The sequence below is a fragment of the Drosophila kikkawai genome, unplaced genomic scaffold (genome assembly GCF_030179895.1).
Source record: "Drosophila kikkawai strain 14028-0561.14 unplaced genomic scaffold, DkikHiC1v2 scaffold_124, whole genome shotgun sequence".
NCBI lineage: Eukaryota > Metazoa > Arthropoda > Insecta > Diptera > Drosophilidae > Drosophila > Drosophila kikkawai.
Genome location: NW_027222454.1, coordinates 19,302 through 91,390, shown reverse-complemented (window position 1 = coordinate 91,390; position 72,089 = coordinate 19,302). Strand labels below are relative to the sequence as shown.

The 72,089-nt window shown below is 31.4% G+C and overlaps 2 protein-coding genes and 2 long non-coding RNA genes across 4 annotated transcripts; 2 read left to right on the top strand and 2 right to left on the bottom strand.

Annotated features, from left to right (window-relative positions):
* Window positions 1-27,769: 27,769 nt before the first annotated feature.
* Window positions 27,770-33,950, bottom strand: LOC121503120 (uncharacterized). The gene is made up of 2 exons (XR_005991297.2): window positions 28,557-33,950; window positions 27,770-28,497 (listed from the first exon to the last, which is right to left on the bottom strand). It is a non-coding gene; the product is annotated as an uncharacterized lncRNA (long non-coding RNA).
* A 1,543-nt stretch (window positions 33,951-35,493) lies between these two features.
* LOC138929304 (uncharacterized) lies at window positions 35,494-36,689 on the bottom strand. Its single transcript, XR_011445712.1, has 2 exons — window positions 36,281-36,689; window positions 35,494-36,221 (listed from the first exon to the last, which is right to left on the bottom strand). It is a non-coding gene; the product is annotated as an uncharacterized lncRNA (long non-coding RNA).
* A 14,599-nt stretch (window positions 36,690-51,288) lies between these two features.
* Window positions 51,289-52,108, top strand: LOC138929302 (uncharacterized). The gene is made up of 2 exons (XM_070288752.1): window positions 51,289-51,948; window positions 52,043-52,108. The coding sequence occupies exons 1-2, from the start codon at window positions 51,289-51,291 to the stop codon at window positions 52,106-52,108; spliced, it is 726 nt and encodes a 241-aa protein (XP_070144853.1).
* Window positions 52,109-52,221: 113 nt separating this feature from the next.
* On the top strand, window positions 52,222-52,739 carry LOC121502026 (uncharacterized). The gene is made up of 2 exons (XM_041774643.2): window positions 52,222-52,587; window positions 52,643-52,739. The coding sequence occupies exons 1-2, from the start codon at window positions 52,246-52,248 to the stop codon at window positions 52,649-52,651; spliced, it is 351 nt and encodes a 116-aa protein (XP_041630577.2). The 5' UTR covers window positions 52,222-52,245; the 3' UTR covers window positions 52,652-52,739.
* The last annotated feature ends 19,350 nt before the right edge of the window (window positions 52,740-72,089 follow it).

Below are 72,089 nucleotides of genomic sequence, written 5' to 3'. Positions count from 1 at the left end.
AGCTGAGTTGTGAACTTTTTGTTTACAAAGTTACAATTGAGTATGCAAATGTATTAGCCATGTAAAAACTAATATAAGTACAAATTCTGCCGTGGATACATGCATTATAAGCTGAGCTGTGAATTTTTTGTCTACAAATTTACAATTGAGTATGCAAATGTATTAGCCGTGTAAAAACTAATATAAATACTAAATCTGAAGTGGATACAGGCATTATTAGCTGAGTTGTGAACTTTTTGTTTACAAATTTACAATTGAGTATGCAAATGTATTAGCCATGTAAAAACTAATATAAATACAAATTCTGAAGTGAATATATGCATTATTATCTGAGTTGTGAAGTTTTTGTTTACAAATTTCATTATTAGCTGAGATGTGAACTTTTTGTTTACAAATTTACAATTGAGTATGCAAATGTATAAGCCGTGTAAAAACTAATATAAGTACAAATTCTGCCGTGGATACATGCATTATAAGCTGAGCTGTGAATTTTTTGTCTACAAATTTACAATTGAGTATGCAAATGTATTAGCCGTGTAAAAACTAATATAAATACTAAATCTGAAGTGGATACAGGCATTATTAGCTGAGTTGTGAACTTTTTGTTTACAAATTTACAATTGAGTATGCAAATGTATTAGCCATGTAAAAACTAATATAATTACAAATTCTGAAGTGGATATATGCATTATTATCTGAGTTGTGAAGTTTTTGTTTACAAATTTCATTATTAGCTGAGATGTGAACTTTTTGTTTACAAATTTACAATTGAGTATGCAAATGTATTAGCCGTGTAAAAACTAATATAAGTACAAATTCTGAAGTTGATACATGAATTATTAGCTGAGTTGTGAACTTTTTGTTTACAAAGTTACAATTGAGTATGCAAATGTATTAGCCATGTAAAAACTAATATAAGTACAAATTCTGCCGTGGATACATGCATTATAAGCTGAGCTGTGAATTTTTTGTCTACAAATTTACAATTGAGTATGCAAATGTATTAGCCGTGTAAAAACTAATATAATTACAAATTCTGAAGTGGATATATGCATTATTATCTGAGTTGTGAAGTTTTTGTTTACAAATTTCATTATTAGCTGAGATGTGAACTTTTTGTTTACAAATTTACAATTGAGTATGCAAATGTATTAGCCATGTAAAAACTAATATAATTACAAATTCTGAAGTGGATATATGCATTATTATCTGAGTTGTGAAGTTTTTGTTTACAAATTTCATTATTAGCTGAGATGTGAACTTTTTGTTTACAAATTTACAATTGAGTATGCAAATGTATTAGCCGTGTAAAAACTAATATAAGTACAAATTCTGAAGTTGATACATGAATTATTAGCTGAGTTGTGAACTTTTTGTTTACAAAGTTACAATTGAGTATGCAAATGTATTAGCCATGTAAAAACTAATACAATTACAAATTCTGAAGTGGATATATGCACTATTATCTGAGTTGTGAACTTTTTGTTTACAATTTTAGAATTGAGCATGCAAATGTATTAGCCGTGTAAAAACTAATATAAATACAAATTCTGAAGTGGATACATGAATTATAAGCTGAGCTGTGAATTTTTTGTCTACAAATTTACAATAAAAACTAATATAAGTACAAATTCTGCCGTGGATACATGCATTATAAGCTGAGCTGTGAATTTTTTGTCTACAAATTTACAATTGAGTATGCAAATGTATTAGCCGTGTAAAAACTAATATAAATACTAAATCTGAAGTGGATACAGGCATTATTAGCTGAGATGTGAACTTTTTGTTTACAAATTTACAATTGAGTATGCAAATGTATTAGCCGTGTAAAAACTAATATAAGTACAAATTCTGCCGTGGATACATGCATTATAAGCTGAGCTGTGAATTTTTTGTCTACAAATTTACAATTGAGTATGCAAATGTATTAGCCATGTAAAAACTAATATAAATACAAATTCTGAAGTGGATATATGCATTATTATCTGAGTTGTGAAGTTTTTGTTTACAAATTTCATTATTAGCTGAGATGTGAACTTTTTGTTTACAAATTTACAATTGAGTATGCAAATGTATAAGCCGTGTAAAAACTAATATAAGTACAAATTCTGCCGTGGATGCATGCATTATAAGCTGAGCTGTGAATTTTTTGTCTACAAATTTACAATTGAGTATGCAAATGTATTAGCCGTGTAAAAACTAATATAAATACTAAATCTGAAGTGGATACAGGCATTATTAGCTGAGTTGTGAACTTTTTGTTTACAAATTTACAATTGAGTATGCAAATGTATTAGCCAAGTAAAAACTAATATAAGTACAAATTCTGCCGTGGATACATGCATTATAAGCTGAGCTGTGAATTTTTTGCCTACAAATTTACAATATAAATACTAAATCTGAAGTGGATACAGGCATTATTAGCTGAGTTGTGAACTTTTTGTTTACAAATTTACAATTGAGTATGCAAATGTATTAGCCATGTAAAAACTAATATAATTACAAATTCTGAAGTGGATATATGCATTATTATCTGAGTTGTGAAGTTTTTGTTTACAAATTTCATTATTAGCTGAGATGTGAACTTTTTGTTTACAAATTTACAATTGAGTATGCAAATGTATTAGCCGTGTAAAAACTAATATAAGTACAAATTCTGAAGTTGATACATGAATTATTAGCTGAGTTGTGAACTTTTTGTTTACAAAGTTACAATTGAGTATGCAAATGTATTAGCCATGTAAAAACTAATATAAGTACAAATTCTGCCGTGGATACATGCATTATAAGCTGAGCTGTGAATTTTTTGTCTACAAATTTACAATTGAGTATGCAAATGTATTAGCCGTGTAAAAACTAATATAAATACTAAATCTGAAGTGGATACAGGCATTATTAGCTGAGTTGTGAACTTTTTGTTTACAAATTTAGAATTGAGTATGCAAATGTATTAGCCATGTAAAAACTAATATAATTACAAATTCTGAAGTGGATATATGCATTATTATCTGAGTTGTGAAGTTTTTGTTTACAAATTTCATTATTAGCTGAGATGTGAACTTTTTGTTTACAAATTTACAATTGAGTATGCAAATGTATTAGCCGTGTAAAAACTAATATAAGTACAAATTCTGAAGTTGATACATGAATTATTAGCTGAGTTGTGAACTTTTTGTTTACAAAGTTACAATTGAGTATGCAAATGTATTAGCCATGTAAAAACTAATACAATTACAAATTCTGAAGTGGATATATGCACTATTATCTGAGTTGTGAACTTTTTGTTTACAATTTTAGAATTGAGCATGCAAATGTATTAGCCGTGTAAAAACTAATATAAATACAAATTCTGAAGTGGATACATGAATTATAAGCTGAGCTGTGAATTTTTTGTCTACAAATTTACAATAAAAACTAATATAAGTACAAATTCTGCCGTGGATACATGCATTATAAGCTGAGCTGTGAATTTTTTGTCTACAAATTTACAATTGAGTATGCAAATGTATTAGCCGTGTAAAAACTAATATAAATACTAAATCTGAAGTGGATACAGGCATTATTAGCTGAGTTGTGAACTTTTTGTTTACAAATTTACAATTGAGTATGGAAATGTATTAGCCATGTAAAAACTAATATAAATACAAATTCTGAAGTGGATATATGCATTATTATCTGAGTTGTGAAGTTTTTGTTTACAAATTTCATTATTAGCTGAGATGTGAACTTTTTGTTTACAAATTTACAATTGAGTATGCAAATGTATAAGCCGTGTAAAAACTAATATAAGTACAAATTCTGCCGTGGATGCATGCATTATAAGCTGAGCTGTGAATTTTTTGTCTACAAATTTACAATTGAGTATGCAAATGTATTAGCCGTGTAAAAACTAATATAAATACTAAATCTGAAGTGGATACAGGCATTATTAGCTGAGTTGTGAACTTTTTGTTTACAAATTTACAATTGAGTATGCAAATGTATTAGCCAAGTAAAAACTAATATAAGTACAAATTCTGCCGTGGATACATGCATTATAAGCTGAGCTGTGAATTTTTTGCCTACAAATTTACAATTGAGTATGCAAATGTATTAGCCGTGTAAAAACTAATATAAATACTAAATCTGAAGTGGATACAGGCATTATTAGCTGAGTTGTGAACTTTTTGTTTACAAATTTACAATTGAGTATGCAAATGTATTAGCCATGTAAAAACTAATATAATTACAAATTCTGAAGTGGATATATGCATTATTATCTGAGTTGTGAAGTTTTTGTTTACAAATTTCATTATTAGCTGAGATGTGAACTTTTTGTTTACAAATTTACAATTGAGTATGCAAATGTATTAGCCGTGTAAAAACTAATATAAGTACAAATTCTGAAGTTGATACATGAATTATTAGCTGAGTTGTGAACTTTTTGTTTACAAAGTTACAATTGAGTATGCAAATGTATTAGCCATGTAAAAACTAATATAAGTACAAATTCTGCCGTGGATACATGCATTATAAGCTGAGCTGTGAATTTTTTGTCTACAAATTTACAATTGAGTATGCAAATGTATTAGCCGTGTAAAAACTAATATAAATACTAAATCTGAAGTGGATACAAGCATTATTAGCTGAGTTGTGAACTTTTTGTTTACAAATTTACAATTGAGTATGCAAATGTATTAGCCATGTAAAAACTAATATAATTACAAATTCTGAAGTGGATATATGCATTATTATCTGAGTTGTGAAGTTTTTGTTTACAAATTTCATTATTAGCTGAGATGTGAACTTTTTGTTTACAAATTTACAATTGAGTAAGCAAATGTATTAGCCGTGTAAAAACTAATATAAGTACAAATTCTGAAGTTGATACATGAATTATTAGCTGAGTTGTGAACTTTTTGTTTACAAAGTTACAATTGAGTATGCAAATGTATTAGCCATGTAAAAACTAATACAATTACAAATTCTGAAGTGGATATATGCACTATTATCTGAGTTGTGAACTTTTTGTTTACAATTTTAGAATTGAGCATGCAAATGTATTAGCCGTGTAAAAACTAATATAAATACAAATTCTGAAGTGGATACATGAATTATAAGCTGAGCTGTGAATTTTTTGTCTACAAATTTACAATAAAAACTAATATAAGTACAAATTCTGCCTTGGATACATGCATTATAAGCTGAGCTGTGAATTTTTTGTCTACAAATTTACAATTGAGTATGCAAATGTATTAGCCGTGTAAAAACTAATATAAATACTAAATCTGAAGTGGATACAGGCATTATTAGCTGAGTTGTGAACTTTTTGTTTACAAATTTACAATTTAGTATGGAAATGTATTAGCCATGTAAAAACTAATATAAATACAAATTCTGAAGTGGATATATGCATTATTATCTGAGTTGTGAAGTTTTTGTTTACAAATTTCATTATTAGCTGAGATGTGAACTTTTTGTTTACAAATTTACAATTGAGTATGCAAATGTATAAGCCGTGTAAAAACTAATATAAGTACAAATTCTGCCGTGGATGCATGCATTATAAGCTGAGCTGTGAATTTTTTGTCTACAAATTTACAATTGAGTATGCAAATGTATTAGCCGTGTAAAAACTAATATAAATACTAAATCTGAAGTGGGTACAGGCATTATTAGCTGAGTTGTGAACTTTTTGTTTACAAATTTACAATTGAGTATGCAAATGTATTAGCCATGTAAAAACTAATATAATTACAAATTCTGAAGTGGATATATGCATTATTATCTGAGTTGTGAAGTTTTTGTTTACAAATTTCATTATTAGCTGAGATGTGAACTTTTTGTTTACAAATTTACAATTGAGTATGCAAATGTATTAGCCGTGTAAAAACTAATATAAGTACAAATTCTGAAGTTGATACATGAATTATTAGCTGAGTTGTGAACTTTTTGTTTACAAAGTTACAATTGAGTATGCAAATGTATTAGCCATGTAAAAACTAATATAAGTAGTATTCTGAAGTGGATATATGCATTATTATCTGAGTTGTGAAGTTTTTGTTTACAAATTTCATTATTAGCTGAGATGTGAACTTTTTGTTTACAAATTTACAATTGAGTATGCAAATGTATTAGCCGTGTAAAAACTAATATAAGTACAAATTCTGAAGTTGATACATGAATTATTAGCTGAGTTGTGAACTTTTTGTTTACAAAGTTACAATTGAGTATGCAAATGTATTAGCCATGTAAAAACTAATATAAGTACAAATTCTGCCGTGGATACATGCATTATAAGCTGAGCTGTGAATTTTTTGTCTACAAATTTACAATTGAGTATGCAAATGTATTAGCCGTGTTAAAACTAATATAAGTACAAATTCTGCCGTGGATACATGCATTATAAGCTGAGCTGTGAATTTTTTGTTTACAAATTTACAATTGAGTATGCAAATGTATTAGCCGTGTAAAAACTAATATAAGTACAAATTCTGAAGTTGATACATGAATTATTAGCTGAGTTGTGAACTTGTTGTTTACAAATTTACAATTGAGTATGCAAATGTATTAGCCGTGTAAAAACTAATATAAGTACAAATTCTGAAGTTGATACATGAATTATTAGCTGAGTTGTGAACTTTTTGTTTACAAAGTTACAATTGAGTATGCAAATGTATTAGCCATGTAAAAACTAATATAAGTACAAATTCTGCCGTGGATACATGCATTATAAGCTGAGCTGTGAATTTTTTGTCTACAAATTTACAATTGAGTATGCAAATGTATTAGCCGTGTTAAAACTAATATAAGTACAAATTCTGCCGTGGATACATGCATTATAAGCTGAGCTGTGAATTTTTTGTCTACAAATTTACAATTGAGTATGCAAATGTATAAGCCGTGTAAAAACTAATATAAGTACCAATTCTGCCGTGGATACATGCATTATAAGCTGAGCTGTGAATTTTTTGTCTACAAATTTACAATTGAGTATGCAAATGTATTAGCCGTGTAAAAACTAATATAAATACTAAATCTGAAGTGGATACAGGCATTATTAGCTGAGTTGTGAACTTTTTGTTTACAAATTTACAATTGAGTATGCAAATGTATTAGCCATGTAAAAACTAATATAATTACAAATTCTGAAGTGGATATATGCATTATTATCTGAGTTGTGAAGTTTTTGTTTACAAATTTCATTATTAGCTGAGATGTGAACTTTTTGTTTACAAATTTACAATTGAGTATGCAAATGTATTAGCCGTGTAAAAACTAATATAAGTACAAATTCTGAAGTTGATACATGAATTATTAGCTGAGTTGTGAACTTTTTGTTTACAAAGTTACAATTGAGTATGCAAATGTATTAGCCATGTAAAAACTAATACAATTACAAATTCTGAAGTGGATATATGCACTATTATCTGAGTTGTGAACTTTTTGTTTACAATTTTAGAATTGAGCATGCAAATGTATTAGCCGTGTAAAAACTAATATAAATACAAATTCTGAAGTGGATACATGAATTATAAGCTGAGCTGTGAATTTTTTGTCTACAAATTTACAATTGAGTATGCAAATGTATTAGCCGTGTAAAAACGAATATAAATACTAAATCTGAAGTGGATACAGGCATTATTAGCTGAGTTGTGAACTTTTTGTTTACAAATTTACAATTGAGTATGCAAATGTATTAGCCATGTAAAAACTAATATAAATACAAATTCTGAAGTGGATATATGCATTATTATCTGAGTTGTGAAGTTTTTGTTTACAAATTTCATTATTAGCTGAGATGTGAACTTTTTGTTTACAAATTTACAATTGAGTATGCAAATTTATAAGCCGTGTAAAAACTAATATAAGTACAAATTCTGCCGTGGATACATGCATTATAAGCTGAGCTGTGAATTTTTTGTCTACAAATTTACAATTGAGTATGCAAATGTATTAGCCGTGTAAAAACTAATATAAATACTAAATCTGAAGTGGATACAGGCATTATTAGCTGAGTTGTGAACTTTTTGTTTACAAATTTACAATTGAGTATGCAAATGTATTAGCCATGTAAAAACTAATATAATTACAAATTCTGAAGTGGATATATGCATTATTATCTGAGTTGTGAAGTTTTTGTTTACAAATTTCATTATTAGCTGAGATGTGAACTTTTTGTTTACAAATTTACAATTGAGTATGCAAATGTATTAGCCGTGTAAAAACTAATATAAGTACAAATTCTGAAGTTGTTACATGAATTATTAGCTGAGTTGTGAACTTTTTGTTTACAAAGTTACAATTGAGTATGCAAATGTATTAGCCATGTAAAAACTAATATAAGTACAAATTCTGCCGTGGATACATGCATTATAAGCTGAGCTGTGAATTTTTTGTCTACAAATTTACAATATAAATACTAAATCTGAAGTGGATACAGGCATTATTAGCTGAGTTGTGAACTTTTTGTTTACAAATTTACAATTGAGTATGCAAATGTATTAGCCATGTAAAAACTAATATAATTACAAATTCTGAAGTGGATATATGCATTATTATCTGAGTTGTGAAGTTTTTGTTTACAAATTTCATTATTAGCTGAGATGTGAACTTTTTGTTTACAAATTTACAATTGAGTATGCAAATGTATTAGCCGTGTAAAAACTAATATAAGTACAAATTCTGAAGTTGATACATGAATTATTAGCTGAGTTGTGAACTTTTTGTTTACAAAGTTACAATTGAGTATGCAAATGTATTAGCCATGTAAAAACTAATACAATTACAAATTCTGAAGTGGATATATGCACTATTATCTGAGTTGTGAACTTTTTGTTTACAATTTTAGAATTGAGCATGCAAATGTATTAGCCGTGTAAAAACTAATATAAATACAAATTCTGAAGTGGATACATGAATTATAAGCTGAGCTGTGAATTTTTTGTCTACAAATTTACAATAAAAACTAATATAAGTACAAATTCTGCCGTGGATACATGCATTATAAGCTGAGCTGTGAATTTTTTGTCTACAAATTTACAATTGAGTATGCAAATGTATTAGCCGTGTAAAACCTAATATAAATACTAAATCTGAAGTGGATACAGGCATTATTAGCTGAGTTGTGAACTTTTTGTTTACAAATTTACAATTGAGTATGGAAATGTATTAGCCATGTAAAAACTAATATAAATACAAATTCTGAAGTGGATATATGCATTATTATCTGAGTTGTGAAGTTTTTGTTTACAAATTTCATTATTAGCTGAGATGTGAACTTTTTGTTTACAAATTTACAATTGAGTATGCAAATGTATAAGGCGTGTGAAAACTAATATAAGTACAAATTCTGCCGTGGATACATGCATTATAAGCTGAGCTGTGAATTTTTTGTCTACAAATTTACAATTGAGTATGCAAATGTATTAGCCGTGTAAAAACTAATATAAATACTAAATCTGAAGTGGATACAGGCATTATTAGCTGAGTTGTGAACTTTTTGTTTACAAATTTACAATTGAGTATGGAAATGTATTAGCCATGTAAAAACTAATATAAATACAAATTCTGAAGTGGATATATGCATTATTATCTGAGTTGTGAAGTTTTTGTTTACAAATTTCATTATTAGCTGAGATGTGAACTTTTTGTTTACAAATTTACAATTGAGTATGCAAATGTATAAGGCGTGTAAAAACTAATATAAGTACAAATTCTGCCGTGGATACATGCATTATAAGCTGAGCTGTGAATTTTTTGTCTACAAATTTACAATTGAGTATGCAAATGTATTAGCCATGTAAAAACTAATATAAATACAAATTCTGAAGTGGATATATGCATTATTATCTGAGTTGTGAAGTTTTTGTTTACAAATTTCATTATTAGCTGAGATGTGAATTTTTTGTTTACAAATTTACAATTGAGTATGCAAATGTATAAGCCGTGTAAAAACTAATATAAGTACAAATTCTGCCGTGGATACAAGCATTATAAGCTGAGCTGTGAATTTTTTGTCTACAAATTTACAATTGAGTATGCAAATGTATTAGCCGTGTAAAAACTAATATAAATACTAAATCTGAAGTGGATACAGGCATTATTAGCTGAGTTGTGAACTTTTTGTTTACAAATTTACAATTGAGTATGCAAATGTATTAGCCATGTAAAAACTAATATAATTACAAATTCTGAAGTGGATATATGCATTATTATCTGAGTTGTGAAGTTTTTGTTTACAAATTTCATTATTAGCTGAGATGTGAACTTTTTGTTTACAAATTTACAATTGAGTATGCAAATGTATTAGCCGTGTAAAAACTAATATAAGTACAAATTCTGAAGTTGATACATGAATTATTAGCTGAGTTGTGAACTTTTTGTTTACAAAGTTACAATTGAGTATGCAAATGTATTAGCCATGTAAAAACTAATACAATTACAAATTCTGAAGTGGATATATGCACTATTATCTGAGCTGTGAACTTTTTGTTTACAATTTTAGAATTGAGCATGCAAATGTATTAGCCGTGTATAAACTAATATAAATACAAATTCTGAAGTGGATACATGAATTATAAGCTGAGCTGTGAATTTTTTGTCTACAAATTTACAATAAAAACTAATATAAGTACAAATTCTGCCGTGGATACATGCATTATAAGCTGAGCTGTGAATTTTTTGTCTACAAATTTACAATTGAGTATGCAAATGTATTAGCCGTGTAAAAACTAATATAAGTACAAATTCTGAAGTTGATACATGAATTATTAGCTGAGTTGTGAACTTTTTGTTTACAAATTTACAATTGAGTATGGAAATGTATTAGCCATGTAAAAACTAATATAAATACAAATTCTGAAGTGGATACATGAATTATAAGCTGAGCTGTGAATTTTTTTGTCTACAAATTTACAATTGAGTATGCAAATGTATTAGCCGTGTAAAAACTAATATAAATACTAAATCTGAAGTGGATACAGGCATTATTAGCTGAGTTGTGAACTTTTTGTTTACAAATTTACAATTGAGTATGCAAATGTATTAGCCATGTAAAAACTAATATAATTACAAATTCTGAAGTGGATATATGCATTATTATCTGAGTTGTGAAGTTTTTGTTTACAAATTTCATTATTAGCTGAGATGTGAACTTTTTGTTTCCAAATTTACAATTGAGTATTCAAATGTATAAGCCGTGTAAAAACTTATATAAGTACAAATTGTGCCGTGGATACATGAATTATAAGCTGAGCTGTGAATTTTTTTGTCTACAAATTTACAATTGAGTATGCAAATGTATTAGCCGTGTAAAAACTAATATAAATACTAAATCTGAAGTGGATACAGGCATTATTAGCTGAGTTGTGAACTTTTTGTTTACAAATTTACAATTGAGTATGCAAATGTATTAGCCATGTAAAAACTAATATAATTACAAATTCTGAAGTGGATATATGCATTATTATCTGAGTTGTGAAGTTTTTGTTTACAAATTTCATTATTAGCTGAGATGTGAACTTTTTGTTTACAAATTTACAATTGAGTATGCAAATGTATTAGCCGTGTAAAAACTAATATAAGTACAAATTCTGAAGTTGATACATGAATTATTAGCTGAGTTGTGAACTTTTTGTTTACAAAGTTACAATTGAGTATGCAAATGTATTAGCCATGTAAAAACTAATACAATTACAAATTCTGAAGTGGATATATGCACTATTATCTGAGCTGTGAACTTTTTGTTTACAATTTTAGAATTGAGCATGCAAATGTATTAGCCGTGTATAAACTAATATAAATACAAATTCTGAAGTGGATACATGAATTATAAGCTGAGCTGTGAATTTTTTGTCTACAAATTTACAATAAAAACTAATATAAGTACAAATTCTGCCGTGGATACATGCATTATAAGCTGAGCTGTGAATTTTTTGTCTACAAATTTACAATTGAGTATGCAAATGTATTAGCCGTGTAAAAACTAATATAAGTACAAATTCTGAAGTTGATACATGAATTATTAGCTGAGTTGTGAACTTTTTGTTTACAAATTTACAATTGAGTATGGAAATGTATTAGCCATGTAAAAACTAATATAAATACAAATTCTGAAGTGGATACATGAATTATAAGCTGAGCTGTGAATTTTTTTGTCTACAAATTTACAATTGAGTATGCAAATGTATTAGCCGTGTAAAAACTAATATAAATACTAAATCTGAAGTGGATACAGGCATTATTAGCTGAGTTGTGAACTTTTTGTTTACAAATTTACAATTGAGTATGCAAATGTATTAGCCATGTAAAAACTAATATAATTACAAATTCTGAAGTGGATATATGCATTATTATCTGAGTTGTGAAGTTTTTGTTTACAAATTTCATTATTAGCTGAGATGTGAACTTTTTGTTTCCAAATTTACAATTGAGTATGCAAATGTATAAGCCGTGTAAAAACTTATATAAGTACAAATTGTGCCGTGGATACATGCATTATAAGCTGAGCTGTGAATTTTTTGTCTACAAATTTACAATTGAGTATGCAAATGTATTAGCCGTGTAAAAACTAATATAAATACTAAATCTGAAGTGGATACAGGCATTATTAGCTGAGTTGTGAACTTTTTGTTTACAAATTTACAATTGAGTATGCAAATGTATTAGCCATGTAAAAACTAATATAATTACAAATTCTGAAGTGGATATATGCATTATTATCTGAGTTGTGAAGTTTTTGTTTACAAATTTCATTATTAGCTGAGATGTGAACTTTTTGTTTACAAATTTACAATTGAGTATGCAAATGTATTAGCCGTGTAAAAACTAATATAAGTACAAATTCTGAAGTTGATACATGAATTATTAGCTGAGTTGTGAACTTTTTGTTTACAAAGTTACAATTGAGTATGCAAATGTATTAGCCATGTAAAAACTAATACAATTACAAATTCTGAAGTGGATATATGCACTATTATCTGAGTTGTGAACTTTTTGTTTACAATTTTAGAATTGAGCATGCAAATGTATTAGCCGTGTAAAAACTAATATAAATACAAATTCTGAAGTGGATACATGAATTATAAGCTGAGCTGTGAATTTTTTGTCTACAAATTTACAATTGAGTATGCAAATGTATTAGCCGTGTAAAAACTAATATAAATACTAAATCTGAAGTGGATACAGGCATTATTAGCTGAGTTGTGAACTTTTTGTTTACAAATTTACAATTGAGTATGCAAATGTATTAGCCATGTAAAAACTAATATAAATACAAATTCTGAAGTGGATATATGCATTATTATCTGAGTTGTGAAGTTTTTGTTTACAAATTTCATTATTAGCTGAGATGTGAACTTTTTGTTTACAAATTTACAATTGAGTATGCAAATTTATAAGCCGTGTAAAAACTAATATAAGTACAAATTCTGCCGTGGATACATGCATTATAAGCTGAGCTGTGAATTTTTTGTCTACAAATTTACAATTGAGTATGCAAATGTATTAGCCGTGTAAAAACTAATATAAATACTAAATCTGAAGTGGATACAGGCATTATTAGCTGAGTTGTGAACTTTTTGTTTACAAATTTACAATTGAGTATGCAAATGTATTAGCCATGTAAAAACTAATATAAATACAAATTCTGAAGTGGATATATGCATTATTATCTGAGTTGTGAAGTTTTTGTTTACAAATTTCATTATTAGCTGAGATGTGAACTTTTTGTTTACAAATTTACAATTGAGTATGCAAATGTATAAGCCGTGTAAAAACTAATATAAGTACAAATTCTGCCGTGGATACATGCATTATAAGCTGAGCTGTGAATTTTTTGTCTACAAATTTACAATTGAGTATGCAAATGTATTAGCCGTGTAAAAACTAATATAAATACTAAATCTGAAGTGGATACAGGCATTATTAGCTGAGTTGTGAACTTTTTGTTTACAAATTTACAATTGAGTATGCAAATGTATTAGCCATGTAAAAACTAATATAATTACAAATTCTGAAGTGGATATATGCATTATTATCTGAGTTGTGAAGTTTTTGTTTACAAATTTCATTATTAGCTGAGATGTGAACTTTTTGTTTACAAATTTACAATTGAGTATGCAAATGTATTAGCCGTGTAAAAACTAATATAAGTACAAATTCTGAAGTTGTTACATGAATTATTAGCTGAGTTGTGAACTTTTTGTTTACAAAGTTACAATTGAGTATGCAAATGTATTAGCCATGTAAAAACTAATATAAGTACAAATTCTGCCGTGGATACATGCATTATAAGCTGAGCTGTGAATTTTTTGTCTACAAATTTACAATATAAATACTAAATCTGAAGTGGATACAGGCATTATTAGCTGAGTTGTGAACTTTTTGTTTACAAATTTACAATTGAGTATGCAAATGTATTAGCCATGTAAAAACTAATATAATTACAAATTCTGAAGTGGATATATGCATTATTATCTGAGTTGTGAAGTTTTTGTTTACAAATTTCATTATTAGCTGAGATGTGAACTTTTTGTTTACAAATTTACAATTGAGTATGCAAATGTATTAGCCGTGTAAAAACTAATATAAGTACAAATTCTGAAGTTGATACATGAATTATTAGCTGAGTTGTGAACTTTTTGTTTACAAAGTTACAATTGAGTATGCAAATGTATTAGCCATGTAAAAACTAATACAATTACAAATTCTGAAGTGGATATATGCACTATTATCTGAGTTGTGAACTTTTTGTTTACAATTTTAGAATTGAGCATGCAAATGTATTAGCCGTGTAAAAACTAATATAAATACAAATTCTGAAGTGGATACATGAATTATAAGCTGAGCTGTGAATTTTTTGTCTACAAATTTACAATAAAAACTAATATAAGTACAAATTCTGCCGTGGATACATGCATTATAAGCTGAGCTGTGAATTTTTTGTCTACAAATTTACAATTGAGTATGCAAATGTATTAGCCGTGTAAAAACTAATATAAATACTAAATCTGAAGTGGATACAGGCATTATTAGCTGAGTTGTGAACTTTTTGTTTACAAATTTACAATTGAGTATGCAAATGTATTAGCCATGTAAAAACTAATATAAATACAAATTCTGAAGTGGATATATGCATTATTATCTGAGTTGTGAAGTTTTTGTTTACAAATTTAATTATTATCTGAGATGTGAACTTTTTGTTTACAAATTTACAATTGAGTATGCAAATGTATAAGCCGTGTAAAAACTAATATAAGTACAAATTCTGCCGTGGATACATGCATTATAAGCTGAGCTGTGAATTTTTTGTCTACAAATTTACAATTGAGTATGCAAATGTATTAGCCGTGTAAAAACTAATATAAATACTAAATCTGAAGTGGATACAGGCATTATTAGCTGAGTTGTGAACTTTTTGTTTACAAATTTACAATTGAGTATGGAAATGTATTAGCCATGTAAAAACTAATATAAATACAAATTCTGAAGTGGATATATGCATTATTATCTGAGTTGTGAAGTTTTTGTTTACAAATTTCATTATTAGCTGAGATGTGAACTTTTTGTTTACAAATTTACAATTGAGTATGCAAATGTATAAGGCGTGTAAAAACTAATATAAGTACAAATTCTGCCGTGGATACATGCATTATAAGCTGAGCTGTGAATTTTTTGTCTACAAATTTACAATTGAGTATGCAAATGTATTAGCCATGTTAAAACTAATATAAATACAAATTCTGAAGTGGATATATGCATTATTATCTGAGTTGTGAAGTTTTTGTTTACAAATTTCATTATTAGCTGAGATGTGAACTTTTTGTTTACAAATTTACAATTGAGTATGCAAATGTATAAGCCGTGTAAAAACTAATATAAGTACAAATTCTGCCGTGGATACATGCATTATAAGCTGAGCTGTGAATTTTTTGTCTACAAATTTACAATTGAGTATGCAAATGTATTAGCCGTGTAAAAACTAATATAAATACTAAATCTGAAGTGGATACAGGCATTATTAGCTGAGTTGTGAACTTTTTGTTTACAAATTTACAATTGAGTATGCAAATGTATTAGCCATGTAAAAACTAATATAATTACAAATTCTGAAGTGGATATATGCATTATTATCTGAGTTGTGAAGTTTTTGTTTACAAATTTCATTATTAGCTGAGATGTGAACTTTTTGTTTACAAATTTACAATTGAGTATGCAAATGTATTAGCCGTGTAAAAACTAATATAAGTACAAATTCTGAAGTTGATACATGAATTATTAGCTGAGTTGTGAACTTTTTGTTTACAAAGTTACAATTGAGTATGCAAATGTATTAGCCATGTAAAAACTAATACAATTACAAATTCTGAAGTGGATATATGCACTATTATCTGAGTTGTGAACTTTTTGTTTACAATTTTAGAATTGAGCATGCAAATGTATTAGCCGTGTAAAAACTAATATAAATACAAATTCTGAAGTGGATACATGAATTATAAGCTGAGCTGTGAATTTTTTGTCTACAAATTTACAATAAAAACTAATATAAGTACAAATTCTGCCGTGGATACATGCATTATAAGCTGAGCTGTGAATTTTTTGTCTACAAATTTACAATTGAGTATGCAAATGTATTAGCCGTGTAAAAACTAATATAAATACTAAATCTGAAGTGGATACAGGCATTATTAGCTGAGTTGTGAACTTTTTGTTTACAAATTTACAATTGAGTATGCAAATGTATTAGCCATGTAAAAACTAATATAAATACAAATTCTGAAGTGGATATATGCATTATTATCTGAGTTGTGAAGTTTTTGTTTACAAATTTCATTATTAGCTGAGATGTGAACTTTTTGTTTACAAATTTACAATTGAGTATGCAAATGTATAAGCCGTGTAAAAACTAATATAAGTACAAATTCTGCCGTGGATACATGCATTATAAGCTGAGCTGTGAATTTTTTGTCTACAAATTTACAATTGAGTATGCAAATGTATTAGCCGTGTAAAAACTAATATAAATACTAAATCTGAAGTGGATACAGGCATTATTAGCTGAGTTGTGAACTTTTTGTTTACAAATTTACAATTGAGTATGCAAATGTATTAGCCATGTAAAAACTAATATAATTACAAATTCTGAAGTGGATATATGCATTATTATCTGAGTTGTGAAGTTTTTGTTTACAAATTTCATTATTAGCTGAGATGTGAACTTTTTGTTTACAAATTTACAATTGAGTATGCAAATGTATTAGCCGTGTAAAAACTAATATAAGTACAAATTCTGAAGTTGTTACATGAATTATTAGCTGAGTTGTGAACTTTTTGTTTACAAAGTTACAATTGAGTATGCAAATGTATTAGCCATGTAAAAACTAATATAAGTACAAATTCTGCCGTGGATACATGCATTATAAGCTGAGCTGTGAATTTTTTGTCTACAAATTTACAATATAAATACTAAATCTGAAGTGGATACAGGCATTATTAGCTGAGTTGTGAACTTTTTGTTTACAAATTTACAATTGAGTATGCAAATGTATTAGCCATGTAAAAACTAATATAATTACAAATTCTGAAGTGGATATATGCATTATTATCTGAGTTGTGAAGTTTTTGTTTACAAATTTCATTATTAGCTGAGATGTGAACTTTTTGTTTACAAATTTACAATTGAGTATGCAAATGTATTAGCCGTGTAAAAACTAATATAAGTACAAATTCTGAAGTTGATACATGAATTATTAGCTGAGTTGTGAACTTTTTGTTTACAAAGTTACAATTGAGTATGCAAATGTATTAGCCATGTAAAAACTAATACAATTACAAATTCTGAAGTGGATATATGCACTATTATCTGAGTTGTGAACTTTTTGTTTACAATTTTAGAATTGAGCATGCAAATGTATTAGCCGTGTAAAAACTAATATAAATACAAATTCTGAAGTGGATACATGAATTATAAGCTGAGCTGTGAATTTTTTGTCTACAAATTTACAATAAAAACTAATATAAGTACAAATTCTGCCGTGGATACATGCATTATAAGCTGAGCTGTGAATTTTTTGTCTACAAATTTACAATTGAGTATGCAAATGTATTAGCCGTGTAAAAACTAATATAAATACTAAATCTGAAGTGGATACAGGCATTATTAGCTGAGTTGTGAACTTTTTGTTTACAAATTTACAATTGAGTATGCAAATGTATTAGCCATGTAAAAACTAATATAAATACAAATTCTGAAGTGGATATATGCATTATTATCTGAGTTGTGAAGTTTTTGTTTACAAATTTAATTATTATCTGAGATGTGAACTTTTTGTTTACAAATTTACAATTGAGTATGCAAATGTATAAGCCGTGTAAAAACTAATATAAGTACAAATTCTGCCGTGGATACATGCATTATAAGCTGAGCTGTGAATTTTTTGTCTACAAATTTACAATTGAGTATGCAAATGTATTAGCCGTGTAAAAACTAATATAAATACTAAATCTGAAGTGGATACAGGCATTATTAGCTGAGTTGTGAACTTTTTGTTTACAAATTTACAATTGAGTATGGAAATGTATTAGCCATGTAAAAACTAATATAAATACAAATTCTGAAGTGGATATATGCATTATTATCTGAGTTGTGAAGTTTTTGTTTACAAATTTCATTATTAGCTGAGATGTGAACTTTTTGTTTACAAATTTACAATTGAGTATGCAAATGTATAAGGCGTGTAAAAACTAATATAAGTACAAATTCTGCCGTGGATACATGCATTATAAGCTGAGCTGTGAATTTTTTGTCTACAAATTTACAATTGAGTATGCAAATGTATTAGCCATGTTAAAACTAATATAAATACAAATTCTGAAGTGGATACAGGCATTATTAGCTGAGTTGTGAACTTTTTGTTTACAAATTTACAATTGAGTATGCAAATGTATTAGCCATGTAAAAACTAATATAATTACAAATTCTGAAGTGGATATATGCATTATTATCTGAGTTGTGAAGTTTTTGTTTACAAATTTCATTATTAGCTGAGATGTGAACTTTTTGTTTACAAATTTACAATTGAGTATGCAAATGTATAAGCCGTGTAAAAACTAATATAAGTACAAATTCTGCCGTGGATACATGCATTATAAGCTGAGCTGTGAATTTTTTGTCTACAAATTTACAATTGAGTATGCAAATGTATTAGCCGTGTAAAAACTAATATAAATACTAAATCTGAAGTGGATACAGGCATTATTAGCTGAGTTGTGAACTTTTTGTTTACAAATTTACAATTGAGTATGCAAATGTATTAGCCATGTAAAAACTAATATAATTACAAATTCTGAAGTGGATATATGCATTATTATCTGAGTTGTGAAGTTTTTGTTTACAAATTTCATTATTAGCTGAGATGTGAACTTTTTGTTTACAAATTTACAATTGAGTATGCAAATGTATTAGCCGTGTAAAAACTAATATAAGTACAAATTCTGAAGTTGATACATGAATTATTAGCTGAGTTGTGAACTTTTTGTTTACAAAGTTACAATTGAGTATGCAAATGTATTAGCCATGTAAAAACTAATACAATTACAAATTCTGAAGTGGATATATGCACTATTATCTGAGCTGTGAACTTTTTGTTTACAATTTTAGAATTGAGCATGCAAATGTATTAGCCGTGTATAAACTAATATAAATACAAATTCTGAAGTGGATACATGAATTATAAGCTGAGCTGTGAATTTTTTGTCTACAAATTTACAATAAAAACTAATATAAGTACAAATTCTGCCGTGGATACATGCATTATAAGCTGAGCTGTGAATTTTTTGTCTACAAATTTACAATTGAGTATGCAAATGTATTAGCCGTGTAAAAACTAATATAAGTACAAATTCTGAAGTTGATACATGAATTATTAGCTGAGTTGTGAACTTTTTGTTTACAAATTTACAATTGAGTATGGAAATGTATTAGCCATGTAAAAACTAATATAAATACAAATTCTGAAGTGGATACATGAATTATAAGCTGAGCTGTGAATTTTTTTGTCTACAAATTTACAATTGAGTATGCAAATGTATTAGCCGTGTAAAAACTAATATAAATACTAAATCTGAAGTGGATACAGGCATTATTAGCTGAGTTGTGAACTTTTTGTTTACAAATTTACAATTGAGTATGCAAATGTATTAGCCATGTAAAAACTAATATAATTACAAATTCTGAAGTGGATATATGCATTATTATCTGAGTTGTGAAGTTTTTGTTTACAAATTTCATTATTAGCTGAGATGTGAACTTTTTGTTTCCAAATTTACAATTGAGTATGCAAATGTATAAGCCGTGTAAAAACTTATATAAGTACAAATTGTGCCGTGGATACATGCATTATAAGCTGAGCTGTGAATTTTTTGTCTACAAATTTACAATTGAGTATGCAAATGTATTAGCCGTGTTAAAACTAATATAAATACTAAATCTGAAGTGGATACAGGCATTATTAGCTGAGTTGTGAACTTTTTGTTTACAAATTTACAATTGAGTATGCAAATGTATTAGCCATGTAAAAACTAATATAATTACAAATTCTGAAGTGGATATATGCATTATTATCTGAGTTGTGAAGTTTTTGTTTACAAATTTCATTATTAGCTGAGATGTGAACTTTTTGTTTACAAATTTACAATTGAGTATGCAAATGTATTAGCCGTGTAAAAACTAATATAAGTACAAATTCTGAAGTTGATACATGAATTATTAGCTGAGTTGTGAACTTTTTGTTTACAAAGTTACAATTGAGTATGCAAATGTATTAGCCATGTAAAAACTAATACAATTACAAATTCTGAAGTGGATATATGCACTATTATCTGAGTTGTGAACTTTTTGTTTACAATTTTAGAATTGAGCATGCAAATGTATTAGCCGTGTAAAAACTAATATAAATACAAATTCTGAAGTGGATACATGAATTATAAGCTGAGCTGTGAATTTTTTGTCTACAAATTTACAATTGAGTATGCAAATGTATTAGCCGTGTAAAAACTAATATAAATACTAAATCTGAAGTGGATACAGGCATTATTAGCTGAGTTGTGAACTTTTTGTTTACAAATTTACAATTGAGTATGCAAATGTATTAGCCATGTAAAAACTAATATAAATACAAATTCTGAAGTGGATATATGCATTATTATCTGAGTTGTGAAGTTTTTGTTTACAAATTTCATTATTAGCTGAGATGTGAACTTTTTGTTTACAAATTTACAATTGAGTATGCAAATTTATAAGCCGTGTAAAAACTAATATAAGTACAAATTCTGCCGTGGATACATGCATTATAAGCTGAGCTGTGAATTTTTTGTCTACAAATTTACAATTGAGTATGCAAATGTATTAGCCGTGTAAAAACTAATATAAATACTAAATCTGAAGTGGATACAGGCATTATTAGCTGAGTTGTGAACTTTTTGTTTACAAATTTACAATTGAGTATGCAAATGTATTAGCCATGTAAAAACTAATATAAATACAAATTCTGAAGTGGATATATGCATTATTATCTGAGTTGTGAAGTTCTTGTTTACAAATTTCATTATTAGCTGAGATGTGAACTTTTTGTTTACAAATTTACAATTGAGTATGCAAATGTATAAGCCGTGTAAAAACTAATATAAGTACAAATTCTGCCGTGGATACATGCATTATAAGCTGAGCTGTGAATTTTTTGTCTACAAATTTACAATTGAGTATGCAAATGTATTAGCCGTGTAAAAACTAATATAAATACTAAATCTGAAGTGGATACAGGCATTATTAGCTGAGTTGTGAACTTTTTGTTTACAAATTTACAATTGAGTATGCAAATGTATTAGCCATGTAAAAACTAATATAATTACAAATTCTGAAGTGGATATATGCATTATTATCTGAGTTGTGAAGTTTTTGTTTACAAATTTCATTATTAGCTGAGATGTGAACTTTTTGTTTACAAATTTACAATTGAGTATGCAAATGTATTAGCCGTGTAAAAACTAATATAAGTACAAATTCTGAAGTTGTTACATGAATTATTAGCTGAGTTGTGAACTTTTTGTTTACAAAGTTACAATTGAGTATGCAAATGTATTAGCCATGTAAAAACTAATATAAGTACAAATTCTGCCGTGGATACATGCATTATAAGCTGAGCTGTGAATTTTTTGTCTACAAATTTACAATATAAATACTAAATCTGAAGTGGATACAGGCATTATTAGCTGAGTTGTGAACTTTTTGTTTACAAATTTACAATTGAGTATGCAAATGTATTAGCCATGTAAAAACTAATATAATTACAAATTCTGAAGTGGATATATGCATTATTATCTGAGTTGTGAAGTTTTTGTTTACAAATTTCATTATTAGCTGAGATGTGAACTTTTTGTTTACAAATTTACAATTGAGTATGGAAATGTATTAGCCGTGTAAAAACTAATATAAGTACAAATTCTGAAGTTGATACATGAATTATTAGCTGAGTTGTGAACTTTTTGTTTACAAAGTTACAATTGAGTATGCAAATGTATTAGCCATGTAAAAACTAATACAATTACAAATTCTGAAGTGGATATATGCACTATTATCTGAGTTGTGAACTTTTTGTTTACAATTTTAGAATTGAGCATGCAAATGTATTAGCCGTGTAAAAACTAATATAAATACAAATTCTGAAGTGGATACATGAATTATAAGCTGAGCTGTGAATTTTTTGTCTACAAATTTACAATAAAAACTAATATAAGTACAAATTCTGCCGTGGATACATGCATTATAAGCTGAGCTGTGAATTTTTTGTCTACAAATTTACAATTGAGTATGCAAATGTATTAGCCGTGTAAAAACTAATATAAATACTAAATCTGAAGTGGATACAGGCATTATTAGCTGAGTTGTGAACTTTTTGTTTACAAATTTACAATTGAGTATGCAAATGTATTAGCCATGTAAAAACTAATATAAATACAAATTCTGAAGTGGATATATGCATTATTATCTGAGTTGTGAAGTTTTTGTTTACAAATTTCATTATTAGCTGAGATGTGAACTTTTTGTTTACAAATTTACAATTGAGTATGCAAATGTATAAGCCGTGTAAAAACTAATATAAGTACAAATTCTGCCGTGGATACATGCATTATAAGCTGAGCTGTGAATTTTTTGTCTACAAATTTACAATTGAGTATGCAAATGTATTAGCCGTGTAAAAACTAATATAAATACTAAATCTGAAGTGGATACAGGCATTATTAGCTGAGTTGTGAACTTTTTGTTTACAAATTTACAATTGAGTATGGAAATGTATTAGCCATGTAAAAACTAATATAAATACAAATTCTGAAGTGGATATATGCATTATTATCTGAGTTGTGAAGTTTTTGTTTACAAATTTCATTATTAGCTGAGATGTGAACTTTTTGTTTACAAATTTACAATTGAGTATGCAAATGTATAAGGCGTGTAAAAACTAATATAAGTACAAATTCTGCCGTGGATACATGCATTATAAGCTGAGCTGTGAATTTTTTGTCTACAAATTTACAATTGAGTATGCAAATGTATTAGCCATGTTAAAACTAATATAAATACAAATTCTGAAGTGGATATATGCATTATTATCTGAGTTGTGAAGTTTTTGTTTACAAATTTCATTATTAGCTGAGATGTGAACTTTTTGTTTACAAATTTACAATTGAGTATGCAAATGTATAAGCCGTGTAAAAACTAATATAAGTACAAATTCTGCCGTGGATACATGCATTATAAGCTGAGCTGTGAATTTTTTGTCTACAAATTTACAATTGAGTATGCAAATGTATTAGCCGTGTAAAAACTAATATAAATACTAAATCTGAAGTGGATACAGGCATTATTAGCTGAGTTGTGAACTTTTTGTTTACAAATTTACAATTGAGTATGCAAATGTATTAGCCATGTAAAAACTAATATAATTACAAATTCTGAAGTGGATATATGCATTATTATCTGAGTTGTGAAGTTTTTGTTTACAAATTTCATTATTAGCTGAGATGTGAACTTTTTGTTTACAAATTTACAATTGAGTATGCAAATGTATTAGCCGTGTAAAAACTAATATAAGTACAAATTCTGAAGTTGATACATGAATTATTAGCTGAGTTGTGAACTTTTTGTTTACAAAGTTACAATTGAGTATGCAAATGTATTAGCCATGTAAAAACTAATACAATTACAAATTCTGAAGTGGATATATGCACTATTATCTGAGCTGTGAACTTTTTGTTTACAATTTTAGAATTGAGCATGCAAATGTATTAGCCGTGTATAAACTAATATAAATACAAATTCTGAAGTGGATACATGAATTATAAGCTGAGCTGTGAATTTTTTGTCTACAAATTTACAATAAAAACTAATATTAGTACAAATTCTGCCGTGGATACATGCATTATAAGCTGAGTTGTGAATTTTTTGTCTACAAATTTACAATTGAGTATGCAAATGTATTAGCCGTGTAAAAACTAATATAAGTACAAATTCTGAAGTTGATACATGAATTATTAGCTGAGTTGTGAACTTTTTGTTTACAAATTTACAATTGAGTATGGAAATGTATTAGCCATGTAAAAACTAATATAAATACAAATTCTGAAGTGGATACATGAATTATAAGCTGAGCTGTGAATTTTTTTGTCTACAAATTTACAATTGAGTATGCAAATGTATTAGCCGTGTAAAAACTAATATAAATACTAAATCTGAAGTGGATACAGGCATTATTAGCTGAGTTGTGAACTTTTTGTTTACAAATTTACAATTGAGTATGCAAATGTATTAGCCATGTAAAAACTAATATAATTACAAATTCTGAAGTGGATATATGCATTATTATCTGAGTTGTGAAGTTTTTGTTTACAAATTTCATTATTAGCTGAGATGTGAACTTTTTGTTTCCAAATTTACAATTGAGCATGCAAATGTATAAGCCGTGTAAAAACTTATATAAGTACAAATTGTGCCGTGGATACAGGCATTATTAGCTGAGTTATGAATTTTTTGTCTACAAATTTACAATTGAGTATGCAAATGTATTAGCCGTGTAAAAACTAATATAAATACAAATTCTGAAGTGGATACATGAATTAATAGCTGAGTTGTGAACTTTTTGTTTACAAATTTACAATTGAGTATGCAAATGTATTAGCCGTGTTAAAACTAATATAAGTACAAATTCTGCCGTGGATACATACATTATAAGCTGAGCTGTGAATTTTTTGTCTACAAATATACAATTGAGTATGCAAATGTATTAGCCGTGTAAAAACTAATATATATACAAATTCTGAAGTGGATACATGAATTAATAGCTGAGTTGTGAACTTTTTGTTTACAAATTTACAATTGAGTATGCAAATGTATTAGCCGTGTTAAAACTAATATAAGTACAAATTCTGCGTTGGATACATACATTATAAGCTGAGCTGTGAATTTTTTGTCTACAAATATACAATTGAGTATGCAAATGTATTAGCCGTGTAAAAACTAATATAAGTACAAATTCTGAAGTTGATACATGAATTATTAGCTGAGTTGTGAACTTTTTGTTTACAAATTTACAATTGAGTATGCAAATGTATTAGCCATGTAAAAACTAATATAATTACAAATTCTGAAGTGGATATATGCATTATTATCTGAGTTGTGAAGTTTTTGTTTACAAATTTCATTATTAGCTGAGATGTGAACTTTTTGTTTACAAATTTACAATTGAGTATGCAAATGTATAAGCCGTGTAAAAACTTATATAAGTACAAATTGTGCCGTGGATACAGGCATTATTAGCTGAGTTATGAATTTTTTGTCTACAAATTTACAATTGAGTATGCAAATGTATTAGCCGTGTAAAAACTAATATAAATACAAATTCTGAAGTGGATACATGAATTAATAGCTGAGTTGTGAACTTTTTGTTTACAAATTTACAATTGAGTATGCAAATGTATTAGCCGTGTAAAAACTAATCTAAATACAAATTCTGAAGTGGATACATGAATTATAAGCTGAGCTGTGAATTTTTTGTCTACAAATTTACAATTGAGTATGCAAATGTATTAGCCGTGTAAAAACTAATATAAATACTAAATCTGAAGTGGATACAGGCATTATTAGCTGAGTTGTGAACTTTTTGTCTACAGATTTACAATTGAGTATGCAAATGTATTAGCCATGTAAAAACTAATATAAATACAAATTCTGAAGTGGATATATGCATTATTATCTGAGTTGTGAAGTTTTTGTTTACAAATTTCATTATTAGCTGAGATGTGAACTTTTTGTTTACAAATTTACAATTGAGTATGCAAATGTATAAGCCATGTAAAAACTAATATAAGTACAAATTCTGAAGTGGATACATGAATTATAAGCTGAGCTGTGAATTTTTTGTCTACAAATTTACAATAAAAACTAATATAAGTACAAATTCTGCCGTGGATACATGCATTATAAGCTGAGCTGTGAATTTTTTGTCTACAAATTTACAATTGAGTATGCAAATGTATTAGCCGCGTAAAAACTAATATAAATACTAAATCTGAAGTGGATACAGGCATTATTAGCTGAGTTGTGAACTTTTTGTTTACAAATTTACAATTGAGTATGCAAATGTATTAGCCATGTAAAAACTAATATAAATACAAATTCTGAAGTGGATATATGCATTATTATCTGAGTTGTGAAGTTTTTGTTTACAAATTTCATTATTAGCTGAGATGTGAACTTTTTGTTTACAAATTTACAATTGAGTATGCAAATGTATAAGCCGTGTAAAAACTAATATAAGTACAAATTCTGCCGTGGATACATGCATTATAAGCTGAGCTGTGAATTTTTTGTCTACAAATTTACAATTGAGTATTGTAGTAGCCAAGAGGCAGGTGCTCACTAGATACTGTGGGTTTTCTAGTGTACAATCGGATCGGTATTTGTGCACTTCTTGCTATGCTCGGTTCAAAGCTCGTCGGATATGGCGTGGGCCTTCCTCACCGATTATAAGTCACACCCTTTCACTACTGTAATAAAAGTTTAAGTGCACATTCTGTAAAATAAATGATTGGTCAACGGTTGAATTAATCGGACGTACGGACGGACCCTAAAGAGTAGGTATAAGAGAGGAACACTCGCGTTGTGGGTGGCTGAGGTGTCATCCGCCCCCACGTCTTTACCCTCCCTGCCGTGGTAAACTCTGATAAATTAAGTGTTACCCCTTAACTAAGTTCATCTTTTCGATCTTAGCTCATTCTAAAGTAATTCGACATCCACTTGCTGTATTAACATAGACCAAAGATATACGTTTTTACTCCATTATTATTTCGTTAAACTTCAGGATAATTCATAATTCTGTCCTTATAATTATTAATCATTTTCTTAATTTATCTAATCCCTAGATATTTATCTCTACGTTAATTGAAATTTATGTAAACAAACGCGTAATTATGCGGCCCGCTTAGGATCCCGTTTAAATTATACATACGATCGATATATATATATATACAGAATAAATCAAATGTGCGGCCTTTGTGCCGATTTACTTTCGATATGCTGACTTACGCTCAGATCCTCCGCTGCTGGTTCGTTGGGCCCATCGAAGTTGCAGGTGCTGATGGCTGTTAGTTGGAAAGTTCAGAAACGATATTTAAATGGGACGCTCGCGTTCGCATTCACATATTACGCTAAACGGCAGAAAAGCAACAACAATATCAGTTACTTTCTATCTAACGTTACGCATTACTCTAAATTTAATCGATCAAAAAACTTTTTTACATCCTTCGGGTTTCTGGGATCATCCAGCGGGAGCGCGCTGCTCACCGCGACGCGCCTCCAACTTCTTCGACAGGTCACATGCCTTCCGCTCAAGCGAGCTCTCTATCCGGCTGCGCCTGCTCCTGCCTAGTCTCCGCTCAGCTGCCTTAGCTGCACCTCCACTGTTCCTACTGGCTTATGCTCGAAAAGGTAATGCTTAGCCGCTGTCCATACAGCCGAATCGCCTTAGTTGGGGCTGCACGAGGCCGGTTACATTACTCCGAGAACTCAGACACAGGCCGCCTCTGGTCTGACTCTTGGAGATTTCTCGCTCCCGGTTTAGTGCGGTCGCACTCGGATCGCTATAGCTCCTTGGCAGCCGACGTGGCAAAGCAGAGGTTCCCAAAAAGTAGGGTTACGCGCACGTGCTGCGTTGGCCGCACGTCGACGTCTCTGCCGCCGTAGGGCCTCCGAAAAGTTAGGTTATGGCCGCTCGGTCGCACAGCGTTGGGCTGCACGTCGACGTCGCTGCCGCCGTAGGGCTTCCAAAGAGTAGGGTTATGGCCGCTCGGTTGCACCGCGCCGCCTTGTTCGCTGATCGCCAACTTTTGCCGCGTGTGGCTGCCACGCCGGCGATACGCCACGCTTAGCGAAGGACGTAAGAGCCGTCGCCTAGCGCCAAACTAGCCCTGCACAACAAAAGGGTTAACTACACTATAAACTCTGCCGTTCCGTAGTTAATATTTACCCGTTCTCACTCGTGCACAACACTTATTAAGTTTTGTCACTGGTCTCTTGCTGGCACTTTACTATTAATTCGATTGAAACTGTATAATCCACGTGCCGGAATTATTATAGTAAAAATGATCTACGATGCGTGTGCTTTGCTCTGGTTTTCAATTTCAAGTGAGCGAGCGTCACAAAATTTCTCTACACGCAGCGTGCCTTGCATAGCAAACGAGCCAAAAGCTACGGGACTTTTCCCAAATCCTCTCTCGCGCTCTCGATGCTCGCGAGCGAAGGACTGGAGGAAGGAAAAATAAGCAAAAAATCGTACGATTTCGCTAGCGCTGCGAATGCAGGTAGAAGAAAAACGGCATGTTCTGGAAGGCGCTACCCTACACTCTAGTCGCGGCATATGCGTTTCGATGGGTCGGTTCTATCATTTAAACTTACGATTACACTTATTTATATTTTCCTATTTGTTTTCTCTGCCCTTACCCTCTGACCCCTACACCACAGTTAACTCATCGAGAGTCCTACTCGAAGAGGTTTTAACTGAAAAAGGTCAGACAAGAATCGTTCTAGCTCTTTATGTCTTTCAGGTGATACACCCCTAAGGATTTCCCGACATCGTTTTCTAATTCATAGTAAATATGGCTAAGCCTCTTAGTAACTGTCGCTTTCATAAAGACTGGAGCCAGCTTACTGTTGAATTGTTTAGCCGCATTGCTTTGCGCAAAACTACGGGCATACACAGTGTCACCGACTTTAAAACATGCTGAACGCGAGCGCAAATTATAAACTCTTGCATTGTTTTCATGCGTTTCCTTAATTTTCTTCTGTGCTTGACTACGTGCTAGCTGCATGACATCAGGCGTTTTCAACAAGGTATCATCCTGTAACGACCTAATGTTTCTTAGTAATTCATAGTCCTTTCCGTTCATGATCATATTTTGACCAAAACACAAATAATAAGGTGAAAATCCAGTGCTACGATGATTGTTCGCTCTTAAAGATGCGCTAATTTCGTCTATATTCCAATCCCAATCGGTATGATCAGTCCCGATATAAGCTCTTATGGCTGCCAGTACGGATCTATTTACTCGCTCGCTCGCGTTGGCTTGAGGAGAGTAAATGGCTGTACACACATGTGCTACGCCGAATCGCGTTAGGAAAGCCTTAAAATATCCAGATTTAAACTGTGATCCGTTGTCCGTTAGTATGGATTCCGGAACTCCGAATGTACAGAAGACGTATTTTACCAAAAAGTCGCAAATTCTATCAGAAGTAAACTTTCGTAATGGGTGCAAGAAGTGAAACTTCGTGAAGTGATCGACGATAATAAGCAGACCTATGTTACCGCTCTTGGATCGCGGATATGGTCCTAAGAGGTCCATATAAAGTTTCTGAAACGGTCTTTGGGAAGTTGTTGGATTCCCCATTGGTGGTCTTAATATTTGATTAGGACTTTTGGTCGACTTGCAAACGCAACAGTTAGCTACGTAATCACGGATTTGGGTCACCATCCCAGGCCAAAATAAATAACGCTTCAATTTCTCAATCATTTTGGACATGCCTACATGAGCTGAATCTGGGGCATCGTGTGCTCGGTACAAGATTGCGTTTCGTAAGGCTGTCGGGACCCAGAGCTTCCAAGCATCCGCTGCTTGTAGTGCATCTCCCTTTGCAATCTCTGTTCGTTTGTATACAAATTTACCCGATATTTTCAGATCAGGCAATCTTGCTTGATTTGTTTGGATTTGGTCGATCAGGCTTAGGTATTCCTCCGAATCGAATTCGCTAGATGACAAATCAATGATTGGGCCTGCGTCTGTAACTTCCTCTAGGTTAGATTCTTCACGACGCGACAACGCATCCGCAACTACGTTCTGCGAGCCGCTTCTGTGCTTTATACTGAATGAGAAACCCTGCAGCTGGATTGACCATCTAGCCAATCGTCCTGACAGGTCTTTCTGCTTCATCAGCCACTGTAAGGACGCGTGATCTGTCACTACACAAAATTCCTGTCCCTCTACATAAGCACGAAACTTTTTAATCCCTCTAATCACTGCTAAGCACTCTAGTTCGGTCACAGAATAGTTTCGCTGTGCTTTCGTCAGCTTCTCTGACATGTACGCTATTGGTAACTCAACGCCGTCTTCATTTTCTTGGGCTAATACGCATCCAAGTCCATACAGACTAGCATCGCAAAGCAATATGAACTTATTATGAAAATCTGGGGTTCGTAACACAGGTGAGGAGGTTAGTTTCGACTTCACTAATTTAAATGCCTCTTCAGCTTCCGGATCCCAGCTAAACTTACGGTTCTTCTTAAGCAATTCTGTGAGTGGTAAGGTGATCGTAGCATAATTGTCTACGAATCGCCTATACCAGCCTGCTAGTCCTAGGAACCTGCGAAGTTGTTTGACTGTCGTCGGGATCGGAAATGTGTCGATTGCACTAACCTTGCCTGGATCGACTTTGATCTGTCCATACCCTATGATAAAGCCTAAGTATTTAATCTCGGTCATACAAAATTTCGACTTCGCTATGTTAACAGTTAAATTAGCTTGCCTCAACTTCATCACGATTTCTTCTAGCAACACCATGTGTGACTCGAAATCTTCCGACAGAATTAATAAATCGTCTAATGCCGAACGGCATTACTTTGTACTGATACAAAGGCCTGTTGGGGATCGTGAACGCTGTACACTGCCTGGACTTCTCCTCGAGTGGAATCTGCCAGAATGCGTGTTTCATATCGAGACCCGTTATGTAACGCGCTGGTGGCAATCTGCTAAGGATTCCGTCTACATGAGGGAGTGGATAGTCGTCTTTTATGGTTAGCTTGTTCACCTCCCTGGAGTCCAAACATAACCGAACTTTTTCTCCTCTCTTCACCAGCACGCAGTTACTGCTCCACGGGCTTCGAGATTCTTCGATCACGCCTAACGCTAACATATTCTCTACTTCGGCAAACATAAGTTTCTCCTTAGCTGGTGAGATGGGCCAATGCCTCTGTTTTAACGGCTTCGCTTGACCAACGTCTATGGAATGTTCAATTAGTTGAGTTCGACCTAATCCTTCTGACTCGTAAGAGGGAAGCTTAGAGATTACAGTCTCTAGCCTCTTCTGTTGCTCGATCGAAAGAACATGTGTTTTCGGGCTATCGTCCGGATCTTCGTCTCGCCCTACGTCAAGTTCAGCTACACTTCCGGTCTCTTCCATTATTTTGGACAATAGACCGAAGTCTCGCCAGAAATCAACTCCCAGATATATACCTTGCTCCAGCCCTGGAATCACAAAAAATTCGACTGGATGTGTACGATTTCGATAATTGATGTCTGCCACGAGTCTGCCTACGACTGGGCACTCGGAGTTATTCGCGGTTTTAATGCGACCTGAACATTTTCGTAAATTTGGGTTCTGAGCTAAGTCTCTGGCAGCGTTGCCTCCGATACAGCTTATCGTTGCTCCTGAATCGAGTAACGCCACATAGCGCTTACCCATTAAATCGATTTCCGTGTATAAACGGTTATCGGAATTCATAAAAACTGCTGCTATCAACTTTTTCCGGTTCTTTCGAACCTTGTTCCAAAATGATCGCGCTCTTAGTGTTGAACGTCCGGGTTTGTGAGTGTCAATACTGCTGCAAACGTCTGCGAATATTCTTCGTCTGGCTTCAGCGTACTGTGCTTCACGTATATGATACGGTTGGTTAACTTTTGCTGTGTTTGGGTGTACTTCTTGCAGATTTAAAACTTCACACGGTTCTGTCTGCGTACCACTACTGGATTTTAATGTTTCGGATGCGACGCGTGGATTTTGGCCGACGCATCCCTTTGTCGGTTTTCCGATGGTCTACAGTGCTGACAGTTCGGCTTAAAAGTGTTTTTGGCTCCGCATCCATAACAGAAGATGCTGCGAACTTCGAGACACTCGTCGAACCTATGGCCTATCTTATCGCAGTTCCAACATCTTATCTGATTAGTCTGTAGGGCTGACACATCTTCTAGACCTACATCCTCAGATTCCTGTTCTAGTTGAGCAATATAAGGTCGTGTTCCAACTTGGTTCTACCCTTGTTGCGGTCTATTCTGCTTACAAAACTGTTCGTGTGTTCGTATCTCTTCCCTTAAGGTGACTAAGGAATTTATGCGCAAATGCATCAACTCGTACCTCAGCGATGGCTTCGCATGTCGAATCAGCAGTTCAACTAACGACTGCTCTGAAAGTCGAGTACTCAAGCGCGAAACCAACTTTTCTATTTGGAATTGGTACTCTTCGGATGGTTCCCTGTCTGCTTGACGCCTACTATTGATAGATTCCCATATGTCCATGTCTGTATCCACATCTCGAAATTTCTGTCTAAATTCCCTGCAAAACTCTGCCCATGTAAAATTCGTACATGCTTGGTGGAATTTCCAATACCACTCATTCGCTTTGCCGGTAAAGAACAGATGTAGGTGATCACAAAGAAGCTGATGATCTCCGTTCAAGTTTTGTTGGGCTAGTGCTTGTACTCTGTACAGAAAATCCTCTGTCTGCAAGCCATCTTTGGCTCCATCAAATTTGATGTGCCAACTCTGGATAATACTGGGCACCTTCTCCGGCTGCACCGAAGTGTGCGACCTCTCAGAGTTTCTACTAGATTGTCGATTCCCTAATCTCTCGTTCTGCTCCCTGTTCGGTAAGTTCAATCCTGACCCTGGCTGAGTTTGACCTACTGCGAAAGCTTGTCCCTGTGTTACATTGTTCATGCTTCTCCTACTCGGGGATTGGGCATTCTGTTCGAGCTGCAAATTCGATATCTGTGATTGTATGAAAAGAGTCAAATCCTGCATAAGCTTCTGTTGCTGAGACTGCATTGCTGCTTGAACTACTCTACCTATTTCTTCGACACTCTCTGCTCTAGATGAATCGAGAATTGATGGTGTATTAGCGCTTCTATCGCGCTGCTGCGCCACGTTACTACGTTGCTGAGACCTAGTAACCATACCTCTGCGTTGCCCCAAACTTCGACCTCTTCTTGGTTCATTCCTGTTACGGCCTCGGTTTGTGATAAGACTGCTGCTGCCTTCGCCAGCGTCATATTCATCGGGTGCTCTTCCTGACTCGGATCTTTGTTCTGCATCTGCCAATTCGGCTAACAAGTTATTGTTCGATACTGACAACTGCTGCACCGTGCATGGTTGATTGCAAGTCGGACACGAGTTCGTTACTGACAAGTGATCTCTAATACATTGATGATGAAATCGATGATTACAAGGAGAAGCTGCTGTCAGATCGTTCACGCTTAAAGGTCGTGTGCATAGAATGCAAACGCTTTCGTCATTATTAGAAGAGGCTGCTAAATTCTCTAAGCTATGATGAATAGGCATTTTCTTCTTCTGTATCTGTTATTGGTTGCTTAATATTTTCAAATTATGGTCTTTGTTTTTCCAGCTAGTTTCTGTCGAATACCTTCTTGCTGAGCGTTCTCTCCTAACCAACTCTATACTAATATTGTCTATATTGTTGCGGCTTTGTAGGTTTGTATTCGCTGTATTGGTCATCCATCGAAGTTCCTCCGACCACTTGATATTCCTAAATACGCGTACAGTACCTTTTGCCAGTAGTCTAAACTGTCGCCTTTGGATAGTATTCTGCGCTCGGTTAGCACTGGTCGATAGTACCACGAAGTTTTGATAACATATCGCTATTCCAAGCTACTAATTCCGAATTCGCTTCCCTCTACCTATTGAACGGGAGTTTGATCCACCTAACTAATTTCAGGCTCGAGTTTTTGCGCCTGTGAGTGGGTTCGTTGCGGTCGCCTTGATCCGTAAGATCTCGAATCGAAGACGCAATTCCGGCTAAGAAGTTCTCAACTCGCAACTAGCAGATCTCTAGTATGAAATAGTAACAATTTCTGCTGATTAAATTAATTACAAAAAAATTCTTTTGGATGGATAGTCGAGCATTTTCATGGGCTAAAACCACTCGAGGGTCCTGCACCTAAAACAATAGGTATTTGCGGCTCCTGCGAGTTGCACTATAGCTTGATATTCTTCTTCCTCTTATTTCTCAAATGCAGATAACGGTCTTTGGCCCCACGTTGGGCGCCATTTTATTTATGTAGTAGCCAAGAGGCAGGTGCTCACTAGATACTGTGGGTTTTCTAGTGTACAATCGGATCGGTATTTGTGCACTTCTTGCTATGCTCGGTTCAAAGCTCGTCGGATATGGCGTGGGCCTTCCTCACCGATTATAAGTCACACCCTTTCACTACTGTAATAAAAGTTTAGGTGCACATTCTGTAAACTAAATGATTGGTCAACGGTTGAATTAATCGGACGTACGGACGGACCCTGAAGAGTAGGTATAAGAGAGGAACACTCGCGTTGTGGGTGGCTGAGGTGTCATCCGCCCCCACGTCTTTACCCTCCCTGCCGTGGTAAACTCTGATAAATTAAGTGTTACCCCTTAACTAAGTTCATCTTTTCGATCTTAGCTCATTCTAAAGTAATTCGACATCCACTTGCTGTATTAACATAGACCAAAGATATACGTTTTTACTCCATTATTATTTCGTTAAACTTCAGGATAATTCATAATTCTGTCTCTTATAATTATTAATCATTTTCTTAATTTATCTAATCCCTAGATATTTATCTCTACGTTAATTGAAATTTATGTAAACAAACGCGTAATTATGCGGCCCGCTTAGGATCCCGTTTAAATTATACATACGATCGATATGTATATATATACAGAATAAATCAAATGTGCGGCCTTTGTGCCGATTTACTTTCGATATGCTGACTTACGCTCAGATCCTCCGCTGCTGGTTCGTTGGGCCCATCGAAGTTGCAGGTGCTGATGGCTGTTAGTTGGAAAGTTCAGAAACGATATTTAAATGGGACGCTCGCGTTCGCATTCACATATTACGCTAAACGGCAGAAAAGCAACAACAATATCAGTTACTTTCTATCTAACGTTACGCATTACTCTAAATTTAATCGATCAAAAAACTTCTTTACATCCTTCGGGTTACTGGGATCATCCAGCGGGAGTGCGCTGCTCACCGCGACGCGCCTCCAACTTCTTCGACAGGTCACATGCCTGCCGCTCAAGCGAGCTCTCTATCCGGCTGCGCCTGCTCCTGCCTAGTCTCCGCTCAGCTGCCTTAGCTGCACCTCCACTGTTCCTACTGGCTTATGCTCGAAAAGGTAATGCTTAGCCGCTGTCCATACAGCCGAATCGCCTTAGTTGGGGCTGCACGAGGCCGGTTACATTACTCCGAGAACTCAGACACAGGCCGCCTCTGGTCTGACTCTTGGAGATTTCTCGCTCCCGGTTTAGTGCGGTCGCACTCGGATCGCTATAGCTCCTTGGCAGCCGACGTGGCAAAGCAGAGGTTCCCAAAAAGTAGGGTTACGCGCACGTGCTGCGTTGGCCGCACGTCGACGTCTCTGCCGCCGTAGGGCCTCCGAAAAGTTAGGTTATGGCCGCTCGGTCGCACAGCGTTGGGCTGCACGTCGACGTCGCTGCCGCCGTAGGGCTTCCAAAGAGTAGGGTTATGGCCGCTCGGTTGCACCGCGCCGCCTTGTTCGCTGATCGCCAACTTTTGCCGATCACGCCGATCACGCCGGCGATACGCCACGCTTAGCGAAGGACGTAAGAGCCGTCGCCTAGCGCCAAACTAGCCCTGCACAACAAAAGGGTTAACTACACTATAAACTCTGCCGTTCAGTAGTTAATATTTACCCGTTCTCACTCGTGCACAACACTTATTAAGTTTTGTCACTGGTCTCTTGCTGGCACTTTACTATTAATTCGATTGAAACTATATAATCCACGTGCCGGAATTATTATAGTAAAAATGATCTACGATGCGTGTGCTTTGCTCTGGTTTTCAATTTCAAGTGAGCGAGCGTCACAAAATTTCTCTACACGCAGCGTGCCTTGCATAGCAAACGAGCCAAAAGCTACGGGACTTTTCCCAAATCCTCTCTCGCGCTCTCGATGCTCGCGAGCGAAGGACTGGAGGAAGGAAAAATAAGCAAAAAATCGTACGATTTCGCTGGCGCTGCGAATGCAGGTAGAAGAAAAACGGCATGTTCTGGAAGGCGCTACCCTACACTCTAGTCGCGGCATATGCGTTTCGATGGGTCGGTTCTATCATTTAAACTTACGATTACACTTATTTATATTTTCCTATTTGTTTTCTCTGCCCTTACCCTCTGACCCCTACAGTATGCAAATGTATTAGCCGTGTAAAAACTAATATAAATACTAAATCTGAAGTGGATACAGGCATTATTAGCTGAGTTGTGAATTTTTTGTCTACAAATTTACAATTGAGTATGCAAATGTATTAGCCGTGTAAAAACTAATATAAGTACAAATTCTGAAGTGGATTCAGGCATTATAAGCTGATTTGTGAACTTTTTGTTTTTAAATTTACAATTGAGTATGCAAATGTATTAGCCGTGTAAAAACTAATATAAACACAAATTCTGAAGTGGATACATGCATTATTAGCTGAGCTGTGAACTTTTTGTCTACAAATTTACAATTGAGTATGCAAATGTATTAGCCGTGTAAAAACTAATATAAACACAAATTCTGAAGTGGATATATGCACTATTATCTGAGTTGTGAACTTTTTGTTTACAATTTTAGAATTGAGCATGCAAATGTATTAGCCGTGTAAAAACTAATATAAATACAAATTCTGAAGTGGATACATGAATTATTAGCTGAGTTGTGAACTTTTTGTTTACAAATTTACAATTGAGTATGCAAATGTATTAGCCGTGTTAAAACTAATATAAGTACAAATTCTGCCGTGGATACATGCATTATTAGCTGAGCTGTGAATTTTTTGTCTACAAATTTACAATTGAGTATGCAAATGTATTAGCCGTGTAAAAACTAATATAAGTACAAATTCTGAAGTTGATACATGAATTATTAGCTGAGTTGTGAACTTTTTGTTTACAAATTTACAATTGAGTATGCAAATGTATTAGCCATGTAAAAACTAATATAATTACAAATTCTGAAGTGGATATATGCACTATTATCTGAGTTGTGAACTTTTTGTTTACAATTTTAGAATTGAGCATGCAAATGTATTAGCCGTGTAAAAACTAATATAAATACAAATTCTGAAGTGGATACATGAATTATAAGCTGAGCTGTGAATTTTTTGTCTACAAATTTACAATTGAGTATGCAAATGTATTAGCCGTGTAAAAACTAATATAAATACTAAATCTGAAGTGGATACAGGCATTATTAGCTGAGTTGTGAACTTTTTGTCTACAGATTTACAATTGAGTATGCAAATGTATTAGCCATGTAAAAACTAATATAAATACAAATTCTGAAGTGGATATATGCATTATTATCTGAGTTGTGAAGTTTTTGTTTACAAATTTCATTATTAGCTGAGATGTGAACTTTTTGTTTACAAATTTACAATTGAGTATGCAAATGTAAAAGCCGTGTAAAAACTAATATAAGTACAAATTCTGCCGTGGATACATGCATTATAAGCTGAGCTGTGCATTTTTTGTCTACAAATTTACAATTGAGTATGCAAATGCATTAGCCGTGTAAAAACTAATATAAATACTAAATCTGAAGTGGATACAGGCATTATTAGCTGAGTTGTGAACTTTTTGTTTACAAATTTACAATTGAGTATGCAAATGTATTAGCCATGTAAAAACTAATATAAATACAAATTCTGAAGTGGATATATGCATTATTATCTGAGTTGTGAAGTTTTTTTTTACAAATTTCATTATTAGCTGAGATGAGAACTTTTTGTTTACAAATTTACAATTGAGTATGCAAATGTATAAGCCATGTAAAAACTAATATAAGTACAAATTCTGCCGTGGATACATGCATTATAAGCTGAGCTGTGAATTTTTTGTCTACAAATTTACAATTGAGTATGCAAATGTATTAGCCGTGTAAAAACTAATATAAATACTAAATCTGAAGTGGATACAGGCATTATTAGCTGAGTTGTGCATTTTTTGTCTACAAATTTACAATTGAGTATGCAAATGTATTAGCCGTGTAAAAACTAATATAAGTACAAATTCTGAAGTGGATTCAGGCATTATAAGCTGATTTGTGAACTTTTTGTTTTTAAATTTATAATTGAGTATGCAAATGTATTAGCCGTGTTAAAACTAATATAAACACAAATTCTGAAGTGGATACATGCATTATTAGCTGAGCTGTGAACTTTTTGTCTACAAATTTACAATTGAGTATGCAAATGTATTAGCCGTGTAAAAACTAATATAAATACAAATTCTGAAGTTGATACATGAATTATTAGCCGAGTTGTGAACTTTTTGTTTACAAATTTACAATTGAGTATGCAAATGTATTAGCCATGTAAAAACTAATATAAATACAAATTCTGAAGTGGATATATGCACTATTATCTGAGTTGTCAACTTTTTGTTTACAATTTTAGAATTGAGCATGCAAATGTATTAGCCGTGTAAAAACTAATATAAATACAAATTCTGCCGTGGATACATGCATTATAAGCTGAGCTGTGAATTTTTTGTCTACAAATTTACAATTGAGTATGCAAATGTATTAGCCGTGTAAAAACTAATATAAATACTAAATCTGAAGTGGATACAGGCATTATTAGCTGAGTTGTGAATTTTTTGTCTACAAATTTACAATTGAGTATGCAAATGTATTAGCCGTGTAAAAACTAATATAAGTACAAATTCTGAAGTGGATTCAGGCATTATAAGCTGATTTGTGAACTTTTTGTTTTTAAATTTACAATTGAGTATGCAAATGTATTAGCCGTGTAAAAACTAATATAAGTACAAATTCTGAAGTTGATACATGAATTATTAGCTGAGTTGTGAACTTTTTGTTTACAAATTTACAATTGAGTATGCAAATGTATTAGCCATGTAAAAACTAATATAAATACAAATTCTGAAGTGGATACAGGCATTATTAGCTGAGCTGTGAACTTTTTGTTTACAAATTTACAATTGAGTATGCAAATGTATTAGCCTTGTAAAAACTAATATAAATACAAATTCTGAAGTGGATACAGGCATTATTAGCTGAGCTGTGAACTTTTTGTTTACAAATTTACAATTGAGTATGCAAATGTATTAGCCGTGTAAAAACTAATATAAATACAAATTCTGAAGTGGATACATGAATTATTAGCTGAGTTGTGAACTTTTTGTTTACAAATTTACAATTGAGTATGCAAATGTATTAGCCGTGTTAAAACTAATATAAGTACAAATTCTGCCGTGGATACATGCATTATAAGCTGAGCTGTGAATTTTTTGTCTACAAATTTACAATTGAGTATGCAAATGTATTAGCCGTGTAAAAACTAATATAAGTACAAATTCTGAAGTTGATACATGAATTATTAGCTGAGTTGTGAACTTTTTGTTTACAAATTTACAATTGAGTATGCAAATGTATTAGCCATGTAAAAACTAATATAATTACAAATTCTGAAGTGGATATATGCACTATTATCTGAGTTGTGAACTTTTTGTTTACAATTTTAGAATTGAGCATGCAAATGTATTAGCCGTGTAAAAACTAATATAAATACAAATTCTGAAGTGGATACATGAATTATAAGCTGAGCTGTGAATTTTTTGTCTACAAATTTACAATTGAGTATGCAAATGTATTAGCCGTGTAAAAACTAATATAAGTACAAATTCTGCCGTGGATACATGCATTATAAGCTGAGCTGTGAATTTTTTGTCTACAAATTTACAATTGAGTATGCAAATGTATTAGCCGTGTAAAAACTAATATAAATACTAAATCTGAAGTGGATACAGGCATTATTAGCTGAGTTGTGCATTTTTTGTCTACAAATTTACAATTGAGTATGCAAATGTATTAGCCGTGTAAAAACTAATATAAGTACAAATTCTGAAGTGGATTCAGGCATTATAAGCTGATTTGTGAACTTTTTGTTTTTAAATTTACAATTGAGTATGCAAATGTATTAGCCGTGTTAAAACTAATATAATTACAAATTCTGAAGTGGATATATGCACTATTATCTGAGTTGTGAACTTTTTTTTTACAATTTTACAATTGAGCATGCAAATGTATTAGCCGTGTAAAAACTAATATAAATACAAATTCTGAAGTTGATATATGAATTATTAGCTGAGTTGTGAACTTTTTGTTTACAAATTTACAATTGAGTATGACAAAGTATTAGTCATGTAAAAACTAATATAATTACAAATTCTGAAGTGGATATATGCACTATTATCTGAGTTGTCAACTTTTTGTTTACAATTTTAGAATTGAGCATGCAAATGTATTAGCCGTGTAAAAACTAATATAAATACAAATTCTGAAGTGGATACATGAATTATTAGCTGAGTTGTGAACTTTTTGTTTACAAATTTACAATTGAGTATGCAAATGTATTAGCCATGTAAAAACTAATATAATTACAAATTCTGAAGTGGATATATGCATTATTAGCTGAGATGTGAACTTTTTGTTTACAAATTTACAATTGAGTATGCAAATGTATTAGCCGTGTTAAAACTAATATAAGTACAGATTCAGACGTGGATACATGCATTATTAGCTGAGTTGTGAACTTTTTGTCTACAAATTTACAATTGAGCATGCAAATGTATTAGCCGTGTAAAAACTAATATAAATACAAATTCTGAAGTGGATACATGCATTATTAGCTGAGTTGTGAACTTTTTGTTTACAAATTTACAATTGAGTATGCAAATGTATTAGCCTTGTAAAAACTAATATAAATACAAAATACAGGCATTATTAGCTGCGCTGTGAATTTTTTGTTTACAAATTTACAATTGAGTATGCAAATTTATTAGCCATGTAAAAACTAATATAATTACAAATTCTGAAGTGGATATATGCACTATTATCTGAGTTGTGAACTTTTTTTTTACAATTTTACAATTGAGCATGCAAATGTATTAGCCGTGTAAAAACTAATATAAATACAAATTCTGAAGTGGATACATGAATTATTAGCTGAGTTGTGAACTTTTTGTTAACAAATTTACAATTGAGTATGCAAATGTATTAGCCATGTAAAAACTAATATAATTACAAATTCTGAAGTGGATATATGCACCATTATCTGAGTTATGAACTTTTTGTTTACAATTTTACAATTGAGCATGCAAATGTATTAGCCGTGTAAAAACTAATATAAATACAAATTTTGAAGTGAATGCATTATTATTTGAGTTGTGACCTTTTTGTTTACAAATTTACAATTGAGTATGCAAATGAATTAGCCCTGTAAAAACTAATATAAGTACAAATTCTGCCGTGGATACATGCATTATTACCTGAGTTGTGAACTTTTTGTTTACAAATTTCATTATTAGCTGAGATGTGAACTTTTTGTTTACAAATTTACAATTGAGTATGCAAATGTATTAGCCATGTAAAAACTAATATAAATACAAATTCTGAAGTGGATACAGGCATTAATAGCTGAGTTGTGAACTTTTTGTTTACAAATTTACAATTGAGTATGCAAATGTATTAGCCTTGTAAAAACTAATATAAATACAAATTCTGCCGTGGATACATGCATTATTAGCGGAGTTGTGAACTTTTTGTTTACAAATTCACAATTGAGTATGCAAATGTATTAGCCGTGTAAAAACTATACACATTCTTAAGTGGATACATGCATTATTAGCTGAGTTGTGAACTTTTTGTTTACAAATTTACAATTGAGTATACAAATGTATTAGCCGTGTAAAAACGAATATTAATACAAATTCTGAAGTGGATACAGGCATTATTAGCTGAGTTGTGAACTTTTTGTTTACAAATTTACAATTGAGTATGCAAATGTATTAGCCTTGTAAAAACTAATATAAGTACAAATTCTGCCGTGGATACATGCATTATTACCTGAGTTGTGAACTTTTTGTTTACAAATTTCATTATTAGCTGAGATGTGAACTTTTTGTTTACAAATTTACAATTGAGTATGCAAATGTAGTAGCCGTAAAAAACTATTATAAATACAAATTCTGAAGTGGATACAGACATTATTAGCTGAGCTGTGAACTTTTTGTTTTCAAATTTACAATTGAGTATGCAAATGTATTAGCCGTGTAAAAACTATTATAAATACAAATTCTGAAGTGGATATATGCATTATTATCTGAGTTGTGAACTTTTTGTTTACCAATTTACAATTGAGTATGCAAATGAATAAGCCTTCTAAAAACTAATATAAGTACAAATTCTGCCGTGGATACCTGCATTATTAGCGGAGTTGTGAACTTTTTGTTTACAAATTTACAATTGAGTATGCATATGTATTAGCCATGTAAAAACTAATATAAATACAAATTCTGAAGTGAATACAGGCATTATTAGCTGAGTTGTGAACTTTTTGTTTACAAATTTACAATTGAGTATGCAAATGTATTAGCCTTGTAAAAACTAATATAAATACAAATTCTGAAGTGGATACATGAATTATTAGCTGAGTTGTGAACTTTTTGTTTACAAATTTATACCTAAGTATGCAAATGTATTAACCTTGTAAAAACTAATATAAATACAAATTCTGAAGTGGATACATGCATTATTAGCTGAGTTGTGAACTTTTTGTTTACAATTTTACAATTGAGTATGCAAATGTATTAGCCATGTAAAAACTAATATAATTACAAATTCTGAAGTGGATATATGCACTATTATCTGAGTTGTGAACTTTTTGTTTACAAATTTACAATTGAGTATGCAAATGTATTAACCTTGTAAAAATTAATATAAATACAAATTCTAAAGTGGATACATGCATTATTAGCTGAGTTGTGAACTTTTTGTTTACAAATTTACAATTGAGTATGCAAATGTATTAGCCTTGTAAAAACTAATATAAATACAAATTCTGAAGTGAATACAGGCATTATTAGCTGAGTTGTGAACTTTTTGTTTACAAATTTACAATTGAGTATGCAAATGTATTAGCCTTGTAAAAACTAATATAAATACAAATTCTGAAGTGGATACATGAATTATTAGCTGAGTTGTGAACTTTTTGTTTACAAATTTATACCTAAGTATGCAAATGTATTAACCTTGTAAAAACTAATATAAATACAAATTCTGAAGTGGATACATGCATTATTAGCTGAGTTGTGAACTTTTTGTTTACAATTTTACAATTGAGTATGCAAATGTATTAGCCATGTAAAAACTTATATAATTACAAATTCTGAAGTGGATATATGCACTATTATCTGAGTTGTGAACTTTTTGTTTACAAATTTACAATTGAGTATGCAAATGTATTAACCTTGTAAAAATTAATATAAATACAAATTCTGAAGTGGATTCAGGCATTATTAGCTGAGTTGTGAACTTTTTGTTTACAAATTCACAATTGAGTATGCAAATGTATTAGCCTTGTAAAAACTAATATAATTACAAATTCTGAAGTGGATTCAGGCATTATTAGCTGAGTTGTGAACTTTTTGTTTACAAATTCACAATTGAGTATGCAAATGTATTAGCCGTGTAAAAACTATACACATTCTTAAGTGGATACATGCATTATTAGCTGAGTTGTGAACTTTTTGTTTACAAATTTACAATTGAGTATACAAATGTATTAGCCGTGTAAAAACGAATATTAATACAAATTCTGAAGTGGATACAGGCATTATTAGCTGAGTTGTGAACTTTTTGTTTACAAATTTACAATTGAGTATGCAAATGTATTAGCCTTGTAAAAACTAATATAAGTACAAATTCTGCCGTGGATACATGCATTATTACCTGAGTTGTGAACTTTTTGTTTACAAATTTCATTATTAGCTGAGATGTGAACTTTTTGTTTACAAATTTACAATTGAGTATGCAAATGTATTAGCCGTAAAAAAACTATTATAAATACAAATTCTGAAGTGGATACAGACATTATTAGCTGAGCTGTGAACTTTTTGTTTTCAAATTTACAATTGAGTATGCAAATGTATTAGCCGTGTAAAAACTATTATAAATACAAATTCTGAAGTGGATATATGCATTATTATCTGAGTTGTGAACTTTTTGTTTACAAATTTACAATTGAGTATGCAAATGAATAAGCCTTCTAAAAACTAATATAAGTACAAATTCTGCCGTGGATACATGCATTATTAGCGGAGTTGTGAACTTTTTGTTTACAAATTTACAATTGAGTATGCAAATGTATTAGCCGTGTAAAAACGAATATAAATACAAATTCTGCCGTGGATACAGGGATTATTAGCGGAGTTGTGAACTTTTTGTTTACAAATTTACAATTGAGTATGAAAATGTATTAACCATGTAAAAACTAATATAAATACAAATTCTGAAGTGAATACAGGCATTATTAGCTGAGTTGTGAACTTTTTGTTTACAAATTTACAATTGAGTATGCAAATGTATTAGCCTTGTAAAAACTAATATAAATACAAATTCTGAAGTGGATACATGAATTATTAGCTGAGTTGTGAACTTTTTGTTTACAAATTTATACCTAAGTATGCAAATGTATTAACCTTGTAAAAACAAATATAAATACAAATTCTGAAGTGGATACATGCATTATTAGCTGAGTTGTGAACTTTTTGTTTACAATTTTACAATTGAGTATGCAAATGTATTAGCCATGTAAAAACTAATATAATTACAAATTCTGAAGTGGATATATGCACTATTATCTGAGTTGTGAACTTTTTGTTTACAAATTTACAATTGAGTATGCAAATGTATTAACCTTGTAAAAACTAATATAAATACAAATTCTAAAGTGGATACATGCATTATTAGCTGAGTTGTGAACTTTTTGTTTACAAATTTACAATTGAGTATGCAAATGTATTAGCCTTGTAAAAACTAATATAATTACAAATTCTCAGTTTCACTCCGAGCTTCAAAGAGTAAAGACGTGCGACCGATCAAATCCCCAAGCGACAGCTTATCAGCAAGTAAATCTATATTTAGATCAATCAATTCGTGACTTATTCGCGCAAAGCGGTAAAAAACAACAAACACAAAGACTAAGTGAACCGAACCAATACTCTATAGGGCCCGAGCCCAACCATACCACGATGTCTCGACCACCCGACCGCCCTCTGACAACGAACAACACGATAACAAATGAAGCAAAATACATAATAATTAGTAGAACTGACAAAAAAACATTCGAGAACATTAACCCATTTATAATAAAAAAAAGTGGTAGACTTCACCTGTAATGGAACAGTCGAAACGTGCAAAAGAAACAGAGCAGGAACCCTCCTTATCAAAACAAAAAACATTCTACAAGCGCAGAAATTACTTAAATTAAAAATTTTCCATGACTTCCCAGTTAATGTCGAAGAACATAAAATACTTAATACCTCTAAAGGTGTCATCTACTCCAACGACCTGCGGAACATTGACGAAAAAGAAATATTAGAAGAAATGAAGCCACAAAATGTGATAGAAGTCCGTAAAATTCTAAAAAAAAACAACAACGAAACAACAGAAACTGGCTTAATTATTCTGACATTCTCCACAATTAACTTACCGGAAAAGATATGGATAGGTTATGAAGTCGTCCAAGTACGCCCATACATTCCACCACCAATGAGATGCTACAACTGTTTAAGATTTGGACACCCCACGACCTTTTGTAAAAGCGAACAAATTTGCGCCAACTGCTCCGAAAAAAAAAACACACGGACGAAAACAATATATGCACCAAAATAAAAACATGCATCAATTGCAAATACGAAGATGAAGAAATTAAACACCACAACGCAATGGACAAATCCTGCCCTGCCTTCATCAAGCAAAAGGAGCTTACTGCCATAAAAACACTCCAAAAAGTCGATCACAAAACAGCCCGCTACATCTACAACACTCGCCACATCCACCCACCGATCCCCTTCTCTCTGAAAGCCGCACTGCCATCACAAAAACCATCTACAAAAGAAACAACAACACATACTACTAAAGCTTCAACTACTAGCTCATCAACACCGATCAACACTACCAGACAAATCATCAACTACGACAGCTCCCCAGAAGAAGCCATGGACACTACTGCATCAACATCTTTATACTCCACTCGCTCCGAAATCTCTGACGAACTAAAACTAAAGATATACACAGCTAAGTCCAATAAACTAGGTATTCCCCTGAAATCAAAAGAAAAAAACACCCAAAAGACGAAAACCGAAAAAAAAAAAAAATAAAAAAATAGCAGAACTAATGAGTACCGACGAGGAACTCGACCTATAATAATATTAAATAATAAATCTAACTTTAAGTAAACTCTCCTTATGCTAAATATACTACAACTTAATATTAATGGTTACCTAAATAATTACAATTACCTACAAATACTTATAAAAAACAAATACCCCAAAATCATATCTATTCAAGATACCCACCTCCAATCTACCAACAATATCCCGATCCCAATTAACTTCACTCTATATCACACAAATAACTCTAACAACCCCTACGGCGGAGTAGCACTTTTACTTCACAACTCTTTAGAACAACAACAAACTTAAATTAGCAACATTAGTTTTGATTCAATAGCCGTAACTTTAAACTCTAAGATTAAATTCACCATAATTTCTAGCTACATACCACCAAACAAAAAATTTACTTTACAAGATTTGCATGACACTTACAACTTTATCGACACTCCACTCTTAATAACAGGCGACTTTAACAGCTGGCACAAAAGCTGGGCTCGCAAAACAATAACCCACGAGGCAACATACTATTCAAATTCATAAACCAGTCTGTATTAAACACACTTAATGACGGCTCACCCACCCACTTCACTACACACCACACATTCACCCACATCGACCTCTCAATCGCTTCTCCGGAAATAAAACTTCACTCCAAATGGTCAATTGACAGTCACCTCTCAGGAAGCGACCACTTCCCGATTTCGATTGTACTTTTTGAAAACGAAACAATTGACTCTTCCATAACCAAGCCAAAATTTAACATAGAAAAAGCTGATTGGCCTCTATACCAATCAGTAGTCAAACAATTTTCCGACAACAGACCACCCAGCTTACAAATAAACAAAGAAGCAGCCAACCTCTGCTCTATAATACGGCACAGCGCGCACCTTTCTATTCCGCAATACCACCTAAAAACATCCAAGCAGGTCCCTTGGTGGGACAATGAGCTTAAAACATTAAAAAACAACAAAAGAAAAGCCTGGCAAACCATGTGCCAAAATATAAACACAGCAAATATTATTACATATAAAAGAGCGAATGCCAAACTAAAACGAGAAATAAAAATAAAAAAACGAAAAGCTTTATTTGAATTTACCTCCGACATAAATTCACAAACCCCAATACCAATATTATGGAAAAAAATCAATCGATTCTGTGGCCTCAAAACCCACTTACAAATTCACTGTCTTGCCAACCCCCGCAACCCATCTCAAACCTATACAAAACCAAAAGATATCTCTAAAGCATTATGCGAACAGTGGTCAAACGCTTCACTTAATAATAATTTTCATACGGAATTTAGGTCACACAAAGATAACATAAACTTGAATATTACTCACGACACAACCCCCCTTACCCTACCATTGGAATCTGAAATATCTATCATTGAACTAAGAGCCGCCATTAATCAGCTTAAAGGTAAAACTCCCGGTAGAGACCGTATAAGCTATCAAATGATAAAGAATCTACCAGATATAGCCATGCATAGACTACTAAAATTCTATAACAACATCTTTAACACATACATTCCACAACAGTTCAAAGTAAGCATCATAATACCCATATTAAAACCCGCCTCAGACAAAACAGCAATATCATCTTATCGACCCATATCCCTGAATAGCTGCTTATCCAAAGTTATGGACAAAATAATTTCCAAAAGACTATGGTGGCTAGTCAACAACAGCCAGCTACTCGATAGTCGTCAAATGGGCTTTAGGAAGGGAAAGTCGGTATCAGATACCCTAGCCTCGCTAGACTACCTGACTACCGCAACCCTATCGAGAAAAAACCACCTATCCTTAATCTCGCTCGATTTCTTAAAAGCATTTGACAGAATTGGAATTCACACCATAATAGATGAACTTACAACCTGGAAATTAGGACAGAAAATGATGAACTACATAACAAACTTTTTAACAAATAGAAAAATTTCCGTTCAGATCCAAAATATTCAGTCACAACCTCTACCACTGGAAAATGAAATCCCACAAGGATCTCCACTCTCCGTTATCCTATTTGCAATCGCTTACAACAAACTAAATAAAATAATAGGCCTTCACAAATCTTTCGAATTCACCGCATACGCCGACGACTATACAATATTAAAAAAACTAAAAAAAACAGAAAACACTTTATATATAAACCCTCTGCTCACTGACATACAAGAATGGTGCAATTACTCCGGAGCAACTCTCTCTATACCGAAAACAAAACATTTACACATTTGTCGTAAAAAAAAGTGCAATTTTGAAATTATTAACAACCTTGACATAAAGACCGTAAAATCCTTAAAAATACTTGGTATTACCTTAACTAATAATTATAAATGGGACAAGCACATAGAACAACTAGTAATCCAAATACCCAAAAGGCTAAATGTTATTAAATGTCTCTCTAGCAACAGTTTTAATTGTAATATTAATACTATTATTTATGTTATCAACACAATCATAATGTCAAAAATTGACTACGGTCTGTTTCTATATGGAAGAGCACCAAAATCAAAACTGATCAAAATAAAAACCATATACCACTCAGCTGTTAGAATAGCCTTCGGAGCCTTTCGCTCAACACCAATCAACAACCTACTCTATGAATCCAACATTAAGCCAATAGAACACAGAACTAAACACGCCTTATTAAAAAACTTTAAACTTATATCTTTAGCAAAAAAAACTCCGTTAGAACATATAATAAAAAAAATCTTGAAAGCAAAACGTACCCCTAAACTATTATCTTCTCTACAAGAAACCATAAATAGCGGCAAAACGATTCACCTAGATCCAACCCCCATTAAAATTAATAAACAAACAAAACCCACATGGCCCTATAACTACTACCCCAAAATAAATAAATCATTACAAACCTCAGTCAAATCTGACACACCACCAATTGTTTACTACCAAAAATTTCAAGAAATAAAACATAGCCTCAAATACCACACCTTTCTGTACACAGACGGCTCTAAATCCGACCACGGGGTAACCTACAGTGTAACCTCCACACATTCCATCATAACCCAGCAAATGCTCCCACCTTACTCGTCGATTTTTACTGCCGAGATAGCAGCTATCCTCTGCGCATGTAGATACGCAGAAAAACATAAGGGAAAATTCGCTATATGCACCGACTCTCTGTCTGTCCTTACAGCACTAGAGAATCCCAATAACTACAACTACTACACTCTTGAAATTAAAAAAATAATCTCTAAATATAAAAACAAATTTTCTTTGATATGGGTACCAGGACATTGCGGTATTAACGGAAATGAATTTGCAGACAAAGCGGCTAAGGAAGCAACGAAATTGCCATTAATATCCGAAAAAAATCATAACACACCTGACACTCTGAAATATATCAGTGAACATATGAGATCCCAATACGACCAAATCTGGAACCACACATCCCAGCACTACAAACTCATTAACCCAAAAAAACTAAACAATATTGAACTTCTAAGCAAAACATTCTCTCGATTAGACACTATCAAATTTATGAGACTTCGCCTCGGACACTCTAAATTGACACACAGCTGCCTCTTTGACAAAACTTCACCGCCTACATGCCAACATTGTAACCAAACCTTAACCCTAATCCACATATTCCTAGAATGTCCTATTCACGATGAACCTAGAAAAAAATTCCTCCAAAATAACATAGAACAAATTCTAAACCCAATAAATGCTGTAACGACCATTAAATTCCTTAAATCAATCAACATTTACAACAATATATAATCCTAACATTATCAAAACACAATACACATATATTTAATTTTATCAACATATTATGTACATACTAGCATACATACACAATCATACCCTTAGTATATAAAAATTATTAGTGTAAATACCTTATTCATTTAATCACTCAACTAATATTGTTAATTATAGCAAATGTATAACTTAAGCAGAAGGCCATTGTAGCTATTGCTTAACAAAAAAAAAAACAAAATTATCCACACTTTGTAATTGCGGATAATTTCTTTATAATAATAATAATAAAAATTACAAATTCTGAAGTGGATTCAGGCATTATTAGCTGAGTTGTGAACTTTTTGTTTTCAAATTTACAATTGAGTATGCAAATGTATTAGCCGTGTAAAAACTATTGTAGCAGGCCAGTTGATGTTATTATGATCTGGTCACACGATTGTTGGGCTACGCTCTCTGAGAGAGCAGGTTACTCTCTCTCTCAGAGAGCGCTGCTTATGAATTTCGGGGGTTGAAAGGCACGCGGCCTGAGAGTGAGAGATCACTGTTTTTGGAGAAGTTGAAAAGAGAAGACGTAGATCGTGAACAAAAAGCAAGAAAGAGAACTGTAAAATAATATAAGAAACATTTAATACGAAATTATAAGCATAAATAAAAGAAACTTATAAATAATAACATACGGCCACAATCTCAGAAGTGGGATCGAGGAAAAAATTTTTTTTGTGCACGCCAACTACAAATAACTATAATGGATTTGGACATTAATAAAGTGACGGTGGCTCAGCTGAAAAGATGGCTAGAGTGTTTAAACTTGTCGACGAAGGGGTCAAAAGCTGATCTGTACTCCCGGATATGTGCGATTCCACCCGAAAGCCGAGGTAGTGCTCCAATGATGAACCAGGTGGAGGAGGAGCAAGAAATTCTGGACGAAGAGGCGGAAGGGGCAGCGGTGGAGAAGCGAGTGAAGCAGAATCGGACGGAACTGGCTCGTGGCATGGCAACTATGGAGGAGCTGCATCGGGAAATCGAGAAGGCAAGGAAGGTTCTCGAGAATCTTCAGCAGCAGATCGACAGCGTCAGTTCGAGAACAAGCGACGCGCGACCAAGCGGCGCCAGAAACGACATGTCTGAGCATAACGGCGAAGTGTGCGAAAGAGATGGCGAGCGTAGCAACGGTGCGGCAGATGATGTCCGTATGAGCGAAAGAGATGGCGAGCGAAGCGAAGCGAATGAGGCAGAGAGGAATGAAAGAGACGCCAGCGAGAATTCTGGAAATTTCGGACGAAACGCCAACGGGCAAAACGGCAGCAGCGACGCTAACAGTGGAAGAGGCGTTCGAGACGATTTTTCGTCAGCCGGATTTGGCTTGGCAAAGGAAATCCTATTGGATTTTTCGGAAAACATGTCTGTTCGTGCCTGGGTCTCCCAATGGGAGAATGTTGCCAGATTGTATAAGCTAACGGACACCCAGAGTAGAGTTTTGCTGATTGGAAAACTGAAAGGCAGCGCGTTGCAGTGGCTACACGCAGATGCAACCCGGTTCGGAGAATCGACGAGTGCGCTGGTAGACCAGTTACTTTTTGCGTTTGGTGGCAACGAGTCGAAAGCAGAGTTGAGACGCAAATTTGAGGCGCGGCTATGGAAGCCAACTGAGAAGTTTGCAGTCTATTTCGAAGAAAAACGCAGGCTGGCACGAGAAGTCAACATGGAAGATGACGAACTGCTGGACGGACTTATTGTTGGCATTCCGGCGATAAATCTACGCAATCAGGCCAAGCTTCAGTGTTTCGAGAACCCAGGAAGGATGCTTAAAGCATTTGCCAACATAATGTTGCCGGTAAGAGCTGCTGGAGAGAAGAAGATGCACAACGCGAAGGATGAGCTGGCGATCAAGGAGACGCGTTGCTATAACTGCAACGGTAAAGGGCACTGGGCTCGAGACTGCATCAAATCGAAGAGGACTCCTGGGTCTTGCTATGGATGTGGGGCGATGGATCACATGATCAGCAAGTGCCCCCAAAACAAGAAGGATGCGGCAAATAATTACGTAAGATTGTTTAAAATTTTTGTTTATGAAAACTCTAACCAGCCAATTATTACAGAATGCTTGATCGATTCAGGAAGCCCAGTATCTTTGATAAAATTTTCTTATGTACCCAAAAATATTAGATTAGAGCCTCATGAAGAGCTATATTATGGAATAAATAAAAGCATACTAAGAAGTTATGGAAAAATGTTATGTTATGTAATGAAAGAAGAAATAAAGATTTATTTTAATTTAATTGCTGTGGCTAACGATTCAATGAGCTGTAATATTGTGCTGGGTAGGGACTTTATGGAGGCTTGTAATCTGAAAATTAATTTAGAAACTTTAAAAATGATCACCGTTGAGAGAATTGAAACCCAAATTGATAATAAGACAAATATTAGTTTATTGAATGACACTAAGGAACCTAAGGAAGCGGATGAAGAATGTGAGCAAGAAAGTTTAGAAAATGAAATGTTAGAAGAAAGTTTAGAAAATGAAATGTTAGAAGAAAGTTTAGAAAATGAAATGTTAGGAGAAAGTTTAGAAAATGAAATGTTAGGAGAAAGTTTAGAAAATGAAATGTTAGGAGAAAGTTTAGAAAGTGAAATTTTGAGAAAAGGTTTAGGAAATGAGATTTTAGAAGAAGAAAGGTTCGAAAGCAAAATTTTAGAAGAGACTTTAGGAAATAATAGGGACGATTTCACAAGAGAAATGATGAATATTAATATTTTAGAGGATGATGAAAAGGAAAGTTGCTTTATTATTGGTGAAAAAATTAGCTACAAGGATCGAGAGAAGTTTATTAAGTTGTTAGAGACACATTATGTTCAAGTCAAGCGACCTGAGAATCCGAAAATAAAATGTGAAATGAACATAGTGTTGGAAAACTCGAAACCATTTAGTTGCGCACCGAGGAGACTGTCATATAGTGAAAAAGAAGCACTGTTAAAAATGTTAGAAGAATACATTAGAGATGGAATTATTCAACCTAGTAAATCGGAGTATGCTTCTCCTATTGTATTAGTGAAGAAGAAGTCGGGGGAACTGAGACTTTGTATCGATTTTAGAAGATTGAACAAAATAATGTCAAAGGATAATTATCCGATACCATTGATTGATGACCTTTTGGATAATTTAGTAGGAAAATCTGTGTTTACGAAATTAGACCTTAAGAATGGCTATTTTCATGTATTTGTTAACAAAGAGTCAGTAAAATTTACGTCTTTTACCACCCCATTGGGGCAATTTGAGTTTTTGCGGATGCCGATGGGCTTAAAAACAGCTCCGCAGGTATTTCAGAGATTCGTTAATGACATATTTTCGGACATGATAAGGCAAAAGAAGGTGATCATATATATGGACGATATTTTAGTGGCAAGCAAAAGTTTAGAAGAACATTTAGAAGTTTTAGTAGAAGTATTTAGAAGGCTAGTAGAAAATAAATTAGAGTTGAGAATGGACAAATGCAAATTTTTACAAGACAAGGTTAAATATTTAGGTTTTCTGATTTCGAATGATGGGATTAAGGCTGACAGTAAAGGGTTAGAAGCGATACAAAATTTTCCGGTTCCAGGCAAGGTGCAAGCAGTTCAAAGTTTTTTAGGTCTTTGCTCGTATTTTCGGCGATTCATTAAGGATTTTTCGATATTAGCGAAACCGTTGTATGATTTGTTGAGAAAAGATAGAGTTTTTAAGTTCGAAGCAGAAGAATTGGATTGTTTTTCGTTGTTAAAGGCGAAATTAATGGAAGCGCCAGTTTTAGCGATATACGACTACAGAGATGATGTTGAGCTTCACTGTGATGCAAGCGCTTTAGGATTTGGAGCTGTGCTTCTTCAGAAAAAAGAGGACAACAAATTGCATCCTATTTTCTATTTTTCAAAAAGATCGACTGCAACAGAAGCAAAGTATCATAGTTTCGAGTTAGAGACTTTAGCCATAATTTACGCGTTAAGAAGGTTTAGAATATATTTACTAGGCAAACGTTTTAAAATTGTAACAGACTGCAACTCTTTAACGTTAACGCTCAATAAGATTGAGTTAAACCCAAGAATAGCACGGTGGGCTCTAGAATTGCAAGAGTTCGACTATGAATTAAAGCATAGATCAGGCAAACAAATGCAGCATGTAGATGCATTAAGCAGATGCAACAACATAATGATAGTGGAGACAAATACATTCGAAACAAATTTAGTAATTTGTCAATCAAAAGATGCAAAGGTTCAAGAAATTAGGAAAATGTTAGAAAGCAGCGAGCATAAGATATACGAAATGAGAAATGGAGTAATTTATAGGAAAAGTAATGACAACCGATTATTATTTTATGTACCGAATCGAATGGAGGAACACGTGCTATACAAATACCATGACGAAATGGGTCATATTGGGAGGGATAAAATGTTAGATGTTATTGGGAAAAGCTACTGGTTTCCAAACATGAAGGACAAAGTAGTAGAGCATATTCAGAATTGTTTAAAGTGCATAGCTTATTCTCCGAAAGTGGGTAAAGGAGACGGACACTTACATAGCATACCCAAAGGCAATAAGCCTTTTGAGATCATTCATATAGACCATTATGGACCGGTAGATAGCAGCAGATTGAAAAAACATATATTTGTGGTGGTAGATGCTTTCACAAAGTTCGTTAGGTTGTACACAACAAAAACGACGAATACAAAAGAGGTGATAAATGCGTTAAAAGACTATTTTCGAGCGTACAGTAGACCGAAATGTATAATATCGGATCGAGGCAGTTGTTTTACATCGTCTGAGTTTACAGAGTTTATGGAAGATAGTAACGTTAAGCACATAAAAATTGCGACGGGCTCGCCTCAGGCAAATGGTCAAGTTGAACGAATAAATAGGAGTTTAGGACCCATGATAGCAAAACTGATAGAACCGGAAAAGGGTTTACATTGGGATAGAGTTATGGAAAAGGTTGAGTATTCGATGAATAATACGATGCATAATAGCATTAAGCTATGTCCTAGTGAAACATTATTTGGGATAACACAGAGAGGAGAAACATGTGACGAGCTAAAGGAAAGATTGGAAGATGAAGAAGAGAAAGGAAAGATTAGGAAAAACTTAGAAGATGAAGATGAGATTATTGAGGAAAACAGGAGAAATTTAGAAAAACTTAGAAGAAAATTAGAAGGGAAAGAAGAGATTAGAAATGAGTTAGAATTAGAAGAGAAAAGTATTGAGGAAAATAGAATAAATTTAGAACAAATTAGACAGAAAGCTGAAGTAACACAAAGACAGGCTCAAATGAAAAATGAAGAATACTACAATGCGAGAAAGAAGAAGGCAACAGAATATAAAGAAGGAGATTACGTTATGGTTAAGAATTTCGACTGTACTGTGGGTGCTGCAAGAAAGCTCATTCCGAAGACTAAGGGTCCTTATGTCATTGTAAAAGTTTTAAAAAATGATAGATATGTTCTTAAAGATATAGATGGGTTTCAGTTGTCTCGCAATCCATACCAAGGCGTGTGGAGTGCAAATAACATTAGACATTGGATAAAATCATAATATAATGATAAAATATGTAATTGTAATATTGTAAAGTAAAGAAAAACAAATTGTAATATTGAAATTGTAAATATGTTAAAATTGTAATTAAGTTATAGCATTAAGTCAGAGATAGAGGGCTATCTCAAAGTCAGGACGGCCGAGTTGTAGCAGGCCAGTTGATGTTATTATGATCTGGTCACACGATTGTTGGGCTACGCTCTCTGAGAGAGCAGGTTACTCTCTCTCTCAAAGAGCGCTGCTTATGAATTTCGGGGGTTGAAAGGCACGCGAGTGAGAGATCACTGTTTTTGGAGAAGTTGAAAAGAGAAGACGTAGATCGTGAACAAAAAGCAAGAAAGAGAACTGTAAAATAATATAAGAAACATTTAATACGAAATTATAAGCATAAATAAAAGAAACTAATAAATAATAACATACGGCCACACTATTATAAATACAAATTCTGAAGTGGATATATGCATTATTATCTGAGTTGTGAACTTTTTGTTTACAAATTTACAATTGAGTATGCAAATGAATTAGCCTTTTAAAAACTAATATAAGTACAAATTCTGCCGTGGATACATGCATTATTAGCGGAGTTGTGAACTTTTTGTTTACAAATTTACAATTGAGTATGCAAATGTATTAGCCATGTAAAAACTAATATAAATACAAATTCTGAAGTGAATACAGGCATTATTAGCTGAGTTGTGAACTTTTTGTTTACAAATTTACAATTGAGTATGCAAATGTATTAGCCGTGTAAAAACTAATATAAATACAAATTCTGAAGTGGATACAGGCATTATTAGCTGAGTTGTGAACTTTTTGTTTACAAATTTACAATTGAGTATGCAAATGTATTAGCCTTGTAAAAACTAATATAAATACAAATTCTGAAGTGGATACATGCACTATTAGCGGAGTTGTGAACTTTTTGTTTACAAATTTACAATTGAGTATACAAATGTATTAGCCGTGTAAAAACGAATATAAATACAAATTCTGAAGTGGATACAGGCATTATTAGCTGAGTTGTGAACTTTTTGTTTACAAATTTACAATTGAGTATGCAAATGTATTAGCCTTGTAAAAACTAATATAAATACAAATTCTGCCGTGGATACATGCATTATTAGCGGAGTTGTGAACTTTTTGTTTACAAATTTACAATTGAGTATGCAAATGTATTAGCCATGTAAAAACTAATATAAATACTAAATTCTGAAGTGGATACAGGCATTATTAGCTGAGTTGTGAACTTTTTGTTTACAAATTTACAATTGAGTATGCAAATGTATTAGCCTTGTAAAAACTAATATAAATACAAATTCTGAAGTGGATACAGGCATTATTAGCTGCGCTGTGAACTTTTTGTTTACAAATTTACAATTGAGTATGCAAATGTATTAGCCGTGTAAAAACGAATATAAATACAAATTCTGCCGTGGATACATGCACTATTAGCGGAGTTGTGAACTTTTTGTTTACAAATTTACAATTGAGTATACAAATGTATTAGCCGTGTAAAAACGAATATAAATACAAATTCTGCCGTGGATACATGCATTATTAGCGGAGTTGTGAACTTTTTGTTTACAAATTTAGAATTGAGTATGCAAATGTATTAGCCATGTAGAAACTATTATAAATACAAATTCTGAAGTGGATACAGACATTATTAGCTGAGTTGTGAACTTTTTGTTTACAAATTTACAATTGAGTATGCAAATGTATTAGCCTTGTAAAAACTAATATAAATACAAATTCTGAAGTGGATACAGGCATTATTAGCTGAGCTGTGAACTTTTTGTTTACAAATTTACAATTGAGTATGCAAATGTATTAGCCGTGTAAAAACGAATATAAATACAAATTCTGCCGTGGATACATGCACTATTAGCGGAGTTGTGAACTTTTTGTTTACAAATTTACAATTGAGTTTACAAATGTATTAGCCGTGTAAAAACGAATATAAATACAAATTCTGTAGTGGATACAGGCATTATTAGCTAAGTTGTGAACTTTTTGTTTACAAATTTACAATTGAGTATGCAAATGTATTAGCCTTGTAAAAACTAATATAAGTACAAATTCTGCCGTGGATACATGCAATATTACCTGAGTTGTGAACTTTTTGTTTACAAATTTATACCTGAGTATGCAAATGTATTAGCCATGTAAAAACTAATATAAATACTAAATTCTGAAGTGGATACAGGCATTATTAGCTGAGTTGTGAACTTTTTGTTTACAAATTTACAATTGAGTATGCAAATGTATTAGCCATGTAAAAACTAATATAAATACTAAATTCTGAAGTGGATACAGGCATTATTAGCTGAGTTGTGAACTTTTTGTTTACAAATTTACAATTGAGTATGCAAATGTATTAGCCTTGTAAAAACTAATATAAATACAAATTCTGAAGTGGATACAGGCATTATTAGCTGAGCTGTGAACTTTTTGTTTACAAATTTACAATTGAGTATGCAAATGTATTAGCCGTGTAAAAACGAATATAAATACAAATTCTGCCGTGGATACATGCACTATTAGCGGAGTTGTGAACTTTTTGTTTACAAATTTACAATTGAGTATACAAATGTATTAGCCGTGTAAAAACGAATATAAATACAAATTCTGAAGTGGATACAGGCATTATTAGCTGAGTTGTGAACTTTTTGTTTACAAATTTACAATTGAGTATGCAAATGTATTAGCCTTGTAAAAACTAATATAAGTACAAATTCTGCCTTGGATACCTGCATTATTACCTGAGTTGTGAACTTTTTGTTTACAAATTTCATTATTAGCTGAGATGTGAACTTTTTGTTTACAAATTTACAATTGAGTATGCAAATGTATTAGCCGTAAAAAAACTATTATAAATACAAATTCTGAAGTGGATACATGCATTATTAGCGGAGTTGTGATCTTTTTGTTTACAAATTTACAATTGAGTATGCAAATGTATTAGCCATGTAAAAACTAATATAAATACAAATTCTGAAGTGAATACAGGCATTATTAGCTGAGTTGTGAACTTTTTGTTTACAAAGTTACAATTGAGTATGCAAATGTATTAGCCTTGTAAAAACTAATATAAATACAAATTCTGAAGTGGATATATGCACTATTATCTGAGTTGTGAACTTTTTGTTTACAAATTTACAATTGAGTATGCAAATGTATTAACCTTGTAAAAACTAATATAAATACAAATTCTAAAGTGGATACATGCATTATTAGCTGAGTTGTGAACTTTTGTTTACAAATTTACAATTGAGTATGCAAATGTATTAGCCTTGTAAAAACTAATATAATTACAAATTCTGAAGTGGATTCAGGCATTATTAGCTGAGTTGTGAACTTTTTGTTTTCAAATTTACAATTGAGTATGCAAATGTATTAGCCGTGTAAAAACTATTATAAATACAAATTCTGAAGTGGATATATGCATTATTATCTGAGTTGTGAACATTTTGTTTACAAATTTACAATTGAGTATGCAAATGAATTAGCCTTTTAAAAACTAATATAAGTACAAATTCTGCCGTGGATACATGCATTATTAGCGGAGTTGTGAACTTTTTGTTTACAAATTTACAATTGAGTATGCAAATGTATTAGCCATGTAAAAACTAATATAAATACAAATTCTGAAGCCGTGTAAAAACTATTATAAATACAAATTCTGAAGTGGATATATGCATTATTATCTGAGTTGTGAACTTTTTGTTTACAAATTTACAATTGAGTATGCAAATGAATAAGCCTTCTAAAAACTAATATAAGTACAAATTCTGCCGTGGATACATGCATTATTAGCGGAGTTGTGAACTTTTTGTTTACAAATTTACAATTGAGTATGCAAATGTATTAGCCATGTAAAAACTAATATAAATACAAATTCTGAAGTGAATACAGGCATTATTAGCTGAGTTGTGAACTTTTTGTTTACAAATTTACAATTGAGTATGCAAATGTATTAGCCTTGTAAAAACTAATATAAATACAAATTCTGAAGTGGATACATGAATTATTAGCTGAGTTGTGAACTTTTTGTTTACAAATTTATACCTGAGTATGCAAATGTATTAACCTTGTAAAAACTAATATAAATACAAATTCTGAAGTGGATACATGCATTATTAGCTGAGTTGTGAACTTTTTGTTTACAAATTTACAATTGAGTATGCAAATGTATTAGCCTTGTAAAAACTAATATAAATACAAATTCTGAAGTGGATACATGAATTATTAGCTGAGTTGTGAACTTTTTGTTTACAAATTTATACCTGAGTATGCAAATGTATTAACCTTGTAAAAACTAATATAAGTACAAATTCTGCCGTGGATACATGCATTAGTACCTGAGTTGTGAACTTTTTGTTTACAAATTTCATAATTAGCTGAGATGTGAACTTTTTGTTTACAAATTTACAATTGAGTATGCAAATGTATTAGCCGTAAAAAAACTATTATAAATACAAATTCTGAAGTGGATACAGACATTATTAGCTGAGCTGTGAACTTTTTGTTTACAAATTTACAATTGAGTATGCAAATGTATTAGCCGTGTAAAAACTATTATAAATACAAATTCTGAAGTGGATATATGCATTATTATCTGAGTTGTGAACTTTTTGTTTACAAATTTACAATTGAGTATGCAAATGAATAAGCCTTCTAAAAACTAATATAAGTAAAAATTCTGCCGTGGATACATGCATTATTAGCGGAGTTGTGAACTTTTTGTTTACAAATTTACAATTGAGTATGCAAATGTATTAGCCATGTAAAAACTAATATAAATACAAATTCTGAAGTGAATACAGGCATTATTAGCTGAGTTGTGAACTTTTTGTTTACAAATTTACAATTGAGTATGCAAATGTATTAGCCTTGTAAAAACTAATATAAATACAAATTCTGAAGTGGATATATGCACTATTATCTGAGTTGTGAACTTTTTGTTTACAAATTTACAATTGAGTATGCAAATGTATTAACCTTGTAAAAACTAATATAAATACAAATTCTAAAGTGGATACATGCATTATTAGCTGAGTTGTGAACTTTTGTTTACAAATTTACAATTGAGTATGCAAATGTATTAGCCTTGTAAAAACTAATATAATTACAAATTCTGAAGTGGATTCAGGCATTATTAGCTGAGTTGTGAACTTTTTGTTTTCAAATTTACAATTGAGTATGCAAATGTATTAGCCGTGTAAAAACTATTATAAATACAAATTCTGAAGTGGATATATGCATTATTATCTGAGTTGTGAACATTTTGTTTACAAATTTACAATTGAGTATGCAAATGAATTAGCCTTTTAAAAACTAATATAACTACAAATTCTGCCGTGGATACATGCATTATTAGCGGAGTTGTGAACTTTTTGTTTACAAATTTACAATTGAGTATGCAAATGTATTAGCCATGTAAAAACTAATATAAATACAAATTCTGAAGTGGATACAGATATTATTAGCTGAGCTGTGAACTTTTTGTTTTCAAATTTACAATTGAGTATGCAAATGTATTAGCCGTGTAAAAACTATTATAAGTATGCAAATGTATTAACCTTGTAAAAACTAATATAAATACAAATTCTAAAGTGGATACATGCATTATTAGCTGAGTTGTGAACTTTTGTTTACAAATTTACAATTGAGTATGCAAATGTATTAGCCTTGTAAAAACTAATATAATTACAAATTCTGAAGTGGATTCAGGCATTATTAGCTGAGTTGTGAACTTTTTGTTTTCAAATTTACAATTGAGTATGCAAATGTATTAGCCGTGTAAAAACTATTATAAATACAAATTCTGAAGTGGATATATGCATTATTATCTGAGTTGTGAACATTTTGTTTACAAATTTACAATTGAGTATGCAAATGAATTAGCCTTTTAAAAACTAATATAAGTACAAATTCTGCCGTGGATACATGCATTATTAGCGGAGTTGTGAACTTTTTGTTTACAAATTTACAATTGAGTATGCAAATGTATTAGCCATGTAAAAACTAATATAAATACAAATTCTGAAGCCGTGTAAAAACTATTATAAATACAAATTCTGAAGTGGATATATGCATTATTATCTGAGTTGTGAACTTTTTGTTTACAAATTTACAATTGAGTATGCAAATGAATAAACCTTCTAAAAACTAATATAAGTACAAATTCTGCCGTGGATACATGCATTATTAGCGGAGTTGTGAACTTTTTGTTTACAAATTTACAATTGAGTATGCAAATGTATTAGCCATGTAAAAACTAATATAAATACAAATTCTGAAGTGAATACAGGCATTATTAGCTGAGTTGTGAACTTTTTGTTTACAAATTTACAATTGAGTATGCAAATGTATTAGCCTTGTAAAAACTAATATAAATACAAATTCTGAAGTGGATACATGAATTATTAGCTGAGTTGTGAACTTTTTGTTTACAAATTTATACCTGAGTATGCAAATGTATTAACCTTGTAAAAACTAATATAAATACAAATTCTGAAGTGGATACATGCATTATTAGCTGAGTTGTGAACTTTTTGTTTACAAATTTACAATTGAGTATGCAAATGTATTAGCCTTGTAAAAACTAATATAAATACAAATTCTGAAGTGGATACATGAATTATTAGCTGAGTTGTGAACTTTTTGTTTACAAATTTATACCTGAGTATGCAAATGTATTAACCTTGTAAAAACTAATATAAGTACAAATTCTGCCGTGGATACATGCATTATTACCTGAGTTGTGAACTTTTTGTTTACAAATTTCATTATTAGCTGAGATGTGAACTTTTTGTTTACAAATTTACAATTGAGTATGCAAATGTATTAGCCGTAAAAAAACTATTATAAATACAAATTCTGAAGTGGATACAGACATTATTAGCTGAGCTGTGAACTTTTTGTTTACAAATTTACAATTGAGTATGCAAATGTATTAGCCGTGTAAAAACTATTATAAATACAAATTCTGAAGTGGATATATGCATTATTATCTGAGTTGTGAACTTTTTGTTTACAAATTTACAATTGAGTATGCAAATGAATAAGCCTTCTAAAAACTAATATAAGTACATTATTAGCGGAGTTGTGAACTTTTTGTTTACAAATTTACAATTGAGTATGCAAATGTATTAGCCATGTAAAAACTAATATAAATACAAATTCTGAAGTGAATACAGGCATTATTAGCTGAGTTGTGAACTTTTTGTTTACAAATTTACAATTGAGTATGCAAATGTATTAGCCTTGTAAAAACTAATATAAATACAAATTCTGAAGTGGATATATGCACTATTATCTGAGTTGTGAACTTTTTGTTTACAAATTTACAATTGAGTATGCAAATGTATTAACCTTGTAAAAACTAATATAAATACAAATTCTAAAGTGGATACATGCATTATTAGCTGAGTTGTGAACTTTTGTTTACAAATTTACAATTGAGTATGCAAATGTATTAGCCTTGTAAAAACTAATATAATTACAAATTCTGAAGTGGATTCAGGCATTATTAGCTGAGTTGTGAACTTTTTGTTTTCAAATTTACAATTGAGTATGCAAATGTATTAGCCGTGTAAAAACTATTATAAATACAAATTCTGAAGTGGATATATGCATTATTATCTGAGTTGTGAACATTTTGTTTACAAATTTACAATTGAGTATGCAAATGAATTAGCCTTTTAAAAACTAATATAACTACAAATTCTGCCGTGGATACATGCATTATTAGCGGAGTTGTGAACTTTTTGTTTACAAATTTACAATTGAGTATGCAAATGTATTAGCCATGTAAAAACTAATATAAATACAAATTCTGAAGTGGATACAGATATTATTAGCTGAGCTGTGAACTTTTTGTTTTCAAATTTACAATTGAGTATGCAAATGTATTAGCCGTGTAAAAACTATTATAAATACAAATTCTGAAGTGGATATATGCATTATTATCTGAGTTGTGAACTTTTTGTTTACAAATTTACAATTGAGTATGCAAATGAATAAGCCTTCTAAAAACTAATATAAGTACAAATTCTGCCGTGGATACATGCATTATTAGCGGAGTTGTGAACTTTTTGTTTACAAATTTACAATTGAGTATGCAAATGTATTAGCCATGTAAAAACTAATATAAATACAAATTCTGAAGTGAATACAGGCATTATTAGCTGAGTTGTGAACTTTTTGTTTACAAATTTACAATTGAGTATGCAAATGTATTAGCCTTGTAAAAACTAATATAAATACAAATTCTGAAGTGGATACATGAATTATTAGCTGAGTTGTGAACTTTTTGTTTACAAATTTATACCTGAGTATGCAAATGTATTAACCTTGTAAAAACTAATATAAATACAAATTCTGAAGTGGATACATGCATTATTAGCTGAGTTGTGAACTTTTTGTTTACAAATTTACAATTGAGTATGCAAATGTATTAGCCTTGTAAAAACTAATATAAATACAAATTCTGAAGTGGATACATGAATTATTAGCTGAGTTGTGAACTTTTTGTTTACAAATTTATACCTGAGTATGCAAATGTATTAACCTTGTAAAAACTAATATAAATACAAATTCCGAAGTGGATACATGCATTATTAGCTGAGTTGTGAACTTTTTGTTTTCAAATTTACAATTGAGTATGCAAATGTATTAGCCGTGTAAAAACTATTATAAATACAAATTCTGAAGTGGATATATGCATTATTATCTGAGTTGTGAACTTTTTGTTTACAAATTTACAATTGAGTATGCAAATGAATTAGCCTTTTAAAAACTAATATAATTACAAATTCTGAAGTGGATTCAGGCATTATTAGCTGAGTTGTGAACTTTTTGTTTACAAATTTACAATTGAGTATGCAAATGTATTAGCCTTGTAAAAACTAATATAAATACAAATTCTGAAGTGGATACATGAATTATTAGCTGAGTTGTGAACTTTTTGTTTACAAATTTATACCTGAGTATGCAAATGTATTAACCTTGTAAAAACTAATATAAATACAAATTCTGAAGTGGATACATGCATTATTACCTGAGTTGTGAACTTTTTGTTTACAAATTTACAATTGAGTATGCAAATGTATTAGCCTTGTAAAAACTAATATAAATACAAATTCTGAAGTGGATACATGAATTATTAGCTGAGTTGTGAACTTTTTGTTTACAAATTTATACCTGAGTATGCAAATGTATTAACCTTGTAAAAACTAATATAAATACAAATTCCGAAGTGGATACATGCATTATTAGCTGAGTTGTGAACTTTTTGTTTACAAATTTACAATTGAGTATGCAAATGTATTAGCCTTGTAAAAACTAATATAATTACAAATTCTGAAGTGGATTCAGGCATTATTAGCTGAGTTGTGAACTTTTTGTTTACAAATTTACAATTGAGTATGCAAATGTATTAGCCTTGTAAAAACTAATATAAATACAAATTCTGAAGTGGATACATGAATTATTAGCTGAGTTGTGAACTTTTTGTTTACAAATTTATACCTAAGTATGCAAATGTATTAACCTTGTAAAAACTAATATAAATACAAATTCTGAAGTGGATACATGCATTATTAGCTGAGTTGTGAACTTTTTGTTTACAAATTTACAATTGAGTATGCAAATGTATTAGCCTTGTAAAAACTAATATAATTACAAATTCTGAAGTGGATATATGCATTATTATCTGAGTTGTGAACTTTTTGTTTTCAAATTTACAATTGAGTATGCAAATGTATTAGCCGTGTGAAAACTATTATAAATACAAATTCTGAAGTGGATATATGCATTATTATCTGAGTTGTGAACTTTTTGTTTACAAATTTACAATTGAGTATGCAAATGTATTAGCCGTGTAAAAACTATTATAAATACAAATTCTGAAGTGGATATATGCATTATTATCTGAGTTGTGAACTTTTTGTTTACAAATTTACAATTGAGTATGCCAATGAATAAGCCTTCTAAAAACTAATATAAGTACAAATTCTGCCGTGGATACATGCATTATTAGCTGAGTTGTGAACTTTTTGTTTACAAATTTACAATTGAGTATGCAAATGTATTAGCCTTGTAAAAACTAATATAATTACAAATTCTGAAGTGGATATATGCACTATTATCTGAGTAATGTATTAACCTTGTAAAAACTAATATAAATACAAATTCTGAAGTGGATACAGGCATTATTAGCTGAGTTGTGAACTTTTTGTTTACAAATTTACAATTGAGTATGCAAATGTATTAGCCTTGTAAAAACTAATATAATTACAAATTCTGAAGTGGATTCAGGCATTATTAGCTGAGTTGTGAACTTTTTGTTTTCAAATTTACAATTGAGTATGCAAATGTATTAGCCGTGTGAAAACTATTATAAATACAAATTCTGAAGTGGATATATGCATTATTATCTGAGTTGTGAACTTTTTGTTTACAAATTTACAATTGAGTATGCAAATGTATTAGCCGTGTAAAAACTATTATAAATACAAATTCTGAAGTGGATATATGCATTATTATCTGAGTTGTGAACTTTTTGTTTACAAATTTACAATTGAGTATGCCAATGAATAAGTCTTCTAAAAACTAATATAAGTACAAATTCTGCCGTGGATACATGCATTATTAGCTGAGTTGTGAACTTTTTGTTTACAAATTTACAATTGAGTATGCAAATGTATTAGCCTTGTAAAAACTAATATAATTACAAATTCTGAAGTGGATTCAGGCATTATTAGCTGAGTTGTGAACTTTTTGTTTTAAAATTTACAATTGAGTATGCAAATGTATTAGCCGTGTAAAAACTATTATAAATACAAATTCTGAAGTGGATATATGCATTATTATCTGAGTTGTGAACTTTTTGTTTACAAATTTACAATTGAGTATGCAAATGTATTAGCCATGTAAAAACTAATATAATTACAAATTCTGAAGTGGATATATGCACTATTATCTGAGTAATGTATTAACCTTGTAAAAACTAATATAAATACAAATTCTGAAGTGGATACAGGCATTATTAGCTGAGTTGTGAACTTTTTGTTTACAAATTTACAATTGAGTATGCAAATGTATTAGCCTTGTAAAAACTAATATAATTACAAATTCTGAAGTGGATTCAGGCATTATTAGCTGAGTTGTGAACTTTTTGTTTACAAATTTACAATTGAGTATGCAAATGTATTAGCCTTGTAAAAACTAATATAATTACAAATTCTGAAGTGGATATATGCATTATTATCTGAGTTGTGAACTTTTTGTTTACAAATTTACAATTGAGTATGCAAATGTATTAGCCATGTAAAAACTAATATAATTACAAATTCTGAAGTGGATATATGCACTATTATCTGAGTAATGTATTAACCTTGTAAAAACTAATATAAATACAAATTCTGAAGTGGATACAGGCATTATTAGCTGAGTTGTGAACTTTTTGTTTACAAATTTACAATTGAGTATGCAAATGTATTAGCCTTGTAAAAACTAATATAATTACAAATTCTGAAGTGGATTCAGGCATTATTAGCTGAGTTGTGAACTTTTTGTTTACAAATTTACAATTGAGTATGCAAATGTATTAGCCTTGTAAAAACTAATATAATTACAAATTCTGAAGTGGATATATGCACTATTATCTGAGTTGTGAACTTTTTGTTTACAAATTTACAATTGAGTATGCCAATGAATAAGCCTTCTAAAAACTAATATAAGTACAAATTCTGCCGTGGATACATGCATTATTAGCTGAGTTGTGAACTTTTTGTTTACAAATTTACAATTGAGTATGCCAATGAATAAGCCTTCTAAAAACTAATATAAGTACAAATTTTGCCGTGGATACATGCATTATTAGCTGAGTTGTGAACTTTTTGTTTACAAATTTACAATTGAGTATGCAAATGTATTAGCCTTGTAAAAACTAATATAATTACAAATTCTGAAGTGGATATATGCACTATTATCTGAGTTGTGAACTTTTTGTTTACAAATTTACAATTGAGTATGCAAATGTATTAGCCATGTAAAAACTAATATAAATACAAATTCTGAAGTGAATACAGGCATTATTAGCTGAGTTGTGAACTTTTTGTTTACAAATTTACAATTGAGTATGCAAATGTATTAACCTTGTAAAAACTAATATAGATACAAATTCTAAAGTGGATACATGCATTATTAGCTGAGTTGTGAACTTTTTGTTTACAAATTTACAATTGAGTATGCCAATGAATAAGCCTTCTAAAAACTAATATAAATACAAATTCTGCCGTGGATACATGCATTATTAGCTGAGTTGTGAACTTTTTGTTTACAAATTTACAATTGAGTATGCAAATGTATTAGCCTTGTAAAAACTAATATAATTACAAATTCTGAAGTGGATATATGCACTATTATCTGAGTTGTGAACTTTTTGTTTACAAATTTACAATTGAGTATGCCAATGAATAAGCCTTCTAAAAACTAATATAAATACAAATTCTGCCGTGGATACATGCATTATTAGCTGAGTTGTGAACTTTTTGTTTACAAATTTACAATTGAGTATGCAAATGTATTAACCTTGTAAAAACTAATATAAATACAAATTCCGAAGTGGATACATGCATTATTAGCTGAGTTGTGAACTTTTTGTTTACAAATTTACAATTGAGTATGCAAATGTATTAGCCTTGTAAAAACTAATATAATTACAAATTCTGAAGTGGATTCAGGCATTATTAGCTGAGTTGTGAACTTTTTGTTTACAAATTTACAATTGAGTATGCAAATGTATTAGCCTTGTAAAAACTAATATAAATACAAATTCTGAAGTGGATACATGAATTATTAGCTGAGTTGTGAACTTTTTGTTTACAAATTTATACCTAAGTATGCAAATGTATTAACCTTGTAAAAACTAATATAAATACAAATTCTGAAGTGGATACATGCATTATTAGCTGAGTTGTGAACTTTTTGTTTACAAATTTACAATTGAGTATGCAAATGTATTAGCCTTGTAAAAACTAATATAATTACAAATTCTGAAGTGGATATATGCATTATTATCTGAGTTGTGAACTTTTTGTTTTCAAATTTACAATTGAGTATGCAAATGTATTAGCCGTGTGAAAACTATTATAAATACAAATTCTGAAGTGGATATATGCATTATTATCTGAGTTGTGAACTTTTTGTTTACAAATTTACAATTGAGTATGCCAATGAATAAGCCTTCTAAAAACTAATATAAGTACAAATTCTGCCGTGGATACATGCATTATTAGCTGAGTTGTGAACTTTTTGTTTACAAATTTACAATTGAGTATGCAAATGTATTAGCCTTGTAAAAACTAATATAATTACAAATTCTGAAGTGGATATATGCACTATTATCTGAGTAATGTATTAACCTTGTAAAAACTAATATAAATACAAATTCTGAAGTGGATACAGGCATTATTAGCTGAGTTGTGAACTTTTTGTTTACAAATTTACAATTGAGTATGCAAATGTATTAGCCTTGTAAAAACTAATATAATTACAAATTCTGAAGTGGATTCAGGCATTATTAGCTGAGTTGTGAACTTTTTGTTTTCAAATTTACAATTGAGTATGCAAATGTATTAGCCGTGTGAAAACTATTATAAATACAAATTCTGAAGTGGATATATGCATTATTATCTGAGTTGTGAACTTTTTGTTTACAAATTTACAATTGAGTATGCAAATGTATTAGCCGTGTAAAAACTATTATAAATACAAATTCTGAAGTGGATATATGCATTATTATCTGAGTTGTGAACTTTTTGTTTACAAATTTACAATTGAGTATGCCAATGAATAAGCCTTCTAAAAACTAATATAAGTACAAATTTTGCCGTGGATACATGCATTATTAGCTGAGTTGTGAACTTTTTGTTTACAAATTTACAATTGAGTATGCAAATGTATTAGCCTTGTAAAAACTAATATAATTACAAATTCTGAAGTGGATATATGCACTATTATCTGAGTTGTGAACTTTTTGTTTACAAATTTACAATTGAGTATGCAAATGTATTAACCTTGTAAAAACTAATATAAATACAAATTCTAAAGTGGATACATGCATTATTAGCTGAGTTGTGAACTTTTGTTTACAAATTTACAATTGAGTATGCAAATGTATTAGCCTTGTAAAAACTAATATAATTACAAATTCTGAAGTGGATTCAGGCATTATTAGCTGAGTTGTGAACTTTTTGTTTTCAAATTTACAATTGAGTATGCAAATGTATTAGCCGTGTAAAAACTATTATAAATACAAATTCTGAAGTGGATATATGCATTATTATCTGAGTTGTGAACTTTTTGTTTACAAATTTACAATTGAGTATGCAAATGTATTAGCCATGTAAAAACTAATATAAATACAAATTCTGAAGTGAATACAGGCATTATTAGCTGAGTTGTGAACTTTTTGTTTACAAATTTACAATTGAGTATGCAAATGTATTAGCCTTGTAAAAACTAATATAAATACAAATTCTGAAGTGGATATATGCACTATTATCTGAGTTGTGAACTTTTTGTTTACAAATTTACAATTGAGTATGCAAATGTATTAACCTTGTAAAAACTAATATAAATACAAATTCTAAAGTGGATACATGCATTATTAGCTGAGTTGTGAACTTTTTGTTTACAAATTTACAATTGAGTATGCCAATGAATAAGCCTTCTAAAAACTAATATAAATACAAATTCTGCCGTGGATACATGCATTATTAGCTGAGTTGTGAACTTTTTGTTTACAAATTTACAATTGAGTATGCAAATGTATTAGCCTTGTAAAAACTAATATAATTACAAATTCTGAAGTGGATATATGCACTATTATCTGAGTTGTGAACTTTTTGTTTACAAATTTACAATTGAGTATGCAAATGTATTAACCTTGTAAAAACTAATATAAATACAAATTCTAAAGTGGATACATGCATTATTAGCTGAGTTGTGAACTTTTGTTTACAAATTTACAATTGAGTATGCAAATGTATTAGCCTTGTAAAAACTAATATAATTACAAATTCTGAGTGGATTCAGGCATTATTAGCTGAGTTGTGAACTTTTTGTTTACAAATTTATACCTGAGTATGCAAATGTATTAACCTTGTAAAAACTAATATAAATACAAATTCCGAAGTGGATACATGCATTATTAGCTGAGTTGTGAACTTTTTATACCCTTGCAGGGTATTATAATTTCAGTCAGAAGTTTGCAACGCAGTGAAGGAGACCTTTCCGACCCTATAAAGTATATATATTCTTGATCAGCATCAACAGCCGAGTCGATCTAGCCATGTCCGTCTGTCCGTCTGTCCGTCTGTCCATCTGTCCGTCTGTCTGTTTCTACGCAAACTAGTCCCTCAGTTTTAAAGCTATCTGAATGAAACTTTGCATATAGTCTTCTATATGCTCTCACTGCTATATATGTCGGAACGGGCCGGATCGGACGACTATATGATATAGCTGCCATACAAATGTTCGATATATTTTTAGAAAAAAAATTATAACTTTGCTGTTTTTCAACATTTTTGCACCATTTTTTAGATATAGCCACTCTATATTATTTAAGAATTTTGGTAAAAGTTTTATGAAAATCGGACGACTATATCTTATAGCTGCCATAGGAACGATCGGGAAATTAATCGAAAAAAAATTATAACTTCGTTGTTTTTCAACGTATTTTCATCTACTTTAAGTTATAAGCTTTTTTTATTATTCTAGAATTTTGGTATAAATTTTATAAAAATCGGACAACTATATCATATAGCTGCCATAGAAGCGATCGGCAAATGTATAAAATATGTAAAGCTGGGAATGTAAAACTGTAACTGTCAAACTGTAAACATAATAAGTATAGGTAAAATGTAATGAAACTCTGTTTTGTGAGTGTTTTCAGCATTTAAATCTATAATATA

Bases quoted from the DNA above. Each gene is read 5' to 3' on its own strand.
- LOC138929302 (XM_070288752.1), top strand. From the start codon at position 51,289: ATGGATTTGGACATTAATAAAGTGACGGTGGCTCAGCTGAAAAGATGG. The intron at 51,949-52,042 runs GTTCGTGCCTGG...GAAAACTGAAAG, and splicing joins ATTTTTCGGAAAACATGTCT to GCAGCGCGTTGCAGTGGCTA.
- LOC121502026 (XM_041774643.2), top strand. From the start codon at position 52,246: ATGGAAGATGACGAACTGCTGGACGGACTTATTGTTGGCATTCCGGCG.